The sequence below is a fragment of the Pelophylax lessonae genome (assembly GCF_965119305.1).
Source record: "Pelophylax lessonae genome assembly, chromosome: 2".
NCBI lineage: Eukaryota > Metazoa > Chordata > Amphibia > Anura > Ranidae > Pelophylax > Pelophylax lessonae.
In genome coordinates, this window is record NC_138769.1 from 601,168,291 (window position 1) to 601,240,379 (window position 72,089).

General features: G+C 45.0%; 1 protein-coding gene across 3 annotated transcripts; it reads left to right on the forward strand.

The window, feature by feature from the left end:
* The first annotated feature begins 4,927 nt into the window (after positions 1 to 4,927).
* On the forward strand, positions 4,928 to 25,444 carry ATP5MC2 (ATP synthase membrane subunit c locus 2). Of its 3 annotated transcripts, none has more exons than XM_082246552.1 (5): positions 4,928 to 5,051; positions 20,748 to 20,839; positions 22,676 to 22,753; positions 24,984 to 25,153; positions 25,263 to 25,444. In XM_082246552.1, the coding sequence occupies exons 2-5, from the start codon at positions 20,801 to 20,803 to the stop codon at positions 25,375 to 25,377; spliced, it is 402 nt and encodes a 133-aa protein (XP_082102678.1). In that variant the 5' UTR covers positions 4,928 to 5,051; positions 20,748 to 20,800; the 3' UTR covers positions 25,378 to 25,444. The 3 variants fall into 3 exon arrangements, with proteins under 3 accessions (XP_082102678.1, XP_082102679.1, XP_082102680.1); XM_082246553.1 differs by lacking the exon at positions 4,928 to 5,051 and adding an exon at positions 5,106 to 5,143; XM_082246554.1 differs by lacking the exon at positions 4,928 to 5,051 and adding an exon at positions 5,121 to 5,147.
* Positions 25,445 to 72,089: the final 46,645 nt, after the last annotated feature.

The following is a 72,089-nucleotide window of genomic DNA, read 5'->3' on the forward strand; positions in this document are numbered from 1 at the left end:
GACTCAGTTTTTCTCAGCGGGGATCGATCCGCCGATCCCCGCTGAGCAGGCGGATGACCGCTCTGTCTACGCTTACTTTGCAGAGACAGGACTGTCAGAGCCCCGCTCTCCTCTATGGGAGATCGGATGAGAACAGACCACCTGCCTGTTTTAATCCGATCTTATCCGATCCGATACTCCAGACGGATGGAAAATAGGCATAAGGAAGATCACAGAAAGGAGAAGAGGAGTGCCCAAAAGGCAGAATCCATATCTTAGAGAAGAACGGTCACTATATGAACAGTTCCAAGGCTTAAACACCACTGGAAGCTCGGAGGATCAGCACTATGCAGCTACACTGATAAGAGGTAAAGCCTAATCTATTAACAATGTCTTTGCTACAAGTCACCCACCAGTATCAGCTGATACTCCTGAATATCCTCTAACTTGGTCCACCTATACTTCAATTCATTCTCCAGTATAGTTGGACAATATTACAGGTAATCCTCCATTCTACCAATACTTCAGGCCACCCTCTGGCCCAGTCTGCAAATACTACTGATCACCAGTTGTCAGGGCCATATGAGGGGGTACAGGCAATCAGCAGGGGATACCAACAGAGGCTGCCTGTGGATAGGTGGGGGCTGTCAGGTCAGCTTTCCAGTGCCTCCTAATTTATAATGGCAGCCCAGCCTAGCCCTGTCACCTGTAGTGAAGTATTTTTTTTTCTCCTTTTTACATTATGGGTCAACACAGCCTTCATTGATCTGTGAAGCCAGCCGATCTTAGCTGTGCAGCGCTATAAGCAACAAAATTAATTATACTTAAAAAATTATATAAATTGATATACGATTAATAATGGTGCAATAAAAAATGAATCAATTGCACTAAGTCATAAGTCCATTCAGCATATAAAGATGGTGGAGAGTCCACTTAAGGGTGAAGATCCCAAGATGTGAAAAGCAATGGAAACAAACAGTCACCCGTGCGGATAGGCAAGATGGCAGCTTACCGCAATGAGTGGGCCTCCAAATTAATGGATGGGCCACTAAGAGCATAAGGTAATAACTCCTATGGACTGGGTTCTCTCCTCTGCATGAACGGACCAAGCTTCGCTAGACTGCATCAACCCCTCACTCGCTCATAGATCCAGAAACAACTCCGATATGTATGGCAATATGTAGAGGATAAAAGCATTCATAGCGTAATCCCGTTTGACAATATAAAACAGCTTTATTTAAGGTTCTACTCACATGGCAGTAGATCAACACAAACGAGTAACAAGTAAAAAGCGGCGTCCCGCTATAGTTGATACAAAGCCGGCGTCTTGGGGGCGTGGCAAGCGCGATGTCCGGAACCTCCCGACCGGTTTCGTCAGAGTGACGTCGTCAGGGGCGTGGTTACCGGACATCGCGGTCACGCCTTACAAATACCCCATGCAAGGATCATATCCGGAACCTCGTCCAACCACGGACGAAAAGGGCGGAAGTGATGAATCTGACCTCTGGCCATTGAGGGCGGAAGTCCATTGAAAAGACAGCAGCACCAAGGAGGACAAAAGATTCAGGACAAAGCAACTAATTAGCCATCCTCAATTAAACTAATCAAATAAGGACAGCAGTAGTTACTTAAGCAAATGATATAAAAAATATAAAAATTTACTTAGTATCGTATGAAGATAAAGCAGGACTAAATGTATATAAAAATTACCGATGTTAACAAGCGCCATCTAGTGGCCAAACAATATATTGTCATAAAAATCAAAATTATTGACTTAATGGAAAAAAAGAGAAAAGATAAGGCCAAAGGGCAGATTGCAGCACTTTTCCCTTTTTAACTAAAAGGGTTCTACCCCTGTAAGAGATGTAATATCTGTGCTCTTAATGTGTTTAAAGGTAGAAAAATTGAAACAATCAGGTCCCATGTCACCGGGAGAGAATATCCGATTAAATCCTTCATAACTTGTTCAACGCAGAATGTAGTGTATCTACTTCAATGTAAATGTGGGAAACAATATATCGGACGAACCCTGAGAAACATGCAAATCCGTATGGGGGAGCATGTGGCAAATATACGTAAAGCGTTCCCTGGCCACAGTGTGTCGAAACATTTCGACCACTGTCGACATAAAGACCCCCGTAACACGTTATTTGTGGCCTTTGACAAATTTACTCCTAATTGGCGAGGGGCAAATGCAAAAAGGGAGCTATCCCGCGCTGAGACGCGGTGGATTTATATTTTGAAAACTTATGTCCCTTATGGCCTTAATGTTGAGTGGGACATTAACTGTTTCATCAACAACAGTTAAATGTTGTCGAGACGGGAAAAGCACAATTATGCTCCATTCCACTCAATATTTGCGTATGAATATAAATCTTCTATCTTTATATTTTTTGTTATTATGTGGTATTTTTTAGGTTTTATGACTCTTGTTTTTGTCGACCAGCTAGAGATTATTGTCAGGTTGAAATGTAGGGTTATGAGTTAAAAAGGGAAAAGTGCTGCAATCTGCCCTTTGGCCTTATCTTTTCTCTTTTTTTCCATTAAGTCAATAATTTTGATTTTTATGACAATATATTGTTTGGCCACTAGATGGCGCTTGTTAACATCGGTAATTTTTATATACATTTAGTCCTGCTTTATCTTCATACGATACTAAGTAAATTTTTATATTTTTTATATCATTTGCTTAAGTAACTACTGCTGTCCTTATTTGATTAGTTTAATTGAGGATGGCTAATTAGTTGCTTTGTCCTGAATCTTTTTTTGATTGGACGAGGTTCCGGATATGATCCTTGCATGGGGTATTTGTAAGGCGTGACCGCGATGTCCGGTAACCACGCCCCTGACGACGTCACTCTGACGAAACCGGTCGGGAGGTTCCGGACATCGCGCTTGCCACGCCCCCAAGACGCCGGCTTTGTATCAACTATAGCGGGACGCCGCTTTTTACTTGTTACTCGTTTGTGTTGATCTACTGCCATGTGAGTAGAACCTTAAATAAAGCTGTTTTATATTGTCAAACGGGATTACGCTATGAATGCTTTTATCCTCTACATATTGCCATACATATCGGAGTTGTTTCTGGATCTATGAGCGAGTGAGGGGTTGATGCAGTCTAGCGAAGCTTGGTCCGTTCATGCAGAGGAGAGAACCCAGTCCATAGGAGTTATTACCTTATGCTCTTAGTGGCCCATCCATTAATTTGGAGGCCCACTCATTGCGGTAAGCTGCCATCTTGCCTATGCGCACGGGTGACTGTTTGTTTCCATTGCTTTTCACATCTTGGGATCTTCACCCTTAAGTGGACTCTCCACCATCTTTATATGCTGAATGGACTTATGACTTAGTGCAATTGAATAATTTTTTATTGCACCATTATTAATTGTATATCAATTTATATAATTTTTTAAGTATAATTAATTTTGTTGCTTATAGCGCTGCACTACTTGACACACAATATGAATGGGATTACTATGAATCCAGTGTTCTAGCTGCTATTTTGTTTTATGTCATTTGTTTTATGTCATTTTATTATATTTTACTTATTCATCATCAAGCGCAGGATACCCCCCCTGATTTTATTAGCCGATCTTAGCTGCCTTCTAATGGCTGCTGCAAGATGGATAAACTGGGAAGTTCTTTGCTGGATGATCCTTCTATCGTATACTTGTTACAATTGTCTAGACCTGAGCAAGCACTAAGGAGCCACTCACACAGCAATGGACAGATGTTGAACAATAAAGCGCAGAGGCCCATTATGGCTGCACAAAGATCACTGTCGCAGTGGCTGTGGGGAAATGGAACTCCAGCCCACTGTTACGGGGGGAATGGGTGCTGCATAGTAACCCTAGAAACAGTTGTAACATATTTCTAAAGCTGAACAAAAAGGGGTACATACGGATAGAAATGTGCCTAGTTCCTGCTAACCCAGATTAATTTTAATAAGTGCATGCCTGGCTTTTCTCTCCATAGTGCCCTAAGGCTCCATTCACTCTAGTCCAGAAATGTACTTTAAATTGTGCAACTTTGATATGACTTTGATCTAGAGTTTGCACTCTAGATCAGGGATGCTCAAACTACGGCCCTTCAGCTGTTGCAGAACTACACATCCCATGAGGCATTGTAAAACTCTGACATTCACAGACATGACTAGGCATGATGGGAATTGTAGTTCCTGAACAACTGGAAGGGCCATAGTTTGAAGACCTCTGCTCTAGATCAAAGTTGCATCAAAGTAGTGCAGGCACCTTTTCAAATTTACGGTGGCTTTTGAGTCACACAGATTTGAATGGGAGCCATTGAAAAGAATGGGCTGTGACTTTACATACAAAGTGGCATGAGAAGTCACACAAGTGTGAATGGAGCCTCTGGGGGTTGATTTACTAAAACTGTGCAAAATCTGGTGCAGCTATATATAGAAACCAATCAGCTTGTTCAATTAAACTTTTATAATAAAACCTGGAAGCTGATTGGTTTTTCTTCGTAGAGCCGAACCAGATTTTGCAATCTCTGGTTTTAGTAAATCAACCCTGAAGTGTCCCTGGAAATTTGTTTGAAATGTTGGCAACTATAAGACAGCAATAAAAACTGTCAGGTGTTTTAATCCATCTCCACTCTATCCAAAACTAAAAAAAAAAAAAAGTTCTATTTCTTCTTCAATCTCTCTGTGGGGTAATGAATGGAAAGGTTTTAAAGAATAAAGCAGCATTCAGACATGACAGACTGCATTATGGGTGTCATTTATTTTTAAGTGCAAATATGTAAAGAGTTTGAGTTCTGTGTAAAAAAATACACTGCTGTATAAGAGAAGGAATAAGGCCTTGCAAAAAAAGTCACCTGTACAGAAACAATGTCATTCCTGAAGGTCACACTGTCACTAAATTCACTTTCATTGCAGGATCTGGTTAGACATTCTTCCTACCAGCAGAGGGCACCGCTGCCCTTCACCGTCTTATGGAGCCGCTCTTGTCCAACTTGCAGTTTAGAGCGCAGGCGCATTGCTTGCTGTTAATGAGGAGGATCTGCGCGTGCTCAGTGCTGTCACCCTTCTTCATTCTCTCCCCGCCAAGGTGAGGCCCGGCATTGCAGTGTGGATGTGTGTTCGTGTACAGACAGCGTGAGAGCGGGCGACGGGGCGGGGAACCGGGCGGCTGGGCCGGGTGTAGGTGTGCGGGCTGTGGTATCTATGAAGGGATTAGTGTGGGTGTGCCCCGGGGATGAGTGCATAGAGCGTGACCTTGTGCCCGTCCCTGGCTGGAGGTGATCAGCTGGCAGGATTCAGATGGAGGGAGATCAGTGATGAGGGATTGAGGGTCATTTGTACGGATTATGATGAGCAGAGCCCAGGCTTCTCTCCGTGCAGTGCTGTATAGAGCCGGCCTGGGAGGGGCCCATTCATCCTGGAGGGACTGGGCCCTGTTCTGTGTCCTTCCTCCTCGCCTCTCACCCCCCCCCCCCCCCCGTGTCATTCCTCCTCCTCGCCTCTCTCACCCCCCCCCCTGTGTCATTCCTCCTCCTCGCCTCTCACCCCCCCTCCCCCTGTGTCATTCCTCCTCCTCGCCTCTCTCACCCCCCCCTCCCCCTGTGTCATTCCTCCTCGCCCCTCTCTCTCCCCCCCCCCCTGTGTCATTCCTCCTCCTCGCCCCTCTCTCTCCCCCCCCACCCTGTGTCATTCCTCCTCCTCGCCCCTCTCTCTCTCCCCCCCACCCTGTGTCATTCCTCCTCCTCGCCCCTCTCTCTCTCCCCCCCACCCTGTGTCATTCCTCCTCCTCGCCCCTCTCTCTCTCCCCCCCCCCCCCCTGTGTCATTCCTCCTCCTCGCCCCTCTCTCTCCCCCCCCCCCCCCCCTGTGTCATTCCTCCTCCTCGCCCCTCTCTCCCCCCCCACCCTGTGTCATTCCTCCTCCTCGCCCCTCTCTCTCTCTCCCCCCCCCCCCTGTGTCATTCCTCCTCCTCGCCCCTCTCTCTCTCCCCCCCCCTGTGTCATTCCTCCTCCTCGCCCCTCTCTCTCTCCCCCCCCCTGTGTCATTCCTCCTCCTCGCCCCTCTCTCTCCCCCCCCCCCCCCCTGTGTCATTCCTCCTCCTTGCCCCTCTCTCCCCCCCCCCTGTGTCATTCCTCCTCCTTGCCCCTCTCTCTCCCCCCCCCCCCCCCTGTGTCATTCCTCCTCCTCGCCCCTCCCCCCCCCCCCGTGTCATTCCTCCTCCTGGGTTCTGTGTATGGAGAGGGGATCTGACAACTATAAACAGAGGGCCTATATACACCAGCAGTGTGCCTCACACACCCTCTGGTGTGTGGTGCGTTACCTGGCATCACACTTTCATATTTTTATTTTTTGTAGGTGTATGTCCGGCCAAAACTTTCTTAGGCCTCATTCACACCGGCATTCTACACCGTTCACCCGTCTGAGGGCCATGTTTTGCCTCACAGGATGCACAAGTTTTCCACACATCCCACCCCCCCCCCCCCCCCCCCGGCAAGCGGTCCTGTTCATTTGAAATGGGACGCAGTGTCTACATGGACACAGCCGGTGCTCCCAGTTTTCCATTTGTGCGGGTGCATGTCCCCAAACCCACACTGTCTGCATTTTGGGGCATGCACCCATATAGAGGTCAAATTGTGAGCAGTGGCTGTGTCCCAAATTGGAATGGACAGAGATGTGCAGAACGCTTGTGTATCCTGTGCAGGCAAAACATGGCCCCAGCCCAGACGGTGTACAGTTAGAATCAGTTCATACCTGAATGCCACAAGAGTACAGTCTGTGTTCTGTATGACTCACTGCAGTGCAAAATTTTAGCTCATTCAATTGAATAGGCTGACATTGGATTGCACCAAGAGTAGTACATGCACTGGATCATACGGTACTGTGGTACCATGCAAGCTTGTGCAGGCAAACGCACTTTGTTTGTGATCTGCATTTGGGGTGGTGGTGTTAGGATTATATTGACACCTGCAGCAGATCGCACACCCATTGCATTTTGAAGCTTCTATTGGAAATGTGGTATTCCCGTACTGGGTTCCAGTGTGAACAAGCCACTAAAGATCCCTTAAGGTGTTTGGCTTATCCTTCTCCTCAGCCTCAAGTTCCACTGTAAAGAAACAGCAGGCAGGCTTTTTTTTTTTTTGTAGAAGAGAGATGCACTGTCTCTTCTGCAATAAAATGCTCCTACCTGCCTGCTCTCCATCACCTCCGGAACTGTAAACTGAGCTGTGCAGGCACAACTCGGCTTAGTGCTGGGTTGACGACCTCCTGCACATATGCAGGAGTGACAGGATCACCCATTGGCCAGTGCAGAGGACCGAAGATGGGCACATCACCTTTGGACAAGTAAGTATTCAGACTTTAGTTACGCTTACAGGGGTTGTAAAGTCCTTTTTTTATCTTCATGCATTCTTTGCTTTAAGATAAAAAGCCTTCTGTGTGTAACAGCCCCCCTAATACTTACCTAAACCTCATCTCTATTCAGCAATGTTCACAAGTCCTTCGGCAGGCACTGCATTGGCTCCCGCTGCTGTCAATCAAAGTCAGTTAGCCAGTCAGGACAGAGGGGGCGGGCTGAACAGTAGCTATGTATTTGAATGGACACATGGAGCTGCAGCTTGGCTCAGGTGCCCCCATAGCAAACTGCTTGCTGTGGAGGCACTCGAAAGGAGAGAGGGGCCCGAGAAGAGGATCCGGGCTGCCCTGTGCAAAACCACTGCACAGAGGTGGTAAGTATGTTTAAAAAAAAAAAAAAAAAACACACGAGACTTGCAATCACTTTAAGCTGTAAAGACAGTGGATGGGGGTGTACACATGCCGTTATGCTTTGCATTGCTATATGGCAAAAGAATTATTCAGTAGATACTACCGCCCATTGAATGCAATTTGTTCAACTAAATGGGGCCACAGTGCAAACTCCCTGCAGCCACATGCAGTGCATATTATGGGTTTTTAGAGGTTAAAGGTTAAGTTCACCTTTCAGGGGGAAAAAAAATGAAATGCACATATTTTTGCAGAAAAAATAAATTGTGCATTTAATTTACCTACAGGAGCCTGCAAAGCATTGCACCCATGGTCAGTGGTTCACTGCTGCAATGTCAGTCTCCTGCAGATAACGTTCTCCAGATCTCTCCCTTCTCTGTATGGGCTTTCTGTTAGAAAGCTAGAGGAAGTGTCAGACATACTGATTTTGAATGTGACCGCAGCTGCGGAGGAGAGGATCCTTTTCCCGCTGTTGGAAATTTTCCCTCACTTCCTATCTGGTAAAGTTTTGTCAGCAGGACAGGAAGTGAAGAGAAATCTCTTGCATAACCTTGGATAGTGGTAAAAGCTCAGCAGGAGTTCTAGTCCTTATCCACCCAATCCAGAACTGGGAACAAAAAAAAGTTTTGGCTTGACATACACTAACTTTTTGGAATGTCAAATCAAATTTCTGTCGTTCATTGACAGACACAGCTCCTGATCTTCTTCACCATTGGATTATACTGCCCACTACAGGAGTAGAACACTAGGCAGAAAAAAGTCTGGCTATGCCAATGAGCCTTCGCAGGGGGTGTACTCCCCCCTCTGTTATAGGTACTCAGTTTTTTTTTCTGCCTAGTTAGGACCTAGTTCCTTGAATTTTACTCCTGGGTTTTTTTTTCCTGTGAGAACTACAATCAATTGCTGGAATTGGCGACGGGCTGGATAATCTAGATCTAGTGGTCACCCCAGTCTGGTCAGCGAGCATGCACAGACCTCAGCTCCGCTCTAGGTCAGCCGCGACATAGCCCCACCTGGCTCGAGTCGCTGTGTTCCTTCTGGCAGATAGCCCCCCCATTTCGATGGTGAGGGGTTTTGTCTGGAGCGGTGCCTGCCTCGTTCCTGGTATGGTGAGTAGCTTTCTCTCCCACCCCTTTTTCCCCTGGAGGGTTTTGGGGTGGACGTGGGGCCTTCCTGGGTTCCCCTCCTATGTTCTGCTTGGGCCTGGGTCCCTGAGAGCCTTGTGGTGCCACGCGGGGCTGCCATTTTCTGTAGCCTGTGTGCTCAATGCACAGTGGCCATGTTTGTGTAGTCCTGCAGCCATTTTGCTGTGGTTTGCCTTCAAAAATAGTGGCGGCCATGACAGTGGATCCCTCTGGGTGGAAGCCCCTCCTCATCCCCTGGTGCTGACTCCTGGATCCTTTAATTTCCTGATCGCCGCTCGTGCAGTGCCAGATGCTCCTGGTGGCTGTGGGGTAGTGAGTCTGGCGGGGTCCTCTCCCTCTCTGCTGAGGATCGATTTGTGGTGCTGCCAGAGCGGTGGGGGTTGTCGCTTAGTAGTGTTACACTTTTTTGTGGGGTCCGCCTGGTGTCTTTTGGAGCCTTGTGAGCACATCTCCCCACCGGATCCCTGCTGGGTCTGCAACCATGCGCCCTGAATCCTCAGCTAGTGAGGATGATTTCTCTGCTTCTGCAACCGCCCACGAAAAGGCGCTGGTGGGCGCACTGATTGTATCTGTGCTTGATACTTAAAGTTGGAGGACGCAGCTGCGACGGAGATTCCCTTTGGCACTCACAAGCCATCCAGAACGGCAAAGGAGTTCCCCTTGATCTCCTATGTTGACAGAATTGTCACTAAAGAGTGCGGGCGACCAAAGCCTCTGCTTGGGGTCCCTTAGAGAGTTGTTAGGTGATACCCCTATGTGGAGTCCCTTAAGAAGTGGGCTGTTCACAGGTGGTGGACCCTCCAGTTTTCCAGTTTAAACAAGGTAACCATCATTCCGGTTGATGAGTTCTCGGCCTTTATGGACCCGCAAGTTGTATACCCTGGCCGGTTCGGCACTGAGGCCGATTTTCACCATTGCCCTGGTGTCGCAGACTCTGACCGAGTGGGCTATGCTTTTATGCCGTGACCTGGAGGAGTAGTAGCTCCTCGCCCCCCCCCCCCCCCCCTTTGCTGAGCTGGCGGACCAGCTGGTTCAGGGCTGCAGTTTTATGTGATGCCGCTTTAAAATGGGGCTCCCCTAGTGGCTCGGCTCTCTGTTTTGGCAGTGGTCCTTCCATGTGTCTTTTGGCTCAAATGCTGGTCTATGGACCAGACTTCTAAAAAGGCCTTGACTGATCTTTCCTTTCAAGGAGATCGCCTGTTTGGTGCTACCCTGGATGACATCATTAAAGGCTTCACAGGGGGGAAAAGTACATTTCTTCTGCAGGCTATTGAGGGCAAGGACCCTTGTCGTAGTCGTGGGCCCTCCTCGGCTCATAAGAAGTTGTTTTGTACCTCTGGGTCGACTGACAAGGGATCTGAGCCCTTCGGGGTCTCCTCTGGAGGATCCAAGCGAACTTGGTCTAGCAAGTCAAGTGTGGGCTTCTCTAGACCAGCGAACAAGGCCCCTTCAACAGGAACGTGCGCCCTCACCCGTATCTGGGGTGGGGGGACTTGTTCCTGGACCCGTGGACTCCCCTGGTACTAAAACAGGTGTGTCCACAAGGTAATTTGGTCCGGCTACAAAATCGAGTTTCATACTTATCCTCTGGTAAGGTTCTTCCATCCAATGTACGGCTGTCCCCGGTCCGCTTACAGGCTTTTTGGGGGCGGTGCAAGACCTTTTACTTTAAGGGTCATTGGTTCTGACTTCGGAACGTTTTCAGGGGTTTTAATCAGACCTTTTTACAGTCCCCAGGAAGGAAGGCAAGGTGCGCCAGATTCTGGACCTCAAGGCGCTGAGCTACTTTGTGCGGGTGCAGACGTTCAGAATGGAGTCTGCTTGCATGGTGGTGGCTTCCCTGCATCAGGGGGATTTTCTTGCTTCCATCGACATCAAGGACGCTTTTCTTCACATTCCAATATGTGTCGGTCTCCAGCGCTTAACGTGGGAGAGAAGCATTATCAGTTTGTGGCGTTACCTTTTGGTCTTGCCTCTGCTCCTTGGGTCTTCATGAAAGTGTTGGCCCTGGTGCCAGCATTGTTAAGCCTATGGGGGATCGCGGTACTGGGCTACTTGAACATTGTCCTGCGAGCAGAGTCTCCTACTGCTCTGGTGGAAAACCTGGAAATCACCATTCGAGCTTGTGGGAGTTTGGCTGAATCTTGAATTTTCAGGAGTCTCCTCTGTTTCCGTCCACAAGCTGGGCTATCTGTGCCTGACTGGACTCGACCTTAGCCAGAGTGCTCCTTTCTCTGGACAAACTACAGACTGCAGTTCATCTCCTGCTGTCCAGCAATTGGTCATTCCTCTGGACTTGCATGCGGGTACTGAGCCTGATGGGGTCTTCGAGAGGGTTCCATTTGCACAGTTCCATACGAGGTCCCTGCAAGAGAGATTCTGGCCAAATGGGACAAGAATCTGCAGTCTCTGGACAATAAGACCCGGCTGAGCTGGGGAATGAAAGAGTCCCTGATATGGTGGCTTTGTTCTTTGGCGCTTCTGCTGGGCAAATCCTTCCTCCCCCTGTATTGGACAGTGTTCATCAAGGATGCCAGCTTGTCTGGTTGGGGATACGGCCTCTGCAAATATTCTGCTCAGGGGATCTGGACACTGGAAGAGTCCAGACTACTGATCAATGTCTTGGAACTCCGAGCGACCAGACTGCCTGCAACATTGGATGGAGCGTTTTGAGGGGATGTCTAGTGTGTATTCAGTTGGACAATGCCACGGTCCTGGCTAATGTCAGTCACCTGGGGGGCACAAGAAGTGTCCTGGTGGCTCTGGAGGTAGCCGGCATTTTAAGGTGGGCAGAACGGTTCGTTCCAGTCCTCTCCGCCGTACACATTCCCGGGGTGGAAAACTGGCATGTGGATTACCTCAGTCGGCAGGTGTTGGACCAAGGGGAGTGGTCCCTTCACCCAGAGCTGTTTCATCAGGTGTCTACGGTGGGGCATCCCCGAGCGGGATCTGTTGGCTTCCCAGCTCAAGAGAAAAGTGCAGAGGTTTGTGGCACGGTCATGGGATCCTCTGGCACATGCCACAGATGTGCTTGTGGCCCAGTGGTGGGGGTCAGTATCGTCTGATTTTACACCTTCTCTCAAGCTTCTGCCAAGACTTCTATACAGGATCGAGGCAGAAGGTATTCCGGTCATCTTCGTGGCCTCACCAGGCTTGGTACGATGATCTGATGTGGCTGGTCGCTGATGTTCTTTGGAAGCTTCCTCTCAGGGAGGATCTGCTGTCCCAAGGACCAATCTTCCATCCTGCTTTACAGTAGTGAGCCAGTGTTCCCAACGCTGTTTAAAAGCTAGGAAACCTACTTCTAGGAAGATCTACCTTCATACGTGGAAGACTTACATTGTGTGGTGTGAGTCTCTTGGGGGTTCATCTTCACTCTTATTCGTGGCTTGGATCTTGACCTTCCTTCAATGGGGGGATTAAGCAGAAACTGACCTTGAGTACTATCAAGGGTCAGGTGTAGGCATGTGACGGTATCAGATTTCCATGCTGTGATTAATTGGTTAAGGTTTTGCCACGGAATACGGTATTATCACGGTATTCAATTATATTTGATTTCAAATGGCCTTGATCCGATGGCCTGGTCATTAAGGGGACAAATCCTTGCCGTCCAGAAGTGGTTAAACCTGCAGGAGGACCAGTGTTTTTTTATTTATAATACTTCACTATTGCTTTAGGCCTGGTTCACATGTATACGGTTTGGTGGCCCACATTTGCACAGACATAGCAGCCGATTGATTTGAATGGGCTGCTATGCCCTCGTTTTCCGCAGAAAAAAGGTGCATGCAGCATTTAAAAAAAAAATGCAGTGGCCTAGAAATCCATCCTGCTTTTGCACCATGCAACTTGCCTGCAGTTCCTGCTCTGGCAAGCTTTCTGCATTTTTTTTTTTTATATATGTGGGCCCAGCATTTAAAAACAGTTTGCGTGTGCAGGAACTGCAGGTAAGTCACATGGTGCAAAAGCAGGATGGATTTCACGGCCACTGCATTTTTTTAAATTTCTGCATGCACAAAAAAATGCAGGCATAGCAGCCCAAGCCCATTCAAATCAATGGGCTGCTATGCCTGTGCAAATGTATGCGGGTTGGCGGACCACATGTAAACCAGGCCTAAAGCAATAGTAAAGTCATTTATAAATAAAAAACACTGGTCCTCCTGCAGGTTTAACCACTTCTGGACCGCAAGGATTTTCCCCCTTAATGACCAGGCCATCGGATCGGAGCCGAGTGCCAGGACCATAATGTAACGTGTCCTTTTTCTTTTCTTTTCTTTCTTCTCATACATGTCATTCAAGACCATGCATGCTGCAGTGAATTGTGCTGCATAAAAGTGCAGACATGCACTGCAACCCACCTCAACGCAGCATAGTGGTGTGGACAGGGCACATGGAAATCAATTGTTTTCTATTGGGTTTGTTTACTAAAATCTGAGAGTACAGAATCTGGTGTATCTGTCAATGGTAGCCAATCAGCTTCTAACTTCAGCTTGTTCACTTAAGCTTTGACAAAAAAACTGCACCAGATTTTGTACACTCATCAGTCCCTGTCTATGCAGATTGGTGCACCTCAATAAATATGCTGTGAGCTATCCCATCACTTGAAACTGAAGTCTCCTTGAAAATTAATTCTCGCTTGTTCTGCTGCTCATGCCTTGGATTTTGGTAGTCTAGAAAAAAATACGCTAGTTGAAGATTCTTCAGCATCCAACGTATCCTCTAATGCTCACCACAATCTGAAGAGAATTGGATGGTTTAGAAAGGTCCTCATATTGGATAGTTTTTGTAGATCTAAATTTAACTGTTTCAGATTATTCTGTGTATAGTGAGCCTGAGCACTGGCTCAACCTGCTGCTACCTACGTCACTGTAATGGGGTAGTGACTGGCAGAAGGAACTACAGAGTGCAGAGGGAAACCAGCTAACTAGCACAGCCAGTATTCGTTACTAAAGATTTTTCAAGTGCTGTAGCTTTATAAAGAGAATTAAGAGTAGATGCGCAGAGGGACAGGTAAGTATTCTCCTTTCTTTACAGGGAGACTTTAGGCCTAATTCACACAGACAAACCTAAGCACACATCTGTTTTGAGGGCCATGTTTGCCCTCATGGAATGCACAGGTGTTCTGTACATCTACCCAGAGGCAGTCTCATTCATGTCTATTGGGATGCAGTGGCTACACAGATACAGCCATTGTTCCCAATTTGACATCCATTTGGGTATGTGTATCTGAACGATGACAGTGAGTTTGGAGACACACATCCACACCTTCATGGAAGTCTGATTTGGAGCACCTGCTGAGTCTGTGCAACTGCTGCGCTCCAGTAGACATGAATAGCACTGCCTGCATGGGGATGCATGGAATGCCTGTGTGGCAAATGTGGGCCTTTACACGGATGTACACCTAAAGCGGAGTTCCACCCAAAAGTCTCCGCTTGTTTGCCCCCTCCGCTACCACATTTGGTTGGGGGGTGGGGAAGCGGATACCTGTCAACCAGGCTTCACTTCCGGTTTCCCTGAGTAAGGATTCCGGCGCCTGCACCAGGAGCCTATGGTTGGGTTGGCTTCGGGTGGCGACATTGTGGGCTCCTCCGACAGGTAAGTTTCCTTATATTAAAAGTCACCAGCTTCAGTATTTGTATTTTTTTTTTTTTTGCCCAGCAGGCTGGAAAACACTGCTTTAAGCATGCCAGTGTGAATGAGGCCATAGATAGATAGATAATATCTGTGTGTATGTGTCTTGTGTTTAAAAATTAAGTAAAGAAAAGAAATGTGCATTTAATTGTTTTTGCATTGAGTCTGTGGAGCATTGCAACCAGTATCAGGGGATCACAAGTGCAATACACAGGTTTCTGCAGACTATTTGTCTATGGAGCTGGAAGAAGTAAGCAATGGACTAGAAGTACGGTGACGTCACCACTTTTGTACTCCATTGAGAACTACGAGCCCAACGTTGCGGTGCCAGATAGGACTTGTAGTCTTCCATTCACAGATCTCTGTGAATGGAGGATGTGGATGTGCTGGTTGAACCCCAGACAGCTGAACCAAAGTTAAAAGAAAAACCGGATGCTGGAAGCGACTCTGGTACAGTTATAAAGCACTTACTGCTGTGTGAATGTCCATTGGCAAGTTTGTGACCGATACTTCAAAAAAAGTGATTTTGAGTCGATCCCTAGTAGAGCTGCACGATTAATCGTATGAAAATCGTGATCTCGATTCACCCCTCCTGACGATCTAACCCTGAAATATGCTCGATTCTTTGCATAGCAGAGAGAACAGCTGTGGGAAAAAAAAAAAAAAAAAAGCCTCTGGCAAATGGCTATCAGCAAAGTCTCCCAGTAACTATAAACAAAGTGATTACATTGTATCTTTTCCTTCCCTCTGCCAGGGAGAAAGGAAGTTTAACCTCTTAAAGACTGGATCTTTTTCTGACATTTGTTGCTTGCAAGTTAAAATCAGTTTTTTTTGCTAGAAAAGTACTTAGAACCCCCAAACATTTTATATATTTTTTTTAGCAGAGACCCTACAGAATAAAATGGCGATTGTTGTAATATTTTATGTCACACTATTTGCGCAGCAGTCTTTCAAACGCAATTAATAGACTTTAATGAATAAAAAAAAAAACGTAACAGTAAAGTTATCCCAATTTTTTTTGTTACACAGAGAATCGTGAGAGAATCGTGATCTTTATTCCAAGCTAAAAAATCGTGATTCTCATTTTGGCCAGAATCGTGCAGCTCTAATCCCTAGTGTACATATAAAGCAGCCAATATTTCTTATTTCTTGAGCATGCTGACGGCAAGATCCATTTCTTTCCTTGTATGAAAATATAAGTATTAATTATATTTATGCTCTGCAGAAAGAGGGAATGCCAGGACTTCAGGGTGGACAGGATAAAATTTAGGAATGGGGGAGGAATATACAAAGCCAAGGGATGACTTAAAGTTAATGTAAAGCCAGAACATTTTATTTTCGTTTTGCGTAGTAGGGAAGCTACAGCTGCTATCAGGTTTTTTTTTTTTTTTTTTCTCGTGTCTGGGGAGATTCACCCTCTGTTTGTCCTTGTCACTATTCTGTCCTGTATAGAAAGCAATGGAAAGTCACTGTCACTGAAACAGAAGGTGAGGAGAAATCTTCCAATGGGAGAACCTGTTCTGGTGACATCCTTTTTAAGGGGGAATTCTCACTTTGGAAATATTTCCTCCTAATTGCTGTTGCGTCTCTGGGACAGTTCATGAAGGGAAATCTTCTCGACGGGCCAAAGACAGTAAAAAAAAAAAAAAAAAAAAAAAAAAAAAGGCAGGTTTACTTTATATAGTTAACAATTTTTTTTTTTTTTTTTTGGGCTTGGCGTACAATTTACTTATCCTCCAGCTTGGTGTGACTGACCCTTTAAGGCCATATCACACCAAAATGCAGTGCGGGAAACCCGCGTCCTTGTACATTTCCTGCACCGTGTTCAAAACACACTGCACTTGTGATCTGCAGCGGGTGTTTGTGCAATGCTAACACGTTTGCCTATTCGCATGGTAGAAAAGTATCATGCGATTCAGATGCTCTGTAGTTTGTAAAGTAGTGCATGCATTTACATACTTTGTTGGGGTTAGGCATGATTTCAGCCCATTTAAATAACTAGGTTGAAATCTCACTGCAACTGGATTGCATATAAATCGCACGGGAATGTACACCGTGTTCTTGTGTGATTCATGGTGTAAATCAGCCCTTAAAGTGGTAGTAAACTCTGCTTGGATACTTGTACCTACTGGTAATCTGATAATAAAGCTTACCTGTAGGTAAAAGGAATATCTCCTGAATGTGCACCGTTTAGGAGATATTAAGTGTTTGTTTGGCCGGTTACGTTACTGGCACATGCGCTCTGAAAGGAAAGCATCCCTTCAGAGCTTTGTGCTATGGGAGTGCGGCTCAGCCCTTTAAAGTGCCAGAGCCTATAAGAATGAAAGTCCTGTCAGCAGTGAGAGCGCTTCGTTTTAGGGTGAGTCCTTCATAATGATAGATCAATGGACATTTCAAACCATGTTTGGTAACAATTGCCACCATCCCATAGTTGTATAGTACAAAAAAGAAGTTTCTCCTCTTGGGATTTTAAGGGCAATAAACAAAATATAAATAAAATTAATAATTTATTGAAAAAACATTATACAAAATGAGCCACACAATAACATTAAAAATTGATTGGGCCAACAAATAGCCCTTAATAGAAACGGTACATAACAATTTATGTAGGGACCACAAAAGGTCCCCATATGGAGGGAGAATCCAACGCGTTTTGAATATAGTATGAACTTGTAGTTCTATTCTTCAGGGAAGATTATTTCCACCTCACAAGTGAGAAGAATCCAAGGGCATTTATCCTCAAAGAAAGCAACTACTGTGCCTTGCCATGTAATACCGATACAGTCCCATGTGTCATCGGTTGGCCATTTTCTTCTAGCTCTCATAGGGAGAGGATGTTATCCCTCTCCTGTGGAGACCTCTATGGGAAAACTTTTTCAGCGTGTCCTTTACTTGGCTGGTCAGTGAGGAACATTTGAACCTCTTTTGCAGGATTGGTTTCTGAGGCCCTTTATTGGATACTCTATTGGTACCGAATCTCCTTTTTGGAAATCTATTATTTTTCCCGCGGCCCAACAGATATGCTGATAGTCCAGCCGATGATACCTGGGACTCTTCGAGGATAAATGCCCTTGGATTCTTCTCACTTGTGAGGTGGAGATAATCTTCCCTGAAGAATAATAGAACTACAAGTTCATACTATATTGGAAACGCGTTGGATTCTCCCTCCATATGGGGACCTTTTGTGGTCTCTACATAAATTATGTACGGTTTCTATTAAGAGCTATTTGTTGGCCCAATCAATTTTTAATGTTGTGTGGCCGAAATTTCGGTGCATCCCTTCACTCTACAGTGCAGTTGAGCATCATGGGGAAATGTAGTTCCAAAACATCTGGGGTTTCAAGGTTTATCATCACTGCTGTAAGTGATACACGTGCTGCCGGAGACCCGATCGCGAGCTGTTTGGGGATAAGTTGCTGATTGCTAGTAACAAAAAAAATAAAGTCCATAAAAATATTTTATCGTTTGTAGACGCTCTAACTTTTGCACAAACCCTTCAATTTACCAAAAATATGTAGCAGAATACATACTGGCCTAAATTGATGAAAAAATATTGATATATTTTTTTTTCTCACAATTGTTGCTCTTTTCGTTTATAGCGCAAAAAAAAAAAGAACCGCAGAGGTGATCAAATGCCACCAAAAGAAAGCTCTATTTATGGGGAAAGGACATCAATTTTATTTGGGTACAGCGTTGCACAACCGCGCGATTGTCAGTTAAAGCGCAGTTTCACCCAAAAGTGGAACTTTCGCTCTTTTTGTTTACTCTTTCCCCCCCCGGTGCATTTGGCACCTTTCAGGGTGGGGGGTGTACCCTTCCCCACTTCAGGGATACAGCGCCGTGGCACCATCCCTTGGAAGCTCGGCCCACTTCTCCGCCACCGAACCAGTAGGAATGTGCAGCGCGCATGTGCAGTAGGGACCCGCCCGTTTACTGCTGGGTTCCCTTACCGGCAATGGCAGCGGCAGCACCTGACAGCCAATGGAAACATCGGCTGCGGTGCCGACATCGCTGGACTCCAGGACAGGTAAGTGTCCTAATATTAAAAGTCAGCAGCTACATTATGTGTAGCTGTTGACTTTTAATTTTTGGAGGGCGGAACGCCGCTTTAAAGTAACACAGTGCAGTATCGCAAAAAATGGCTTGGTCATTAGGGGATAAAACCTTCCAGGGCAGAAGTGGTTAAAGAATATTGCCCTCTCTCCAGTCATTTACTGGGAAGATCAGTGTCCTGCTGTTTTGTTACCTCCATCTCTCTAAGCCCCTTATGCAGCTGAGAACAGATTATGTGATCACTTAATACTTTTTTTTTTTTTTTTTGTGTTATGTAAATAAATGCATACATACATATGTTCACAAACCTTTTGCCTTTCATTTCCATTTTAAACTGAATGGGTTGTTTTTACAAGGTAAGGTTTCACATATACTTTAACCTCCTCCCACCGGGCCACTGCATATAAATGGGTGGGAGCTTCCTCCTTCTGAGTAGATGTTCCTGAACGTCCTTCAGGAGGGAGAACACGTGGCCCGCGATCCTGGTGTGCCTGTGTCCCCTGGACACAGCTCAACACCGCTCGGCAGATGGGCTCTGTGATTGGCCCTCCTGATCACATGATGGCTGTGTCCAATCACAGCTGTCATGTAATGTCAACAAAGCCGTTGTAACGCGAACGGCTCTGCTTCTCCACACACAGAGCCTGTCGGTGAGAAGATCTTTGCTGCTAGCTGGGGATCAGTGAATTTTGAGCTGTTTTACTGCTTTTTACACACTGATCACCTAATAGTGTCCCAACTTGTCACATATCTGTCCCAGTAAAATAATCTGCCACATCTGTCCCAGTCAACATCTGCCACATCCTTGTGATCCAACATCTGACACATCTGTCCCAGAAATCCTCTGCGCACACATGGCTAAAAAATTAAGCAGCGAGGAGGCTTTCCATATACTCCCAGAGTATCAAGGAACTCTCTCCGTCCGACTCGGATAGCGTTTATGAGCCAGTAGAAAGCAGTGGCTCTGAAATGAGAACTAAAAAAAGTTTTAATTTTCTTTCCACATTTTCCAAAAACTTGTGGAAAATGACTTGTTCAAGACTCATTATGCCTCCTAGAATATACGTTGGGGTATGTTCTTTCCACAATGGGGTCATTTTGTGGGCATTTCCATTGACCTGGTGCTCCAGGGCCTTCAAAAATGTGATGGGTACTCAGGAAATGAAATATCTAATTTTATGCCTTAGAACGCCTGATGGTACTACTTGGATGTTGGGCCTCTGTATGTGGCCAGGCTGTGGAAAAGTCTCACAAGTTTATCTATGCCATGTGTAAGAAATAACGTGTTAATATAACAATTTTGTGGGGTGGGGGGGGGGAGAATCTTCATTACACAAACTGTTGTGGGCAAAAAATTGCAACTTCAAAAAAACTCACTATGCCTCTTACTAAATACCTTGGACTGTCATCTTTACAAATAGGGGTCATTTGGGGGGTATTTGTATTTATAAGGCCTCTAGAAATGAGATGGGTAATTGGTACATCAGGATTGATCAATTTTCAGTGATGCCTAGCTTGTAGACTAACTTTCACACAAACCTATTATACACTTACAGGATTTTTTTTTTTTTTTTTTTTTTTTTTAAAGACCTGTAGCAGAATACATGCTGGCCTAAATTTGATTCTATTGGATTTCTTCTGAAACCGAATAGAAAATGTTTTTTCAAAATTTTGGTGGTTTCCACCGATTGCAAAAAATAAAAAAAACTGTGGTGAATAAATACCACCAAAAAAAAGCTCTATTTGTGTGAAAAAAATGATAAAAATTTCATTTTGGGTACAGTGTAGCAATACTGAGTAATGGTCAAGCTGAAAATTGGTCTGGGAAGGAAGGGGGTAAAAGTGCCCAATATTGAGGTGGCTAAAGGGGTGTTAAACCATAAATGTACTTTATTGCAGCTTACCAATAATATGTGGTGGCTGTATTAGTTTTCTTTTTTACACTTTCTATTTTCACCTGGTGATCTGGCCAGTAACACACCACCTCCTTTCACTTTTAAGATATCTTCTCCCCTTTTGTATTAGGAGTGAGAAAGTAAAGAAACGTCACCCCTAATCGACCAGAGGCAAAAGGGGACAGGTTTAAATTATTCTCTACTTTATCCAAATTGGGAAAGAAATGTAAATCTGCTTTAGATAAGGGTGGTTAGTCATAAGAATGTTTAATGCCTAAATTATTATTTTGTGTTCCTTTTACAGGATCACCTGTGTGGCATTCTTGTATCCCCTGTCTGTCCTCCTTAACCAGTAAAATGTACGCCTGCGCCAAACTTATGTCCAACCCAATTTTGGTAAGTTGTCTGAACAGGTTTGTAAATTCAAATAGTGGAAAATATCAAACATTTACATGCCACATTACAAAATGGCGTTAAACTAAGAATAAAGTGTATCTTTGTATTGCATAGCATGTAATGCATAAACAATGTTTTTTTGCAGGTTGCGCTGTGTTGGTTGTCAGTAAGGCTTTAGTCAATGTAATTTTCTACTGCCTAATGAGATTTTAAAATTGCATACAAAGTCTACATTTAGACGTCTTCTAGGCTGCATGAAAGTCCTCCTATAAACAATTCTTGTTAATGTACATAAGTTGGATGTTAAATGTGCTCATGTCTGAACTGCAAGCGACTTAATGGGTTTACATCCTACAATTTTTAAAGCAGGCCTAGTGTCCAATATTTTTCTGCATTAATGCTTTATAGTAAGTCACGTATAATTACTTTTCACAACTTCTGCTGACCATGCTTCCTTCTTTTTCTACTTAAAATGCCATTGGCATCTGTGTTCAGGCATCATTTGAGGATTACAGCTACATGTTGAGCAAAGATGCTGGCACTGATAGGTGACACTATTGTGTTAGTTTAGTGAGTGGGTAAAAGTAATGAAGATTTTGATTGCTCCTGTCTGCAGAACACTTAACATAATTCTCTCAACTAGCACCTATCAGATCTGTTTACACATAGCCTATTAATAAAGTTTAGGTAAGCCATCTTGCTCATTCAGGGCAAAGTGACAGGGTCCCCTTAAAGCCCAACACCTAAACCATTTATACTCCCATTTTACAGGGCTCCTCTGTTCCAGCCATCCCAAAATACTAAATGTTAAAGCTTAAAGTGAAGTTCCACCCAAATTGGAAGCTTCGCTGATCTGCTTCCTTTACCACATTTTGGCACCTTTCGGGGGGGGGGGGGGGGGGTACCTGTTTGACAGGTACCCTTCCCCACTTCCAGGGAACTGCGCCGCCCTTCGGAAGTTTGACCCCCTCCTCTGCCCCTAGGCCAGTTAGCGCAGCGCGCTTCACAACCTTGCGGGCTCCCTGGACTAGTAAGTGTCCTATATATTAAAAGTAAGCAGCTAAACACCGCTTTATAGTAGAACTATAGGCCATTTTTTTATTTTGTTCATTTTGGATAGTGTAAGGGAGGGTTAAAACCCGGTTGCTTTATTTATTTTGTTTGCGATCTGTGCCCCATTGGGGAGATTTCCCTTATTTTCCTGTCCCATAGCCAAACAGGAAATGACAGCGAAATCCCTTGGGGACCCCCAGGTTACCAGAATTAGTGTCCTCATTGGAATATTTCCCCTCTATATTACTTTTTTGGGGGACAACCCAAAAATTTTTATTTATTTTTTCACTTTTAAAGCTAATGGTAAACTGGGCAAATATAGAGAGGGCGAATCTCCCTAATGGGAGCACAGACAGTATATATAAAAAAAGTGATGGGTATTTTAATCGTTCTCCGCTCTGTCCAAAACAAAAAGTTTTGCCTTTTTAGTTTTTACTCTATATCACCTCCTTTATTATGTGAGTGTTTGGGTTTAGTGATGGGCCGCTTAGCACAAGCACTGCATCATGGGAGAGATGTCACATGCTAATGTAACAATCATTTTGTGGTGGCTCCAGCCGAAGGACATACGGGGAGTGCTGTGTAGGCAGGTATAGCTAGGTTGGAGGGTGAGCTTTGGAGACCATGAATGTGAAAGGTGACAATCTATTTTTTTTTTTTTTTTTTTAAACTTATGTATTAAAAATACTTTACCTTTTTTAATGATACTGTTACTTTACACTACGACAAGCAGACTGATAGATTTGCTTTAAGGTAATGTCATGTTTATTTTTCTGTATCCAGGTGAGGAATGGTGCTTGTCTTCTTTGCCGACCTCTTTCCAGTAGCTTGCTGAGCCGCCCTGTATTCAAGACAGAGCAGGTAAACTCCCTATCCCTATGGACTAATATTAGCATGTCATGGTGTGTGTGGTAAAAGCATGGTTTTTGCTGAAACTCATGCACCTATAAGTGGGAAATGGCATAGGGTACTTTCACACCTATTCATGCAGGATATACTGCATATTGTAATGCGTGTTTCCTATGGGTCCTCAAATAGTGTCCATACACCAAAAACACAACTCCCCCCCCCCCCCCCACCACCTTCAGAGTTTATGTATTTATCACAGTATGCGTAGGTGCATTGGAGGTCCTGTGTCATTTGGGTCATGAATCTTTATTTGTGGCATGTGTGAGCCTGGGACATCCAAATCTATCTTCAGGTTTGAGAGTGGTGTGAACATTCCTTCCTGTCCTGTTCCAATGATCACTATTTTGCAAGATAGTAAGTGAGGGAAAATCTGCAACCTGGATACAACAATTAGATTCTTAACACGTAAGTAGGAACAAAGCTACCATGGTACAACTGTGCCAGCCATGCCGGAACAGATCCCATTCCCAGTAAACTTGTTCCGTTTTAGACGGAGTGGGAAAGGGTTAGGCATTCTTTCAGCATCTAATTGCTGTCTGTGTGGGGAGGCTTACCAGTACTTCCTGCTCAGATAATTGCACTGGAAATGGGGATTGATTCCACTGACACACTTTTATGTGAAACAAAATATACTGTGGTGTACCACTTTCAATATCCCTAACGCATCTGTAAAAGGAACCAAGGATGACCGTAATGGTCTGATAATTATGTAACATTTTTAGGGGCAATGCACTCAATTTTGGCTCACTTTCTTTGTATGCAATGCTTTGTGTGTGGGTGTCTTGTGGATTCACACTTGTAAGTTTGTTCTCTATTGAAATTGACTCATGCATACCACACTTGTATAAAGTACTCGAAACTCTTACTTGAGTAAGAGTACAAGTGCTCTATCAAAAAGTGGATTGATTAGTAGAAGTACTAAAGTATTCAACATTTTTTTTGTACTTAAGTATTGCAATTAGTTTTTATTTTTTTTTTTTTTTTTTTTAATTTTGCTACTCAAGTACTGAAAGTAAAAGTACAAGTACTGTTATGTAGTTATTAAAGAAGTCAAAAGTTTGAACATCATATTGTTTTTTATTTCAAATGATTAACCTAAAGGACAATCACAATTCCTTTGGCTGTAACTTTTTGTAAACAAAAACAGATAAAGTATGTCCCTCCCTTTCCCCTTTAAAGCATCCCTCCTTCTCTTCCCTGCATGTTTTTTTTTCTCCACAGCTTATTGGCTAAATCATATATAAACCAATGTGATACACAATGTATTCCAATAATGAAATGAAGGAAGAGTGTATGAAATCAAAGTCAATAAAAAGTCCATATATATAATGCCATAATGCAATAATATCATATACATGTGACAAAACAAAATGAATATATTTTCAAAGGTGCAGGATTCAAACAGGTGCTATGGTAAAATAATAGGTGCAGACTCCCACCACCTTGTGGATTTCCCCCTTACCCGGTGGATGAAGCTAAGTGCAAAATAATATCCAAATAGACTCTTCCAGTGAAACAAAACTGCAAAACCTGTGCTCTCAATTTCCAGTGAAAAAAGCAAAATCAGCCTCTTACCAGAAAAAAGGTCTATGTACGCTTGTGACTCTCCTTGGTTGGGGGAGGTTCTCTTTCCCCTTTACAGCAGATATGTAGACCATTTTATTTATACATTCAGTAGCATTTATTTTCGTATGCACTGATTTACACATGACATTATACACATTTTTTTGAACTTCATGAAACCTGCCATCTACTGTTCTGGCAGTGGTCATTTTTATAATAGTAACGAGTAACTATGCAGCACAAAAAAAATATCGAGTAGAAGTATTGAAATCATCGAAAAAATGTAGTGAAGTGGAAGTAGGAGAAAAAATTCTACTCCAGGAAAGTACAGATACCGCCTCTCGGTACTAAGTCCAGTAGTGAACTAGTTCTACTTAATTACTATACAACTCTAATGCATACCAATTCCAAAGCATTACCCAGATCTAGTGTATGGCTGCAGCCCCATACATTGTGAGACATTCCTTGTTTGGCAGAGGGGAATGATTACATTGTTGGTTGTTGTTGCCTCTTGAGGAAGCAGATGACGCTCAACCCTAGTAGTGTTGGAGAATTGGCTGTGTTTTTTTAGTAAAGTGGTAAATGCTTTTAAAAGGAGTTACTAATGTTTCTCTTTCAGTCTCAGGAGGTGGCACTGGTTCCATCACGAGGGGTTCAGACCAGTGCAGTGTGCCGGGACATCGATACTGCTGCTAAATTCATTGGTGCTGGAGCTGCCACTGTAGGTGTGGCTGGTTCTGGAGCCGGTATTGGTACAGTATTTGGAAGTCTCATTATTGGATATGCCAGGTAGGTTTCCACCTTTTTATGTTAGTATTCTACTGTCCATATTTTGCTCTTCCTAATTGAAACCATATGACCTAATAATTTTTTTTTTTTTTTCCCAACTCTTCTGCAGGAATCCATCCCTTAAACAGCAACTGTTCTCCTATGCCATCCTGGGTTTTGCCCTTTCTGAAGCTATGGGACTGTTCTGTCTCATGGTTGCTTTCCTCATCCTGTTCGCCATGTGAATAATTTTTTGTCTTGCAAAATCCTCTTTGTCATCCAGTCCTGTTTCTCTATGGCAGTATACAGGGTTTGGGCCCCTTGCTACAAGGTGCCAGTAGATTCTGGCTAATAAATAACTTTAAGAATTTGGAGTGTGCCTTTTTTTTTTTTTTTTTTTTTTTTTTTTTTTTTTTTTTCCCCCTGCTAAATTACATTTGATCGAAGCGAGAGAACATTAACAAAAGAAATCTGAAATTTTATTTGTACACTTTAAAGGCATATTCTGAAACTTTCTTCTCCCCTCCTGATCTGATCATTTGAGGACAATTTTTATCTTTTAAGCAGGTATCGTCGCTGGCTTCTTGGACTACATTTACACCCGTTAAGAATAAGGCCAGTGCAAATTTTAGCAGCAGGAATTTTCTTATTCTTGCAGCGGCTAAGTACAGCTGCCGACCCCATTCACTGACAGGTCAGCGGCAGCCACAATGATTTGTGGCTCTCTGTACAGCCGTGAATAGCTGTGGCTGCTGGCGGCCTGTCTTTTTATAATTAACGGGGCCAGCAGCCGCAACAGGAATTTGACATTTCGCACTGGCCTCAATCGTCAGTGTATATGTAGCCTTTGAACACTAGGCAGAACGAGTTTTTTCTAAAGAAACCCAGAGGTGGATTTAATAAAGGCAAATATATTGTGCAGTTGCACTCATTTTTCCCCAGAGCTTAGAAGATGTGGTAAAGCTTTGTAAAGAATACCCAATCTGGTGCAAGTAAACTTTAAAAAAAAAAAAACTACATTTTTGCTTGATATAATGCTGTAAATCAGCAGAACTTTACCACATTTACTAAATGAGTGCAGCTACACTTCCAAAGTGCACAATCTGTTTGCTTTTAGTAAAATCACTCCTACAGTGATTGAAGGGAGATGCTAAACACTGCGCTTTCAAAAATTAATCTAGAGAACACAACAGGAGTTTGCACTATTGTAGGAGATTTTAGGTTCTTTATTCATTGAGATGTCTTGGAAGGTTAATGTCCCGGTACAGGTATACTGAAAGGGGTCATAAATGACTGCAGAATCGTAGCTCACAAAAAAAAAGGTCAAAGAATTTTAATCTCTCAAACTGTTCTTCTACTAAATTTAATTTGTCAACTTTTTTTAGTAGTTGTAGACTCCAAAACGTTTGCACAGACTAAGTAATATACATTAATTTGGGTTATTTTTCTCTATTCATTGATGGAAGCAGTCTCTGATCTTCATATCAGTAGGGTTATACTGCCCCCTACAGGAGTAGGACACTAGGAAGAAAAAAAGTTCTGGCTACGCCTATGGGCAGTCCCAGGGGGTATACCCTCTCTCCCAGCTATAGGATGTCCGTTTTAATCTGCCTAGTCAGGAGTAAGGACCTTGTTCCTTGCTGAGATCTTTGGTCTGGGCCAAGTGGTTTTCCCCCCCCCCCCCCCCCCCCCTTTCTAGTTAGCGTTTCTCTGGATTTTTTTTTCCTGTGAGATCTACAAGCAACTAAGCTGGATCTGGGTGACGGGCTGGCTATATAGATTCAGTGTGGGGGGGGGGGGTTGTGAGGTAGTTGGTGCTGCCTATATTATGTCAATCCAGGTGTAATAAATTGGTATGTGTACATCATAAATGCATAATAATCACATTAAATGGATAATAACACATGAACCATAAATACAAAGGCATAAACGTAAGGTGCAAGTAGGTGCTATAAAGGGACTAAAAAAAATTATATATGCTGGTATAAAAATATATCTATCTCTCAAATTTAATAAATATCGAGGTGGTTCAAGTGATTATAGGAGGTAGTTCAAAAATTACTCGAAATGGTATAACCTAAATAAATATTCTGGTTGTGAAATGGGTGAGCTAAATAGAAAATATAAAAAATTAAAAGGTAGTGAGTAATATATTTAAAAGGTAATAAAATGATGAATCAGGTGCCGTATCAAATAGGGTATTAAAGTGACCACAAACCCACTGTGTCCACTAGCTAGTGGGTTAGCCAAAGAACAAACAAAAGGTAGTGGTAAATAATGGTGAATCAATAGTGGCTGAAATAATGATTAAAAGTCCATAAATAATAATCGGTGCGATATCTTGAGGTGATCCGGAATGTGTGTGGGGGTGAGGAATCTGGTGCTCCCCTCTCAGTTCAGCCCGCACTTACCAGAGCTATGTACCCCTACAGGGGTGACCAGCGTGTAATTAATACTGGGGTTCACTCCTGTACAGTAGGGATCCTGGACCCTGATCTCACTAGCTGTGGTTCTCCAATTAGATCATCTCTCAAGGGTAGTATTAGAACCAATGGAATCGGTGGGCATCAGTATCCAAAGTATAATAGAGGGTAGGTCCAGATCACATGCAAGGAAAAAATGCCTCATATAGTGAAGTATTGTTACTAAATATACACTTTATTATGGTTTAAAAATAGGTACTCGCATAAAATTAAGGAATACACAGGCATGCATGTCATAGGAGCCGCAACCTCGTATAACGGTAGACTTCCGAACGCCATGCGTTCCAACCGCCGGATGTGCTTCCAAAGAAAAGCGGAAGTGACGTGGTTAAGCTGTATGCATTTCGTCAGAGTGACGTCATCAGGAGCAGCGTAAACCACGCCATCTCCGCTTGCTTAAAGTGGAGTTCCACCCATTTTTACAAGTTGAGATGTATGTAATCCCCCTTCAAATAGGCTTTTGCCAATGTAAACATTTTTTTTTCTTTTTTTTTTTTTTTTTAAAGGCAATATCTTTATTAATCTGCACTTCCGGGTCGTCCTGCTTTCGGCAATTACGTCACTCGGCGATTCGCAAGGGCTCCTGGGACATGTATCCCAGCAGCCCTTGCAATTCGCCTAGTGACAAAATCTTGTGTGATTTCCAGTTCTCAGGGATGTATTGCATTCAGTCCGTGCTCCGCCCCGCCTCCTCTCAGTGACTGAAAGCATTACATCCCGTAGAGCTCACTGAGAGGAGGCAGAGCGGGGCAGTTTGTCAGATGCATTATCCGATGATAGACAGAGAGTGGAGGGGACAGAATCTAATGTCAGATTCTGCCTCGCTCTCTGCACTATCTTTGCTATCGCTGTATGGATTATTCTTATGGGAGATTCGTATAGAGAAATGGCGGGCATATTATCTGATTTCAGTACAGTCGCACAGCTCGGGGCACATTAAAGGGGCCCTCTCACCGCACGGGGACACTGATGTAAAAGAACTCTCATGGGGACACGGATGTAATATAGGAACATTAAAGGGGAGCTCTGACTGGGATATTAAAGGGGAACTGTAGCCGGAAAAATAAAGGGGCACTCTGACGGGGACACTGATGTAAAGGGGCACTCTGACAGGGACACATACATGCTCCTTTATATCTAGTGTGTCTCCGTCAAGAGTCGTCCTTTACATCTGTGTCCCCGTCAGAGTGCCCCTTTACATCTAGTGTGTCCCTATCAGAGTTCTCCTTTACATCCAGTGTCCCAGTCAGAGTTCCCCTTTAATATTCATATATTACATCCGTGTCCCCATGAGAGTTCTCCTTTACATCAGTGTCCCCGTGCGGTTAGAGTGCCCCTTTAATGTGCCCGATAAGAGCTGTGTGTTCTGTAATCAGATAATATTCCCGCCATGTCTCACTATGATCTCGCATAAGAATAAGCCGTTCCGTCCCACGCATGTATTATTCCACAGGACACCAGTCTGGAAATAACGCAAAATGTCATCATTAGGTGTTTCGCAAGGGATGTTGGGATACATGACGCTGTTATCCCAGGAGCCCTTGCGAATCGCAGTGACGTAATCACCTATAGGCGGCCGGACCCGGAAGTGCGGATGAATAAAGAAGGAAAACGGTATTTCCTTACAAAAAAAATAGTTTGCATTGTGTGTCTCTGTCTGACTCTTTGTCTCTCTCTCTCTCTCTCTCCTGCACTTGTGTCTTCTGGGAGGCAGGGAAGGTATATAGAGGGCGGCAACTTCCTACTCAGCTGACATCTCTATAGCAACCTGTACTATGCCTAAAGCATAGTATTGCCCATGTGCGGGATTGTCTGCTGCATTCTGGGTAGTCAGAATGAACAGCAAGCAGGAAGAAGGTCACTAAAGCCCCGTACACGAGAAGAAATTCGGCCAGGAAATTTCGTCTGACGACTGATCTGCTGATTTTCGGCTTGTTAGTATGGTGCTTCCGACAACCGACTCCGACTTTTCCCCGTCCTTTAAGGATCCAGGGGATAGAAAGGCGGAGTCTGAGGCCCGCAATATGTACTCCCTGGCGGGGTCTGCACTAAGACCGGTGTTTACGGTTGCCCTTGTCTTGCAAACCTTGAATGAATGGGCTGAGTTGCTACGCCATAACCTGTAGGGGAAATAACTTCCCCCTGCCTTTGCGGAGCTGTTGGTGCAGGGGCTGCAATTTGTTTGTGATGCCGCGCTGGATGCTGCTCCCATTTTGGGCCGACTGTCGGTTTCGGCGGTGGTTCTCTGGCGTATACTTTGGCTAAAGTGCTGGTCTTCAGCTCAGACCTTGAAGAAGGCCTAGACTGATCTGCCTTTTTAAGGAGATCGCCTGTTTGGGGCTACCCTGGATGACCTTATCAAAGGTCTCACAGGCTAACAAGGGTAAGGACCCGTGTTGTAGACGGTGCCCCTCCTTTTCAGCACATATGTTTTTTTCGTCCCTCAGGGTCAGTCAATAAGGCAATGTCCTTCAAGGCCCCCTCGGGGGGGGGGGGGGGGTTCCAAACGACCCTGGTCTGGCAAACAAAAATTTAGTTTCTGCAGACCTGAGGACAAGGGCCCTTCGGCCTGAAGGTTCACCCTCACCCGTATCTGGGTTGGGGGGGGATGTCGTTGCTGGTTCCCGTACCTGTGGTTATCCCGGATACAAGACAAATGGGTTAATGAGGTAATATGGTCCGTGTACAAGATCAAGTTTCGATCTGTCCCACCGGTTAGGTTCTTCCCTTCCAATGTCAGACTGTCCCTGGATTGCCTACACCCTACAGGCTCTCTTTGGGCAGTACAGGATCTATTACAACAAGGAGTAATAGTTCCGGTTCCATGTGCAAAACATTTTCATGGCTTTTATTCAAACCTGTTTATGGTCCCCAGGAAGGAAGGCAAGGTGCGTCCAATCCTGTGCCTGAAGGCACTGAATTGCTTCGTGCATGTTCAAAATTTCAAGATGGAATCCATTTGCACGGTGGTGGCTTCCCTAAATCAGGGGGATTTCCTGGCCTCCATAGACATAAGATGCCTACCTTCACATCCCAATATGGACAGGTTATCAATGGTTTCTGCACTTTGCCATGGGAGAGGATCATTATCAGTTTGTGGCGTTACCCTTTGGTCTCGCCTCTGCTCCTAGGGCTCCGGTCCTGGCGCTGTTATGACAGCGGGGATATCGGTCCTGGGTTACCTGGACGATCTACGTCTCTGTGCGGAGTCTTCCATGGCGCCGGTGACAAATTTGTAGATCACCATGAGAACTCTGGAGGAGTTTGGGTGGATTCTGAATCTTCGGAAGTCGTCCCTGGTCCCTTCCATGAGACTGGACTATCTGGGCCTAACTTTGGACTTGTCCTCAGCCAGGGTATTTCTTCCTCCGGGTAAACTTCAAAAACTCCAGACTGCAATTCAGCTATTGCTGTCCAGCAAATGGTCATCCCTTCGGACCTGTGTGAATGTTCTGGGACTGATGGTGTCGTCCTTTGAGGTGGTCTCTTTCGCTCAATTCCACCCAAGAGTCCTCCAGAAGAAAATCCTTCTCAAATGAAACAAGAATCCAAATTCCCTGGACAATCAGATCCAGCTGAGCCAGGCGACCAGGGAGTCCCCAATCTGGTGGCTTTGGTCCCCAATGCTCAAACAAGGGAAATCCTTCCTTCCTATATATTGGACAATTGTCACCATGGATGCCAGTCTGTCCGGGTGGGGAGGGGTTCTTGGCAGGTTTTCTGCTTAGGAGTCTGGTCCCTGGAAGAATCCAGGTTACTGATAAATGTACTGGATCCTAAAGTGATCAGGCTTTGCCTAGTCCATTAGACCGAGTACCTTCAGGGTTGTCCAGTGCGTATGTCAACCACCAAGGGGGCACCAAAAATGTCCTTGCCGCCTTTGAAGTGGCCGGCATTCTCCGATGGGTGGAACGCTTTGTTCCAGCTCTCTCCGATGCTCACATTCCAGGAGTGGAAAATTGGCAGGCTGATTTCCTCAGTCGACAGACCTTGGATCAAGGGAAATGGTCTCTCCATCCGGAGGTGTTCCAGTAGTTGTGCCTTCGTTGGGGCACTCCAGATGTAGATCTGTTGGCATCTTGGTTCAACAAGGGCCAATCTTCCATCCTGCTTTACAGTTGCTGGCTTTGACGGCTTGACTGTTGAAAGCCAGGTGCTGAAGGACAGGGGATTGTCTGCTTCAGTGATTCCTACTCTGCTTAAAGTGAGGAAAGCGGCTTCTAGGAAGATCTATCATCGTACATGGAAGTCTTATATTGCATGGTGTGAGTCTCTTGGGGTTGCCTCTCGCTCTTGCTCGGATCTTGGCTTTCCTTCAACGGGGAGTCCGGTTTGGCAATTTTCTTATAAAGGCCACTAGCCGGCCATTCCCTGGTGCGTTGTTTTATCCAGGGGGTGCGACACTTGGCACCTCCAGTGCGACCTCTGTTGCCACCTTGGGACCTTAATTTGGTGCTGTTGGTTCTCCAGAAACCTCCTTTTGAGTGTTCGGAAGATTCCTCTCCTGCTTGCCTTATCCCAGAAGGTGGTCTTCTTGGCGGCTATTTTTTCTGCGCGCAGGGTGTCAAGACTGGCGGCGTTGTCCTGTTGTTCTCCCATCTGGTGGTTCACAGGGATAAAGTGGTACTTTGTCCGGACCCGTCCTTCCTTCCGAAGGTGGTTTCCAGTTTTCACTTAAATGAGGACATCATGTTACCCTCTTTGTGTCCTAAGCCTAAACAGCCTAAGTAAATTGCATTACATACTTTGGATGTGGTTCGGGCACTCAGGGTGTACTTGGCGAGTACTGAGGCTCCATTCACACTGCTGCAACTTGTCAGCCTGACAAGTCGCGGTCCATTGACTGGTACAGGACCCATTCTAATAGGAGCGACACAAGTCGCTCTGACTTAGAAAAAGGGTCCTGTACTACTTCGGGGCGACCTGGAGGCGACTTGCATTGACTTCCATTATGTGAAGTCCGTGCAAGTCGCGCCGAAGTCGCGGTGCACAGGACTTCACCGGTCGCCCCGAAGTCGTGCAGGAGTCGTGCCGCTTCAGTGTGAATGCGGTCTGAGTCTTTTCGAAATTCAGATTAGCTCTTTTTGTACTCCCGGATGGCCCAAGGAAAGAGCTGCCTGCGTCTACTGCGACTATTTCCAGGTGGATCAGAAAGTTGTGCAGGCTTATTCGATTAGGGGGTCAGGTTCCACCTTTCTCTGTTAAGGCGCATTCTACTCTACTCGCTTAGTGCTTCCTGGGCTTTTTGCCATCATGCATTTGTGCTTCAGCTTTGCAAGGCGGCTACCTGGTCGTCTGTTCGCACTTTCACAAAGTTTTACAAGGTGGATATGCTGACAGATTCCTCTTTTGGCCACAAAGTTTTTCAGGCTGCCGTTTAAGGGTGTTTGTTGCCCTTGAGGGTGTTTGATGTTTTTTCAGGTGGGTCTCCTCTTATTTTTCTGATGAGTCCTATGTTGCCTGTTTGGCTATGGTTTATCCTTGGGGAATTGTTTTTCTGCTGTTCCCACCCCTCATTTTTATGACACTGCTTTTGGACATCCCTACTGATATGAAGATCAGAGACTGTGTCCGTTATGAGCGATAGAGAAAATTGGCTTTTTGTCTTACCGTAAAATCCTTTTCTCTGATGTTCATTGGCGGACCCGCCCCTCTATTTAGTTGGGTTGGTATTATTTTCTGACACTGCTTTGATACAAAACTGACCTCCTATAGCAGGGAGAGAGGGTATACCCCCTGGGACTGCCCATAGGCGTAGCCAGAACTTTTTTCTGCCTAGTGTTCTACTCCTGTAGGGGGCAGTATAACCCTACTGATATTAAGATCAGAGACTGCATCTGTCAATGAACATCAGAGAAAAAGGATTTTACGGTAAGACAAAAATCCAATTTTATTACTTAAGAAATGTAGCAGAATACATTTAGCCTAAATTTATGAAAGAATATTTGCAAAATGTAATATCAAACTAAGAAAATTGTGGTGTGTGCGCGTGTGTGTGTGTGTGTGTGTGTGTGTATATATATATATATATATATATATATATATATATATATATATATATATATATATATATATATATATATATATATATATAGAGCGCATGTATTACCTCTCACCTTCTGTAGAGTGTATTTTGGCATTACCTTTTTTTTTTTTGCACCTTCCTTCTTCCTGTACTTGATGGGTTTTATTTCTCCCTTTTTGCTGTAGCTTTCAAGCATAATTTGTTTGTTAAATAAATCAGTGTGTGGAAAAGGGGGGCGGGGGGGGGGGTAGCTGGAGTTCTGGAGTCCAACAGACAGTGATGATAGGGATTTACCCCCCCCCCCCCCCCTTTCATGACCAGGCCATTTGTCGTGATATGGCTCTGCATTATTTTAACTGACAGTTATGCGGTACAACTACTGTACCCTAAAAAAAAAATTCTCTATTGTCCATTAACAGACGCAGCCTCATCTTCATGAGCTGTGTGGGTTATGCTGCCACCTGCAGGAGTAGTCTAGGCAGTACGTTAGTACAAAGTTTTTACATATACATGCCCACGGGGCTATCCCTCCAGACTTAACCCTCCCAGACACAGCCCAGCACACCAGTTTTTCTGCCTAGAGAAGGAGTAGGACCTAGGTTTCCTGCTGGGACTCCGGTCTCAGTTTTTTTATTCTTTTCAGAATATTTTCTTTTATTTCTCTTTACTCGCTAGCTAGTGTTCAGGGAAGAATTTCCTGGTGATCCACAAGCAACGATGCCAGCTCGGGCTTCGCACTGGATAATCTAAATCCTTATGAGCAGGTTATAGTCCCACACTAGGCCTAGCCACGACGGTGCCCCTTTTCCAGATGGGGACGAGCCTGCGAGCAGATGCCTCGCCAGGACGCGACGACCTGGAATGCCCTGAGTCGCAGCGTACGCCTTGGTTGGCAGTACCCCCACTTTGGGTGGGAAGCAGTCTGTCCGGAGCGGAGCCCACCCGGTCCATGGTATGTTGAGTAAATGTGACCGCCCTTGCCCTTTGGTGGTCTTGGGGGGGATGTGGGCTCTCTCCTGGGGATAATGGGATTCGTGCCTCCTGAAAGATCCCCATGGCCTGCCCGGTCTGTGTCTTACCCCACCCCCCCCTTCTCTGTTCCTATGTGCCTTGGGCGTCTGGTGCCATGGGAGGGGGGGTGGCATGGTACCTTGGGCTTGCTGGTTCCTGTTGTGGATCCTGAGGCCTTCATGTGTCGGTCCCTGGCCGCATGGCTCGCCATAGACTTATATGAGGCAGCCATTTTCCCTGAGCTTCCTATTGCAACTGTATGGGCAACCATGTTTGTGTAGCCTTGTGCTGCACTGAGCAGCGTGACCTTTAATTCTGGCAATATCCCTTCCTGTGCTCTGTTTCCTACTGCTGACCGAGTAATTTCCTGTCTTTCTGCATGCTGCTGGAATGATCTGGAGGACGCTTTCTCTGAGGGGGTACAGTACTGGGGTCCCTGCGGACATATTCCTGCACACTCTGATGTTTAGTTTAAAGAGGATTGGTGGTGAGAACCGCGATCGGCGCTTCTTAAATCGACAGTACTGCGTTTTTTGCAACTTGCAGTTAGGGATGCACCGACCTGACTTTTCTAGTCCTGATACTGATACCCTGGCTTTGTGTATCTGCCGATACTGATACCGATCCGGAACTACACACATACACAATATGCATGCGGCTGCAGTACAGAGCAAAGCCACTGCTTCCTGTGTATGGCTCCTCCATTCACAGGCCGAGTGCATCTGATATCACTTCGCCTGTGATCCGGACCTATACAGGAAGTAGCATCTCCGTGCAAGTAAGGGACAGCTGAGCCGGGACTCAGCAAAACCGGATCGGCCCATGGGTCGGTTAATTTTACAGATCAAGCTATTTTGGCAGTATCGGCGCCGATATCCGATCCGAATATCGGATCGGTGCATCCCTACTTGCAATATGGTGCCCCAAACTGAATTCACCCTCAGACCCACTCTGTGCGACTCCCGGAGAGTCAGGATTGCGGTCGCTTGCCACGATTTCAGAAGCTCTGGAAAGTCTGGCGAGTTGATTTAGTCATGAAAAAGTTTGATAGCCGAAAACGGCCGCTGCCTTCTCTATCTATGGAGGTGTCCTCTGATTCAGAGGATGAGGTTTCCCCGTATGCGCCCCTTCCTGAGGGGTCGCTGTCCTCGCAGTCAAATGGTGAAGAAGCCATGATTATTTCAGTACGGGACACTTTAAAAATTGGCTGATGAGCCCACGCCGGCAGGGTCGTGGGTGGGTTTTGACTCCCAGAAGTCTCAGAAAGCTGGCAAGGTTTTCCCTTGTCCTGACACTTTTCACGATATTGTGAATGACCAATGGCGGCGCGTTAAGCAAGTTAGTTGTGCCAAGACACTTTAAACGCGGGTATCCTTTTGCAGAAAAGGTCTCCAACTGTTGGACGGTGCCACCTAAAGTGGACCATCCAGATTAAACATCTCTACTCTTGTGCCTGTGGAAGATTCCCCAGTTGTTACGGATCCGGTGGACAGGCGGGTGGAATCCCTTTCCGGCCATCTTCATGTGTTGGCGGATTCCATTTTGAAACCGGTGTTTGCGTCTGTTTTAGTCTCACAGACGGTGACGGAATAGATTAAGGGGTTTGCGGGAGTCATTGGACCCCGAGACTGTTCCTCCAGAACAGCAGGAACTGTTGGACCAGGTGATCCAGGCTCTGGTGTTCCTGTGTGCTGCGTCTATGAATGCGGCTCCCCTGGTGGCCAGGGTTTCGGCCGTGGGCATTGCCTTAAGACACATGGTTTGGCTGAAGAGCTGGTCGGCTGACCAAGCTCCTAAGAAAGCCCTAGCTGATCTCACCTTTCTGGGAGAGCATTTGTTTGGTGACTCATTGGATGAGTTGATCAAGGGCTTGACTGGCAGGAAGAGTACTCTTCTTCCTCGATATTCCAAGGGTAAGACTCCCCATACTAAGCGGGGTCCCTCCTTTTCTGCTCACAAGCATTTTTTTCGTGCCTCCGGGGCGCAAGAAAAAGGTAAGCCATTCAGAGCTTCTGGAGGGGCTAAAAAGCATTGGGACAAGCCAAAGGCTGGTCAGTCTGGTGCTGCTGACAGCATGAAGGGGTGCCCTCACCCGGCTCAGGGGTGGGGGGGCGTCTGCACTTCTTCCAGGAACCCTGGACTTCCTTTATTCAGGACAATTGGGTTTGCAAACTGATTTGTTCCGGGTACAAGATCGAATTCTGGTCCCGGCCAGCAGACAGGTTTTTTAAGTCAAATCTTTGCCTGTCTCCAGAACGTTTGAAGGATCTGCGGGAGGCTGTGCAAGATCTCCAGGCTCAAGGGGTGATTGCGCCGGTTCCTCAGCAGGAACGCTCTCAAGGTGTCTATTCAAACCTGTTCACAGTGCCCAGAAAGGAGGGCAAGGTGTGTCCAATTCTGGATCTCAAATCTCTGAACCGCTTTGTGCAGGTGCAGAAGTTTAGAATGGAGTCCATTCGTTCAGTGGTGGCATCATTTAATCAGGAATTTTCTGGCTTCCATCGATCTCAAGGATGCGTATCTCCATGTCCCCATTTTCGAGAGACACCAGCGATTCCTCCGCTTTGCGGTGGCAGAGGAGCACTTTCAATTTGTGGCGTTACCCTTTGGTCTCGCTTTGGCTCCCAGAGTATTTACCAAGGTCCTGGCCCCTGTGCTGGCCTTGTTACGTCGGCGAGGTTTTTCCATTGTGGGGTATCTGGACGATCTCCTGTTGCGAGCAGTCTTCGCTCAGATCTGTTGGGCAACATCTCTATTACGATTCAGACCCTTCAAGAATTCGGGTGGATGATCAATTTAAAAAAACCCGCCCTGATGCCATCAGTACGGGTCACTTACCTGGGTTTGACTCTCGACTCTGCTCTGGCAAGGGTCTTTCTCCACCTGGACAAACTTCAGAAGCTGCAAAAAGCAGTCAGGTTGCTGATGGCGACCGATCAGTCGTCCTTGCGGGCTTGCATGAGGGCCCTGGGTCTGATGGTTTCGACCTTCGAAGCAGTCCCGATTGCGCAGTCTCACTCGAGACCTTTGCAAAAGAAGATTCTGACAACATGGACCAGAAAATTTGCTTGAGCCATCTTACGAAGTCTACTCTTTCTTGTTGGATCCGGTCACCTGCCCTGTACCAGGGCAAGTCCTTCTTGCCGGTGTTTTGGACGGTGGTCACCACGGACGCCAGCTTGTCAGGCTAGGGTGGAGTGCTGGGGAAGCTCTGTGCCCAGGGGACTTGGGCGACGGAAGAGTCTTTCTTGCCAATCAATATTCTGGAGCTGAGGTGATCAAGCTCTGCATGTTTCACCACTGGACGGGTCGGCTACGCGGCTCTCCAGTTTGGATACAGTCAGACAATGCCACGGCCGTGGCTTACATCAATCATCAAGGGGGCACCAAGAGTGTCTTGATGGCCAAGGAGGTGGCCGAGATTCTGTTTTGGGCAGAACAAAATGTCCCTGCTCTTTCTGCAGTCCACATTCCGGGGGTGGAGAATTGGCAAGCCGGATTACCGGAGTCATCAGGTGTTGGATCAAGGGGAATGGTCCTTTCTTAATGGTGTGAATCGCTGCAGCTGCACCCTCGCTTGTTTTCTATAGCCAGGGTTTTGGCCTTTTTACAAAAAGGGGTTGAGCAGCGCTTGGCGTTGGGTACTATCAAGGGGCAGGTGTCAGCCTTGGTTGTTTACTTCCACCGTCTGTTGGCCACTAATAGGTTGATTCGCACTTTCATCCAGGGGGAGCGTCATCTGGCTCCTTCAAAGGAGATCCCCATTATCACCGTGGGATCTCAATCTGGTTTTGTCTGTTCTTCTTCAAAAGCCTCTTTTTGAAAATATCAGGGAGATTTCTCTGCTTTCCTTGTCACAGAATGTTGCCTTCCTAGTGGGTATTAATTCTGCTCGCAGAGTGTTCTGAGTTGGTGGCGCTATCCTGTCCGCCTTAAAGTGGTCGTCCTGCCAAAACTGTCTTTTCTTCCTAAGGTGGTGTTGGATTTTCACCTTAATGAAGACATCGTGTTGCCTTCCTTATGTCCTAAGCCTAAACATCCCAAGGAAATTGCCTTGCACTCTCTGGATGTGGTTGGGGCGATAAGGGTTTATCTGACGGTTATTGAGTCCCTTAGGAAATCGGACTCTTTGTCCTTATGGACGGTCCTCGCAAAGGTTTGGCTGCGTCCGCTGCAACCATTTTGAGATGGATCAGGCAGACGGTTGTTCGGGCTTTTTCACTCAAGGGTCAGGTTCCTCCTTTCCCTGTGAATGCTCATTCTACTAGAGCGCTGAGTGCTTCTTAGGCTTTTCGCCATCAGGCCTCGGTCGTACAGGTTTGTAAGGCAGCGACTTGGTCGTCTGTGCTCACCTTTACCAAATTTTACAAGGTGGATTTGTAAGCTTCTTCGGATGCCTCTTTTGGCTGCAAGGTTTTGCAGTTGGCTGTTTCATAAGAGAATGTTTTTTTCTTATTCTCTTAGGGGTCTTTTACCTGAGTGAGCTCATGTTGTGATTTTGGTTGAGCTTCATGTTACCCAGTTGGCTAGGTTTAGCCTTTGGAGTTTACGTTACTTTCTGGTTGCATTTTATTTCCCACCCCTCATGCCTATACTGCTTTGGGACATCCCACACAGCATGAAGATGCGTCTGTCAATGGACGATAGAAAAAATACGATTTTTGTAAGATCTTACCGTAAAATCTTTTTCTCTGATGTCCATTGACAGATGCAGCCTCATCTTCATGAGCTTATGCTGCCATCTGCAGGAGTAGTCTAGGCAGTACATTAGTACAAAGTTTTTTTTACAATGTACTGCCTAGACTACTCCTGCAGGTGGCAGCTTAACCCACACAGCTCATGAAGATGAGGCTGCGTCTGTCAATGGACCTCAGAGAAAAAGATTTTATGGTAAGATCTTACAAAACAACCACACACACACAACCACACACACACACACACACAGCTTCCCTTTGGTGGTATTTGATCACCACTGCGTTTTCATTTTTAGCACTATAAACGAAAAAAGGGCAACAATTTAAAAAAAAAAAAAATTATATATATATATATATATATATATATATATATATATTTCTTTCTGCTATAAAACATAGCCAATAAATCTTTTTTAAATAAAATTTCTTCATAAATGTAGGCCAATATGTATTCTGCTACATGCTTTTGGTAAAAAAGAATACCAATAAGCGTCATTTTTTTTATACTAGTAATGATGGTAATCAGCGACTTAAAGCAGCTTTGACTGCAGTATTTTAACGAACATTCTTATGTTAACTGACACTTTTTGGGAACCAGTGACACTAATGCAGTGATCAGTGTTAAAAATATGCACTGTCCCTGTACTAATGACACTAGCTAAGAAGGGGTTAACATCAAGGGTGATCAAAGGGTTAACTGTGTGCCTAGCCAATGTTTTACTGTACTATGTGTGCTGCTTTTTACTAAGGGAAGAGATGGCTTTTATTCTATCCCTTCTCACTGGCAGAACAGAGATCTGCCTTGTTTACATAGACAGCTCCCTGTTCTGTGTTTATTATAGACTAATATTCACAGCAAAAGAGGGGCACCCCCGTACAGGCTGAAGGGTAGAATCATGTGTATGTATGTACAGTCAGGTCCATAAATATTGGGACATCGACACAATTCTAATCTTTTTGGCTCTATACACCACCACAATTGATTTGAAATGAAACAAACAAGATGTGCTTTAACTGCAGACTTTCAGCTTTAATGTGAGGATATTTACATCCAAATCAGGTGAACGGTGTAGGAATTACAACCGTTTGTATATGTGCCCAGTGGCGTACCTAGAGCATTTGGCACCCGGGGCGGATCCTATATCTGGCACCCCCCCCCCCCCGACTTTAAAATGTAAAAACACCCACAAAAAAATGTAATGTTTTCAAGAATATTTTTTGCACAAATTTCACAGCCCCCCATCACAGTGCCCCTTGCAGTCTGCCCTCCGTCTCTCTAATCACAGTTCCCCCTTTTGCACTCTCTGCCTCCCCTGCACAGTCCTACCTTCAGCATAGATAGATAGCTAATATTAGCAATGTGTTTAAGTTTGAGTAAGAGATTGGAGACTTGCTAAAGGAGATATTCAGAGACTACAGACATGATACAGGAGATGGTCAGAGACTGCAGACGTGATACAGGAGATGGTCAGAGACTGCAGACGTGATACAGGAGATGGTCAGAGACTGCAGACGTGATACAGAAGATGGCCAGAGACTGCAGACATGATACAGGAGATGGTCAGAGACTGCAGACATGATACAGGAGATGGTCAGAGACTGCAGACATGAAACAGGAGATGGTCAGAGACTGAGGACATGATACAGGAGATGGTCAGAGACTGAGGACATGATACAGTAGATGGTCAGAGACTACAGACATGATACAGGAGATGGTCAGAGACTGCAGACATGATACAGGAGATGGTCAGAGACTGCAGACATGATACAGGAGATGGTCAGAGACTGCAGACATGATACAGGAGATGGTCAGAGACTGAGGACATGATACAGGAGATGGTCAGAGACTGAGGACATGATACAGGAGATGGTCAGGGACTGCAGACATGATACAGGAGATGGTCAGAGACTGAAGACATGATACAGGAGATGGTCAGAGACTGCAGACATGATACAGGAGATGGTCAGAGACTGAGGACATGATACAGGAGATGGTCAGAGACTGAGGACATGATACAGTAGATGGTCAGAGACTACAGACATGATACAGGAGATGGTCAGAGACTGCAGACATGATACAGGAGATGGTCAGAGACTGCAGACATGATACAGGAGATGGTCAGAGACTGAGGACATGATACAGGAGATGGTCAGAGACTGCAGACATGATACAGGAGATGGTCAGAGACTGCAGACATGAAACAGGATATGGTCAGAGACTGAGGACATGATACAGGAGATGGTCAGAGACTGCAGACATGAAACAGGATATGGTCAGAGACTGAGGACATGATACAGGAGATGGTCAGAGACTGAGGACATGATACAGTAGATGGTCAGAGACTGAGGACATGATACAGTAGATGGTCAGAGACTGCAGACATGATACAGGAGATGGTCAGAGACTGCAGACATGATACAGGAGATGGTCAGAGACTGCAGACATGATACAGGAGATGGTCAGAGACTGCAGACATGATACAGGAGATGGTCAGAGACTGAGGACATGATACAGGAGATGGTCAGAGACTGAGGACATGATACAGTAGATGGTCAGAGACTGCAGACATGATACAGGAGATGGTCAGAGACTGCAGACATGATACAGGAGATGGTCAGAGACTGAGGACACGATACAGTAGATGGTCAGAGACTACAGACACGATACAGGAGATGGTCAGAGACTGCAGACATGATACAGGAGATGGTCAGAGACTGCAGACATGATACAGGAGATGGTCAGAGACTGAGGACATGATACAGGAGATGGTCAGAGACTACAGACATGATACAGGAGATGGTCAGAGACTGCAGACATGATACAGGAGATGGTCAGAGACTACAGACATGATACAGGAGATGGTCAGAGACTACAGACATGATACAGGAGATGGTCAGAGACTGAGGACATGATACAGGAGATGGTCAGAGACTGCAGACATGATACAGGAGATGGTCAGATACTGCAGACATGATACAAGAGATGGTCAGAGACTGCAGACATGATACAGGAGATGGTCAGAGACTGAGGACATGATACAGTAGATGGTCAGAGACTACAGACATGATACAGGAGATGGTCAGAGACTGCAGACATGATACAGGAGATGGTCAGAGACTGCAGACATGATACAGGAGATGGTCAGAGACTGCAGACATGATACAGGAGATGGTCAGAGACTGCAGACATGATACAGGAGATGGTCAGAGACTGAGGACATGATACAGGAGATGGTCAGAGACTGAGGACATGATACAGGAGATGGTCAGGGACTGCAGACATGATACAGGAGATGGTCAGAGACTGAAGACATGATACAGGAGATGGTCAGAGACTGCAGACATGATACAGGAGATGGTCAGAGACTGAGGACATGATACAGGAGATGGTCAGAGACTGAGGACATGATACAGTAGATGGTCAGAGACTACAGACATGATACAGGAGATGGTCAGAGACTGCAGACATGATACAGGAGATGGTCAGAGACTACAGACATGATACAGGAGATGGTCAGAGACTGCAGACATGATACAGGAGATGGTCAGAGACTGCAGACATGATACAGGAGATGGTCAGAGACTGCAGACATGATACAGGAGATGGTCAGAGACTGAGGACACGATACAGTAGATGGTCAGAGACTACAGACACGATACAGGAGATGGTCAGAGACTGCAGACATGATACAGGAGATGGTCAGAGACTGCAGACATGATACAGGAGATGGTCAGAGACTGAGGACATGATACAGGAGATGGTCAGAGACTACAGACATGATACAGGAGATGGTCAGAGAGTGCAGACATGATACAGGAGATGGTCAGAGACTACAGACATGATACAGGAGATGGTCAGAGACTACAGACATGATACAGGAGATGGTCAGAGACTGAGGACATGATACAGGAGATGGTCAGAGACTGCAGACATGATACAGGAGATGGTCAGAGACTGCAGACATGATACAAGAGATGGTCAGAGACTGCAGACATGATACAGGAGATGGTCAGAGACTGCAGACATGATACAGGAGATGGTCAGAGACTGCAGACATGATACAGGAGATGGTCAGAGACTGCAGACATGATACAAGAGATGGTCAGAGACTGCAGACATGATACAAGAGATGGTCAGAGACTGCAGGCATGATACAAGAGATGGTCAGAGACTGCAGACATGATACAGGAGATGGTCAGAGACTGCAGACATGATACAGGAGATGGTCAGAGACTGCAGACATGATACAGGAGATGGTCAGAGACTGCAGACATGATACAAGAGATGGTCAGAGACTGCAGACATGATACAAGAGATGGTCAGAGACTGCAGACATGATACAAGAGATGGTCAGAGACTGCAGACATGATACAAGAGATGGTCAGAGACTGCAGACATGATACAGGAGATGGTCAGAGACTGCAGACATGATACAAGAGATGGTCAGAGACTGCAGACATGATACAAGAGATGGTCAGAGACTGCAGACATGATACAAGAGATGGTCAGAGACTGCAGACATGATACAGGAGATGGTCAGAGACTGCAGACATGATACAGGAGATGGTCAGAGACTGAGGACATGATACAGTAGATGGTCAGAGACTACAGACATGATACAGGAGATGGTCAGAGACTGCAGACATGATACAGGAGATGGTCAGAGACTGCAGACATGATACAGGAGATGGTCAGAGACTGCAGATATGATACAGGAGATGGTCAGAGACTGCAGACATGATACAGGAGATGGTCAGAGACTGAGGACATGATACAGGAGATGGTCAGAGACTGAGGACATGATACAGGAGATGGTCAGGGACTGCAGACATGATACAGGAGATGGTCAGAGACTGAAGACATGATACAGGAGATGGTCAGAGACTGCAGACATGATACAGGAGATGGTCAGAGACTGAGGACATGATACAGGAGATGGTCAGAGACTGAGGACATGATACAGTAGATGGTCAGAGACTACAGACATGATACAGGAGATGGTCAGAGACTGCAGACATGATACAGGAGATGGTCAGAGACTACAGACATGATACAGGAGATGGTCAGAGACTGCAGACATGATACAGGAGATGGTCAGAGACTGCAGACATGATACAGGAGATGGTCAGAGACTGCAGACATGATACAGGAGATGGTCAGAGACTGAGGACACGATACAGTAGATGGTCAGAGACTACAGACACGATACAGGAGATGGTCAGAGACTGCAGACATGATACAGGAGATGGTCAGAGACTGCAGACATGATACAGGAGATGGTCAGAGACTGAGGACATGATACAGGAGATGGTCAGAGACTACAGACATGATACAGGAGATGGTCAGAGACTGCAGACATGATACAGGAGATGGTCAGAGACTACAGACATGATACAGGAGATGGTCAGAGACTACAGACATGATACAGGAGATGGTCAGAGACTGAGGACATGATACAGGAGATGGTCAGAGACTGCAGACATGATACAGGAGATGGTCAGAGACTGCAGACATGATACAAGAGATGGTCAGAGACTGCAGACATGATACAGGAGATGGTCAGAGACTGCAGACATGATACAGGAGATGGTCAGAGACTGCAGACATGATACAGGAGATGGTCAGAGACTGCAGACATGATACAAGAGATGGTCAGAGACTGCAGACATGATACAAGAGATGGTCAGAGACTGCAGGCATGATACAAGAGATGGTCAGAGACTGCAGACATGATACAGGAGATGGTCAGAGACTGCAGACATGATACAGGAGATGGTCAGAGACTGCAGACATGATACAGGAGATGGTCAGAGACTGCAGACATGATACAAGAGATGGTCAGAGACTGCAGACATGATACAAGAGATGGTCAGAGACTGCAGACATGATACAAGAGATGGTCAGAGACTGCAGACATGATACAAGAGATGGTCAGAGACTGCAGACATGATACAGGAGATGGTCAGAGACTGCAGACATGATACAAGAGATGGTCAGAGACTGCAGACATGATACAAGAGATGGTCAGAGACTGCAGACATGATACAAGAGATGGTCAGAGACTGCAGACATGATACAAGAGATGGTCAGAGACTGCAGACATGATACAAGAGATGGTCAGAGACTGCAGACATGATACAGGAGATGGTCAGAGACTGCAGACATGATACAGGAGATGCTCAGAGACTGAGGACATGATAGAAGATAGAAGAGCACTAGGGGGGCCGGAGAGCACAGACGAAGCAGAGAGCACTGGAGGTGCTGAAGGGCACGGTGGGGGGGGGGGGGACTGGAGAGAATTAGGAGAGGGTTTGGAAAGCATTGTAGGGGGGTTGGAAGGTGCAGGGGGTTGATTGCACTGGGGGGGACAGGGAGGCACTTGGGGGGGCGAGCAGGGAAAATCAGGGGGGTGGAGAGCACTGGGGGGACAGGGAGTACTTGGGGGGCGAGCAGGGAAAATCAGGGGGGTGGAGAGCACTGGGGGGACAGGGAGCACTTAGGGGGGAGGGAGAAAGCACTGTGGGGAGTTGAAGAGCATGGGGGGGGGGCTAAAGAACAGGGGGGTTCTAGTGCACTGAGGGGAGAGGGGCTAAAAGCACTGAGGGAGGGATTAGGAGCACTGGAGGAGGTTAAGAACTGTGGGGGGCCAGCAAAAGAAGTTGTATAGGAGGGGGATGGGGCAGCTGCATATAGATGAATTGATCTTTCCCTATTCTTCCTGCAGGAGGGAGAGGAGGAGAATCAGTTATTCAGCAGGAAGCTGCAGGAAGAATAGAGAAAGATGAATTCCTCTATATGTAGCAGCCCCATCCCTCTCCTATCCAGCACACACTTTTGCAATGGGCACTCACCTTCTTCCCGCAGAGGCTCCGCCCCTTATTCCCGCCGCGGCTCCGCCCCCTTATTCCCGCCGCGGCTCCGCCCCCTTATTCCTGCCGTGGCTCCGCCCCCCACTAGCAGCACGGACTGAAGGAGCTGCCAGCCACTGCAGCTGTCTTCACACTGCGGGATCTGTCTGACTCTGAAAACACCGGGCAGGACACCGGCTGACACCCCCCAGTGAGTGGCACCCGGGGCGGGCCGCACCCCCGCCCCCCCCATTGGTACGCCACTGTATGTGCCTTCCACTTTTTAAGGGACCAAAAGTAATGGGACAGATTAACAATCATAAATCAAACTTTCACTTTTTAATACTTGGTTGCAAATCCTTTGCAGTCAATTGCAGCCTGAAGTCTGGAACGCATAGACATCACCAGACGCTGGGTTTCATCCCTGGTGATGCTCTGCCAGGCCTCTACTGCAACTGCCTTCAGTTCCTGCTTGTTCTTGGGGCATTTTCCCTTCAGTTTTGTCTTCAGCAAGTGAAATGCATGCTCAATCAGATTCAGGTCAGGTGATTGACTTGGCCATTGCATAACATTCCACTTCTTTCCCTTAAACTCTTTGGTTGCTTTGGCAGTAGGCTTCGGGTCATTGTCCATCTGCACAGCGAAGCGCCGTGCAATGAGTTCTGAAGCATTTGGCGGAATATGAGCAGATAATATTGCCTGAAACACTTCAGAATTCATCCTGCTGCTTTTGTCAGCAGTCACATCATCAATAAATACAAGAGAACCAGTTCCATTGGCAGCCATACATGCCCACGCCATGACACTACCACCACCATGCTTCACTGATGAGGTTTCTTTCCTTCTCCATACTCTTCTCTTCCCATCACTCTGGTACAAGTTGATCTTGGTCTCATCTGGCTGTAGGATGTTGTTCCAGAACTGTGAAGGTTTTTTTAGATGTTTTTTTGGCAAACCCTTATCTGGCCTTCCTGTTTTTGAGGCTCACCAATGGTTTACATCTTGTGGTGAACCCTCTGTATTCACTCTGGTGAAGTCTTCTCTTAATTGTTGACTTTGACACACATACACCTACCTCCTGGAGAGTGTTCTTGATCTGGCCAACTGTTGTGAAGGTTGTTTTTTTTTTCACCAGGGAAAGAATTCTTTGGTTGTCCACCACAGTTGTTTTCCGTGGTCTTCTGGGTCTTTTGGTTTTGCTGAGCTCACCGGTGCATTCTTTCTTTTTAATGTTTTTTGCTATCTCTCTGATGGGTTTGTTTTGTTTCTTCAGCCTAATGATGGCTTGCTTCACTGATAGTGACAGCTCTTTGGATCTCATATTGAGAGTTGACAGCAACAGATTCCAAATGCAAATAGCACACTTGAAATGAACTCTGAACCTTTTATCTGCTCCTTGCAAATGGGATAATGAAGGAATAACACACACCTGGCCATGGAACAGCTGAGCAGCCAATGGTCCCATTACTTTTGGTCCCTTTTAAAGTGGGATACACATATACAAACTGTTGTAATTCCTATACCTTTCACTTGATTTGAATGTAAATACCCTCAAATTAAAGCTGAAAGTCTGCATTTAAAGCACATCTTGTTTGTTTCATTTCAAATACAGTGTGGTGGTGTATAGAGCCAAAAAGATTAGAATTGTGTCGATGTCCCAATATTTATGGACCTGACTGTATGTATGCATGCATATAGTGATTTTTGCACAGGAGAGCTGCCCTGTAGCAGTAAAACTGCTGTGGGGCAGATGGGAAGTGGTAACATTTCTCTATGCTTTATCCAAAACTAGAAGGAAGAAGAAGAAAAAAAAATGTTTTTCCTTTTATTTAAAGTTTAAGCAAGAAGAGTACTGGTAGAGTAACAGGTACTTGAGAAAAGGGATAGAACCCTGAAAAATTTGCATGTATTGCAGAGATGTAAAAACGGGTAAAATTGTAGCGCTTAAAAAGCAAAAAATTCATGTAAAAAGGAAAAGTTCTTTAAAATCAATCCAGGCTATGGATAACCGCGTGTGGATGGAAATTGTAGTGTACAGTCCGCTTCCCCTTTAAGGCCACGTGACATAGACCACCACCAAGAGAGATATCTTGAATACCCTTACCAGATCTCACCATGTATTGGGCAGTATACCACTATACACATCAAATGGACATAAGATCGGTTCCCAGCAGATATCCAAAATGCACCAGATCATAAACGCTGATATCCTCCAGCACTTAATCTCAGAAAGACAGAAGAGGAGCCTCTCATGGTGTAATACGTTCTTAAAAGGCTTTATTGCATAAGGATAACAAATATTGCACTCACATATATTGCAGAGTGGCAGCAGCGTTCCAGTGTGTAACAATCCCGATGTTTCTAACCGAGAAGATGGACGCCGCCGCCCTCTACCGCCCATGCGCCCGCCTCCGCCAATGAGACCGCCCGACGTACGTTTCGTCATACGGAATGACGTCGTCAGGGGCGTGGCCTCATGGCAGAGGGACGCACTATTCATAGGAGCAGGACGAAGCGGATTGGATAAAACATAAAACCGGAAATGGGAAGCTATGCGCTCCACCGCCCGGAAGCTGTAAGCAGAAAATCGGCAACATTATAAAAACCACCCAAACGAGTGAATCGTGCCGAAAAGAAGGAAAATTAAATCCCACTCTGACTACTCACAAAATTAAATTACCAATTTATTCAATTTCGGTAATAAATTACTAATTGTGGACAAGCATGTGCAGTATTGGGACGGCGCCATCTAGTGGGTATATGAAACACCTACATGATACCACCACATACCGCTGCCACTTACATCAATATCAACAATTAAAAACAACTAAAAATAAAATACATCAATCATTAAATGTGGTGTAACGGGTACCAATAAATTGCTCACATTCATAACAATCAAAACCTTCATAAATTTATATACTAGTTAATAAAAAGCCAAAAATGTGCCTTTTTCAGGGGGGGATATTGCATGGATAAATGGAACCATCATGCGTTATTTATAAACGCATTCAAGTCCCACTCGACATTGAGTCCATGAGGGGCATAGGCCTTGATGCGATATATCCAACCTGGAAACCCCCCGCGTGAGGTTACTTCCCCGCCAATTCCCCACATACCTATCGATCCCCAGGAAAACATTGGGCGGACCACTAGAATGCTTAGGGTCCGCTTGAATGAGCACATCACCAACATATGTAATGGGTTCCCTAAACATAGTGTTTCCCGCCATTATGATACACATCACAATAGGAACCCAGCGGGGACTCTTTTCCTGGGGATCAATAGGTATGTGGGGAATTGGCGGGGAAGTAACCTCACGCGGGGGCTTTCCAGGTTGGAAACCTCCTGGATATATATCGCATCAAGGCCTATGCCCCTCATGGACTCAATGTCGAGTGGGACTTGAATGCGTTTATAAATAACGCATGATGGTTCCATTTATCCATGCAATATCCCCCCCTGAAAAAGGCACATTTTTGGCTTTTTATTAACTAGTATATAAATTCATGAAGGTTTTGATTGTTATGAATGTGAGCAATTTATTGGTACCCGTTACACCACATTTAATGATTGATGTATTTTATTTTTAGTTGTTTTTAATTGTTGATATTGATGTAAGTGGCAGCGGTATGTGGTGGTATCATGTAGGTGTTTCATATACCCACTAGATGGCGCCGTCCCAATACTGCGCATGCTTGTCCATAATTAGTAATTTATTACCGAAATTGAATAAATTGATAATTTAATTTTGTGAGTAGTCAGAGTGAGATTTAATTTTCCTTCTTTTCGGCACGATTCACTCGTTTGGGTGGTTTTTATAATGTTGCCGATTTTCTGCTTACAGCTTCCGGGCGGTGGAGCGCATAGCTTCCCATTTCCGGTTTTATGTTTCGTCCTGCTCCTATGAATAGTGCGTCCCCCCGCCATGAGGCCACGCCCCTGACGACGTCATTCCATATGACGAAACGTACGTCGAGCGGTCTCATTGGCGGAGGCGGGCGCATGGGCGGTAGAGGATGACGGCGGCCATCTTCTCGGTTAGAAACATCGGGATGATTACACACTGAAACGCTGCTGCCACTCTGCAATACATGTGAGTGCAATATTTGTTATCCTTATGCAATAAAGCCTTTTAAGAACGTATTACACCATGAGAGGCTCCTCTTCTGTCTTTCTGAGATTAAGTGCAGGAGGATATCAGCGTTTATGATCTGGTGCATTTTGGATATCTGCTGGGAACCGATCTTATGTCCATTTGATGTGTATAGTGGTATACTGCTCAATACATGGTGAGATCTGGTAAGGGTATTCAAGATATCTCTCTTGGTGGTGGTCTATGTCACGTGGCCTTAAAGGGGAAGCGGACTGTACACTACAATTTCCATCCACACGCGGTTATCCATAGCCTGGATTGATTTTAAAGGACTTTTCCTTTTTACATGAATTTTTTGCTTTTTAAGCGCTACAATTTTACCCGTTTTTATGCTTTATGATTGTTTCAGGATCATTTTGTGTAGCTGCTTTTTATTAAGATATATTCATTTATGTAACCTACTCAATCAAGTGCTATATGAGTTCTAGCTAAGTGGTGCATAGCGCAGCTATTTTTATACTATTTTATTGCAGAGATGTACTCAATGTACTTTTTGTCCAGATACTTTTTTTTCTGAATATATACATACTTCATTTTAAATTTGAAAAGTCCTGCATAGCATGCAGCAAAAATGCCTGCTGTTATCATAACTGAAAATGTTTCTCTCGGCTCAGTTTTTTTGCTTTTTTATTTTTGTGGTATAACACATTTTTTATACTTTATATATATATATATATATATATATATATATATATATATAACAAATAGACCAAAAATGTATCTTTCATATAAATATATAAAAAAAAATGCTGGGACAGTACAAATGCCCCCCAAAAGACCCTAATTTGGCAACAATTGTTTGGAAATGATGAATCATGCTGGTGGAGAGGTGGTTACTGCTTGCTTAGTCCTTTTAAAAGTCATTCACGGAAGCCAATTGCAAGTCTTCTGTTATTAGTCGAAGACCAAAACTAGCCTCACAATTATTGGGACAGAGTGCCTTGCTAAACCCCAAATCCCATAGACTGCCCCCCCCCCCCAAATCCCAGTGATGACAACCAACCTGGTTGGCTTGCTGTATGCCTCGATAAGGGCCCTCTGGGAATTTTAAGGGAAACCCCATGTTTCCACTTTTAAAAGACCAAGGCATTCTAACTTTGTGTGCAGCTTTAGTCTATCCCCAAGCATATCATTTTTTAATCCTGCCCTTTAAACGTTACAAAATTCCCACCGCCAATATTTTAAACCTTTTTGTAATAGTACATGTCCCCACGGCAGGAATCCATTAAATGGTAACAGGAAAAAAATATATATATATTCCTGTAGACTTCTAGAAGATTGCGTATTTTTTTTCTGTAAGTGCAACAAAGATGCAGGACTCTTGGTTTGCTTTCAGAAAATGCTCCAAAAAGCATGACCTAATAAGTCATGTGAAAATGGCAGGGAACCTGCACAAAAACAGCAGGTACGCTGTGCTGTACTCATGCTGTGCAGTGTAAAAATGCCTTAGACAATGACAAACTACAGAAATCCACAGATCTGTCCCATAGAAACAGGTCTACAGCTAAGCAGCCTTTCTGAAAATGATCGGAGGGGGAGGAGATGTGAAAATTTAAGCAAAAGTGCAGGGTCTTATGCTGGCCATACACTAGCCGAAAATCGTTCTAAAATCTGTCATTTGGTCCGTTCGTTTTTCGTCCAGTTAATGGGCACAAATAGAAAATCGGTTTTAACTTTTCAGAGCTAAAAATCGAAGGAACAGTTTGGAAAATCCTGCCAAACGATAAATTGAAAGGTTAATGTGTTTCTCGCCCGACCTGTTTGCGCTAGGCATATGTGACAAAATAAACGAAAAACTGGTTCATTTATGTCCATTGATCAAAATGCACATGATGGCACAATCATCTGCTCTGACGGCTGTGTGTTTGTTTTTCGAAAAGGAGTTTGAATGATTTTTTGTATAGTATGCACTCAATACTTGATTGCGACTCCTTTTACATGAATTACTGCATCAATGTGACATGGCATGGATCAGCCTGTGGCACTGCTGTTATGGAAGCCCAGAGTGCTTTGATAGCAGCCTTCAGCTCATCTGCATTGTTGAGTCTGGTTTCTCTCATCTTCCTCTTGGAAGTACCCCACAGATTGTCTACAGGATTTAGGTCAGGTGAGTTTTCTGGCCAATCAAGCACAGTGATACTATAATCATTAAACCAGGTATTGGTACTTTTGGCACTGTGGGCAGGTGCCAAGTTCTGCTGGAAAATGAAATCAGCATCTCCATCAAGCTGGTCAGCTGGGGGAAGCATGAAGTGTTCTAGAATTTCTTGGTAGAGGGCTCCCCAAATCATCACTGACTGGAAACTTAACACTGGACCCCATGCAAATTTGATTCTGTGCCTCTCCACTCTTCCTTCAGACTCTGGTACCTTGATTTCCAAATAAAATGCAAAATTTTCAGCTTTCAGCACTGTCACAATTTTAATGACCATTGCACGATCATGCAACACTACCAAAACAAAATTTCTCTTTCGTTCATCGATGGACACAGCGCTTCATAAATCATAATTAGTAGGTTATATTGCCTCCTCCAGGAGTAGAACTAGGCAGAACAAAAAACACCTGGCTACGCCCATGGGCTGTCGTCAGCTGGTAAATAACCCCCTCTCTGCTCTAGGTAATCAGTTTTAATCTGCCTAGTCAGGAGTAAGGACCTAGGCTCCCAGCTGGGATCTCTGGTCCTAGCAATTTTCTCCTTCCTTACATCTTTTTTGTTTTTCTCTCGGGAGATCTACAATCAACGGCCGGGCTGGGCGACGGGCTGGATAATCTAGATCCAGTGGTCGCCCAGCCAGGTGTAACGCTCCTGCGTTTTTATAGTAAGCTGGATTTACAGCTGCAGAATCTCCACTCAGTAGTCATGTAGAGATGTGTTGAATTACCAGATCCAACTCTCCAGACTCATCACTGTGGACCCGCCTGCTTCAGCATACAGATATACACACACTCAATAAGATGTTCCTGGAGTGATAGGATGTATATGACAGTATAGAGGTGATGTGCTGAAGGGACAGGGGTGAGCAGTGATAGCAAAGATGAGCACTTGATAGTAATGTTCAGGAGAGTAGTAGACGGTAATAGGTAGGATGCAGATAGGTTAGTAATCATGTATAGTAACAGGTGGTAAGGACAGCAGATGATATACAGGAGAGACTAACCCAGTGCAAGGATAGATGGTAGTAGACTCAAGAGCTAGCAATCTATGTAACAGTGCAGATGATAGAATTAGTAATGCATAGATAGTAACAGTCCTTAATGTGCAGAAGAAGATAGTGTAAGTTTGATATGGAGGAATCCCCTGTGGGGTACTTATCACTAGTAAGGTTAGTAAGTAGAGGGGTCCGGTAGTGAGGGAGTGATCCAGTAGCGAGATACGGGATCAGTATCAAGGTTCCGGTCTGTTCCAGGTAAAGAGAATAGCTGGAGGCTCCGGCAGCATAATACAAGGCTTGTAAGCATGCGGTTAAGATCAGGTAGCGAGATACAAGATCAAAAGTCAAGTACGAGAACAGGTAGCGAGATACAAGTCCAGGTAGAGTCAGGCATAGCTGCATGCTGGCGGCTTGAGTGAACAACCTGAGAGAGAAAGCCGGCGATTGAAATAGCTGCTCAGAGCGGCGCTCAGTGATGATGTCATACGGCTTAAAGGTATATACGTTCCACCTAACTACAAAGGTGGGACGCAATATGAAAAGGAAAATGGGCAATAAGGGTACCAAAGGTACCAGAATCTTACACCAGGGAGTGCGTGCAGACTGCAGCTACACGCTAGGTCGGCCGTGACTCATGGACAGAGGCTGGCCTGCGAGTTAAACGTTTCGCAGGGTCGCATGCGACTGGGCTTGGGTCTGATTTGCAGTGGTCCCTTAGACGACAGCTCCCCTACTTCAGGGGCGAGGAGTTCTGTCTGGAGCGTTACCCACACCATGAAAGGGGTAAGTACAGCCCCCCCTCCCCTTTTGGTGGATTTCTTTGGGTTGGACATTGGTAACCTCCAGGGACGGTCGGACCTGCCTGCAGGTTCCCTCCTCCCATCCTTAAATCCCTCACTGAGCTGGGCTTCTCCCACTCCCATTCCCCCCTGTCTGGACCTGGAGTCTGGTGGGGGTCCCAGGGCAGAGAATGCAGCAGAGACCTCTGGGGTCTCCCCCTGCTATCCCTACTTTGTAAGGGTCCTGGAATAGTGTGTGTCCCGCCCTGATAGTCTAGAGGAGTCCCAGTTTAGGAGACCCCAAGGTGCATGCCCTGCTGTTTGCAGTGTTGGTATAGTGCAGGGAGGTGTGCAGAGTGCACAGCAGAGTCTCCCCTAAACGTGTTTCCTACCTTCAGGGGGAGTCCTCTTGCAGAGGGTGCAGGAAAGATCATGGCACTAGCTTTAGTGTTTGTAGCTGATGGTGGCCATTTTTCCTTAGTCTACCTGTTCTTCAGTTGGTGGCCATGTTTGTGTAGTCGGATGATGTCACGAGGGCCATTTTCCCTTAGTCTGGTACTGGAGACAACTGAAGCCTCGTGGGGATGCCGAAGCTTCTCCTCTTCCTCCTTAGTTTGCTCTCCCTGTGCCCGGGACATATAAACAGGGATAACATCCATTATGATGCTGGGTTCTAATTCTCGGCACTCCTCCAGTCGGTAGGGTGAGTCTTTGGGGGTCCCTGCTATCTCTTTGTCTGCTGATAAGTTACACTGAGCCTTGAGGGGATCCTTTAGTGGTTTTTGTACTGCAAGGTCTTCCTTTCCTTATGGAGCCTCAGGGTCACATCTGACCCACTCATGGAGTTGGCAGGTCCCTCAGAAACTCCAGCTTTCCATGGTTGCACTGACGGCTGTCCTTAGTGTACCAGGTGGAAGTGGCATGCAGGCAAAGGCCCAGGAGGAAGCGTCCCCCGCCTTCCCCTGCTCAGGCTGCCTCATCTGATTCTGAGCCTGATGCCGCCTTGAACGCGGTCCATCCAGGGGGATTTAATATCACACCCCCTGATCAATCCAATAGTGAGAATGATTCCTCCATGGTTGCAGCAGCGAATGAAAAAGCGCTGGTAGACGCACTTATCACTGCAGTGCGTGAGACTTTAAAAATGGAGAATGCGGCTGATGTAGCCACGGACATGGCTGTGTCTTTGGTACGCACAAGTCGCATTGTACTCCAAAGGTGTTTCCTTATGTGCCTTATTTTGACAGGTTTTCCTGTAAGGAATGGAATCAACCAAAATTACTCTTTGTGGTCCCCAAACGTTTTGCTGTACGTTACCCTTTTGAGGAGTCTGGTGGTATCCAACTTCAAGATGCAGCTCCTTTAGCAAGTTTGGTTCCATAGAAGGATACAGAAGTTTGTGATGAGATCAGGGTTTCCACTGATAGATGCCGCAGGCATCCAAGGGCCATGGTACGGCCAGTATCATCCTCGGCTGAGGCTTCTTCTGCAGTTTCTGCGAGGAATCTAGAGCAAGGATCTTCCAATCATCCTGGTGGCTGTACATGTCCCTTGGGGGCTTCATCTCAGAGAAGACCAGTTGTCCCAAGGGCTGATCTACCATCCTGCTTTACAGTCGCTGGTTTTAATGGCTTAGCTATTTGAAGCCAGGTACTGAGGGATAGAGGTCTGTCTGGATCAGTGATCCTTACTATGGTGAAGGCAGGGAAGGCCTCTTCCAGCAAGATTTACCATCGTACGTGGAAAGCATACATTTCTTGGTGTGATTCGATTGACGCTCATCCTCGATCCTTTTCTGTGGCTCGGATCTTAATCTTTCTTCAACAGGGCATTGATCAGAAGTTGGCCTTGAGTACCATCAAGTGCAAAGTGTCTGCCTTGGCAATCTTCTTTCAGTGACCCCTAGCCACGCACTCTTTAGTTCATACCGTCATTCAGTTCGACATGTGGCTCCACCTGTACAGTCCCTTTTGCCGCCATGGGATTTCAATTTAGTGCTTTTGGTTCTCCAGAAACCTCAATTTGAGAATATTCGGGAGATTCCCTTGCATAGCTTATCCCAGAAGGTGACATTCTTGGTGGCTATTACTTCAGCCTGCAGGGTATCAGAATTGGTGGCATTATCCTGTCGCAGTCCCTATTTAGTGGTCCATAGGGATGAAGTGGTCCTTCAACCCTGTCCATCATTCCTGCCCAAAGTTGACTTCCAATTGAATAAGGACTTTGTGTTGCCTTCCTTGTGTCCCAAGCCGGCTCATCCCCAGGAATTTGCTTTGCATACCTTGGATGTGGTTCGTGAAATCGGATGTATCTGGTAGCTACAGAGTCTTTTCGGAGGTCAGACTCGCTTTTTGTGGTTACGAACGGACCAAGAAAGGGCTGGCTGCTTCTTCGGCTACCATCTCCAGATGGATCAGACAGACGGTGACTCAGGCCTATTTTATTAAAGGTCAGGTTCCACCTTTCCCTGTCACAGCGCATTCTACTCGGGCGCTGAGTGCTTCTTGGGCCTTACGTCATCAGGCTTTAAAATCGCAAGTTTGCAAGGCGACCACTTGGCCGTCCGTGCATACCTTCACAAAATGATATAAAGTAGATACTTTGGCATCTGTAGATGCTTCTTTTGGCTGCAAAGTTTTGCAGGCTGCTATTTAAAGAGGGGCTGTTCCCTCTAAAAGGAGTGTTTTTGTCTTTAAACCTCTATTTTTCAGATGGGGTTCCTGTGACCCAGTTAAGGCTCCTGTGGCCTGGTTAAGGACTCTTATGTTTAGCCTTGGGCTGTTTTCCTCACCCCTCATTTTCATTTTGGTACTGCTTTTGGACGTCCCAATAGTTATTATTTATGGAGCACTGTGTCCATCGATGAATGAAAGAGAAATGGGATTTTTGTACTTATTGTAAAATCCATTTCTATGAGTTCATCTATGGACACAGCACCCATCCCTCTATGGAGTTTTTATACTTCTAATACTGCTTGCTACTAATCTTATTACCTAGAGCAGAGAGGGGGGGTTACATACAAGCTGAGGGTGGCCCATGGGCGTAGCCAGGTGGTTTTTGTTCCGCCTAGTCCTACTTTTGGAGAAGGCAATATAAACCACTAGTTATGATTTTTGGAGCGCTGTGTCCTTAGATGAACCCAGAGAAAAGGATTTTACGGTAAGTACAAAATTCCCATTTCTTTATCGAACATCACGGGACACAGAGCAGGTAATAATAATGACTATCTGGGTTATACGCTACCTTTAGGTGAATGGATACTGGCAACCAATAGACAGGAAGTTCCTCCCATATAACCTCTCCCATACAGGAAGAACCTCAGTTTTTTCACCAGTGTCTTGAAGGTGGTGGTCGTTGCTGTTAAAGCTCTTCAATCCTAAGAATGATGTTTAGGGGCAATTCTCATCAGATCCATTTGAATGGCTAAGCGCTAAAAGGATGGTACTGGAGCCTCAGCTAAGAAGACCCGAGGTTTTGCCTATAATGTGACCCATCTGGGCGCTGGACCCTGATAAATGGAACCCTGGTTATTTATTATCCCAAGGACTTTGCCAGCAGGGTGCTCTACAGGTCCAAGGGTGTGGACCCCATTAAAAAGGGGGACCCGGTCCATGAAGGTCCAATGACTGATAAAGCTCGCTGTGATGGGTGAAGTTTGGGTGCTTTAAGGATCTTGCGGCAGGACTGGTAAGTTTTTCCCTCTCTGTCGTTTAGGTCTTTCTCCCAGTGGCCACTGAGGGCAGTGTATTTTTCATGCTCTGTGTACTTCTCAGGTGTATTGGACTGCAGTGTCTCCTTCAGCCACTAGAGGGCGCAGTCTCGCTTAGTATGGCCTACTCCTGTATAGACAGGAAGTAGAAGGGCGGATAATTTTGGTGGACCATGTGGGCTGAAGGATCAGCAGGGCATCTGACACAACTTCGGCCCATGGCTACATTTCTATGGGAGAGCTAGGTGACCAGTCAAGGCATAAACGTTTAAGTACATACTTACTGCTTAATCCGGGGGGCTTGTACAACTGTCTATCGATACACCCTATTATGGGTATCAGTGCACTTTAAGAAGTTATGTCTCCAGAATAGTGTGCATTTGGTCTGCAGGAACTTATTTTCAGGCTGTTTTAAAGCAGCATTAAGGCTGTATTGGAGCCCATATGCTTGGCGTATCCTGAAAAATTAGTTGGGGCCAAGTGCAGTTGAGCTGGTGCAGCATGTTACATGCCTGCTTACTTGCATAAAACACATGCCTCTGCATACTTGCATAAAACACATGCTTGCATATTTGCATAGGCGCGTGTTTGCATGGGCACATGCTTGCATGAACTCATGCTTACTTATGTTTGGATTCATATTGCATGTCTGCATGGGTACGCATGTTTGCGGGAACACCTGTTTGCATAAATGCATATTTGCATAAAACGCATGCTCACATAAATGCATGCTTCCATAAACTCATATTGCATAAAAGCATATATGCCTAATTGCCTTGAACTGCATGCATATATGCTTAATTGACTTGATCTTTAGGGATCCAGCAGATAAAAAGTTGGAATCCTTACTTAAAGCTTCCTTTGCCATCGCTGGCTCTGTTCAACCAACTACTGTATAGCGGCTATAGGAGTTTGCCAATCCTTAGGATCGCTTTAAAAGGGTGACTAAAAGTCTGTCTATTCAGGGGGAAACTTCTGAAGATTTGGCGGAGTTTCCTCACCCCTTCTGTTTTGCGGTAGATGACCTTAAGGATTTTATCCAACAGATTTCCCGAGTTGTTCTCTCTGTTCATATGCGCAGAGTACTATTGCTTAAGAGTTGGTCAGCAGAATTAACTTACTGACCGCTTTTCCTTTCCATGGGGAGCGTCCTCTTTGGTGAGGATCTGGATAAATACATCCAGAATATTTCAGGTGGAAAAAGTGCATTTTTGCCAGTAAAAGAAGGATTAAACATCCATCTTTTAAAGCACCAAATGTTACGGTACCTCCTAACATGCCAGCTTCTAGGCAGTTCTGACGGCCTCAGTCGTCAGAGGTTAGAAGTCCTCAAAATCAAGGTCAGAAAAAACCCTGGGTCCAATGGCTCATTAAATCAGGTTCAAAATGCACCTTATGAGGGGGCGCCCCCACTTGTTCGGGTGGGGGGTAGGCTCCTACAGTTCTCAGAAACTTGGGGGGGAGTGGTGCAGGACAGGTGGGTCTTGTCCACAGTGGCACGGGGCTACATGATAGAGTTCCTAGAGTTTCCGCCTTCTCGGTTTCTGGGTTCAAATGTCCCTGTTTGCCCAGTAAAAATGAACTCCTTGTTCCAGGCCCTGGAATATTTGTGGGTATAGGGCTTGATTGTGGAAGTTCCAACCAGCAAAAGGTTCATGGGTTTATACTCAAATCTCTTTACAGTGCCAAAACCAAATGGCGAGGTAAGACCCATCCTAAATATCAATGCTCTGAACCCAGTATCTGACCGTTCGGTCTTTTCGCATGGAATCAATCCGCTCTGTGGTAGTCTCTCTAGGAAGAGGATATTTTCTGGCCTCCATAGATGTCAAGGACGCATACCTTCATGTGCCAATCTGCAATTCTCATCAAAGGTTTCTGCGGTTTGCAGTAGGGCAGTGCCATTTCCAGTTTGTAGCTCTACTGTTTGGTCTGGCTATAGCTTTCCACGTGTTTACAAAGATCTTGGCCCTGGTGTTAGCCTTTCTAAGGTCCCTAGGCATCTCTGTCATGGGTTACCTGGACGACCTACTGTTAAAGAATCATTCAAGCTTAGGGCTAACACAAGACATGTCCCTAACGATCCAGTTCCTAGAGGATTTGGGTTAGATTATCAATCTAGGGAAATCAACCTTAAAGCCCATTCAAGTCTTGGAATATCTGGGTCTGGTTCTCGACATCATTCAGGCAAAAGCTTTTTTGCCGTCAAAAAAGGTTGTAGTCTGAAGGAGCCTGGTTTGGTTCGTAGGGAGAAAAAAGTTTCCCTCCATACAACTATGCATGAAACTATTGGGCAAAATGGTGGCCTCCTTCGAGACAGTCCCTTATGCTCAATTCCACTCCAGACTGTTTCAGAACAGTATTCTCTCTGCTTAGAATAAGAAGGTCCAAGCATTGGATTCCCCTATGTCTCTTGCTCCAGGGCTCAGGCAGGATTTATCTTGGTGGATGGTTCTCATCAACCTAAGAATAGGAAAATCTTTCTGCCAGTAACCTGGAAGGTTGTAACCACAAACACAGGCTGGGGGGCTGTCTTGGAGGGTCTTTCTGTCCAAAGGACATGGTCTCGAGTAGAGAGACTCTTGGCCATCAACATCTTGGAAATCGGGGCAGCCCGTTTGGCGCTGTGTCATTGGACAACCAGGTTGCGGGAGTGTCCTGTCAGGATTTTGTTCGACAATGCAACCCTGGTGGCTTTTATCAACCATCAGGGGGGCACCAGGAGCAAATTGGTTCAGAAAGAGGTGAACCACTTAATGACGTGGGCAGAGAGGTATGTTCCATGTTTGTCAGCAGTATTCATCCCGGCGGTGGACAATTGGCAGGCAGACTTTCAAAGTTGCCAGCAATTGTGTCCAGGGGAATGGTCCTTGCATCCTGAGGTGTTTCAGCTGATCTGTCAACATTTGGGTACTCCCAATATACATCTATTGGCATCCAGGTTCAACAATAAGCTGGACAATTTTGTTTCCAGAACCATGGATCCGATCGCTATCGGAACAGATGCCTTAGTGCAGTGGTCCTCAACCCTGGCCTACAGGGCCCACTAACAGGCCAGATTTTCAAGATAACTGAAATACATCCCAGGTGATATCATTTGCTGCTCAGTGATTGCAGTACTCTAGTCTGCATCTCCCCAAGGTAATACTTAAAATCTGGCCTGTTAGTGGGCCCTGAGGGCCGGAGTTGAGTACCACTGGCTTAGTGACCCCTTGGTCACATTTCAGGCTGAAGAATTCATTTCCTCCAATCCAACTTCTGCCATGGTTGTTGAGCAGAATTCAGGTGGAAGAGAAGCCAGTGATCCTGGTGGCTCCTGCGTGGCCCAGGAGACCTTGGTTCGCAGAGGTTGTGAGGTTGGCCGTGGGGAAGCCATGGTTGCTTCCTTGTCGACCGGATCTGCTCTCCCAAGCCAAGGTCCCATATTCCATCCTGCTTTGCGGTCGCTGAATTTGACAGCCTGGCTATTGAAACCAGAATCTTGAAGAATTGGGGGATATCGGGCTCGGTTTTGGCTACATTGATTAATAACAGAAAACCTGTCTCTAGGAGAATCTATTATAGAGTTTGGAAATCTTATATCTCTTAGTGTGAATCCAAGAAATGGCATCCTCATAAGTATGTTATTGGTAGAATTCTTGCTTTTCTTCAGGTAGTGGTGCTCTTAAAATTGTCATTAGGGACCAATAAAGGGCAAGTCTCTCTTTGGTGCGGACATTTATACAAGGTGTGATTTGCATGGTTCCGCCAATTAAGCCACCCCTGTGCCCTGTGTCCTTGGGATCTGAATCTTGTACTCTCTGGGCTGCAGAGGCAGATTCCATTGGTATTATTAAGGAAATAGGTCTTTGTGGTTGCTAAAACCTCGGCCAGGAGGGTCTCAGATTTAGCGGCTCTTTCCTGTAGAGAGCCATTTTTTTTTTTTTATCTTTCATCAGGATAAAGTGGTATTTTGGCCTCATCCATCCTTTTTGCCTAAATTAGTATCAGGGTTTCACCTAAACCAGGATATAGTTCTGCCTTTCCTTTTTCCAAATCCTCAGACTCCAGAGGAAAGATTGTTGCAGTCACTAGATGTGGTTCGTGCAGTTAAAGTCTATTTGAAGTCACCTGCACTATAAATAATGTAATAGGGTGCGCTAACTCAAAAATAATAAATGGCTGCAATTAGGATTCAAAACCTTATTGGAATAAATCATATAGTGAAAAAATAAACTAGTGCACTCAATAATAAATACCATGGAAATAAACGCATCCAATAAATATTTGGAAAAAAAACATACAAGTGAAAAATAAATGTGCAACACCTCAATGCTAAAGGGTGATGACATGCATTATATTAAATGTAATATATAGCATAAGTCCAAAATATTGTAGGAAGTGACAAGTTAATCTTCACTGGAGTGTTTCAGATAATGTGGATATCTTTGCTTAGAGGTCAGCAGGTTCAAACATCCCATGTGACATAATCGTGATCCAAACACTGCAATATAGAGGCTCCTTACCGACTTTCCACCGAAAAGTAGCAAATCAATCTACATCCGATCACTGGAAAAAAGGTCCAAGAGCCACAGTGTCTTCCTCACATTCAGTGTGACACCATGTGATAATCAAATGAATGTGCTTCTTACCAGATAACCATCAAAGAAAGTTTGGAATGATAATTCCCATAACGGGAACACAATGGATCCGCAGAGATGGATGGTTCTGTGTTAACTTGTTGCTATCCACACAAGAGGTTTCACAGGGGCTCTCTCATATAAACAGATGCACTTTATATATTACATTTAATATAATGCATGTCATCACCCTTTAGCATTGAGGTGTTGCACATTTAGTTTTTACTTGTATTTTTTTTTTTTTTCAAATATTTATTGGATGTGTTTATTTCCATGGTATTTATTATTGAGCGCACTAGTTTATTTGTCATCTGCACCAATCTGTAGTACTGATGCTTTTTTTTGTATTGCCAGAAGGGCCTAGGAAAGGCCAAGCGGCAGCTACTTCCACTATCTCTAGGTGGATTTGTCAAGTCATTGTTCAAGCTTATTCTGCTTAAAGGGTAAGATCCTGCCTTTTAAAAGCACATTCTACCAGGAGGGTGAGTGCTTCTTGGGCAGTGCATCATCAGGTAGCTATGGCTCAGATTTTCAAAGCTGCTACTTGGTTTTGAGTTCATAAATTCACAAGGCTTTATCAAGTGGATGTTAGAGAACATGAAGGGTGCTCAGTTTGGTATTAGCGTGTTGCAAGCAGCACTATAAGTTCCTATTGTTCATTGCCCAGGGGCAGTTATGGGATTCTGTGTCCCCTTTAGGACATCCCAGATAGTCAATATTACCTGCTCTGTGTCCCGTGATGTACGATAAAGAAAATAAGATTTTTTTCATTTCATACAGCTGTAGTGGTGTGCCACTTTATCCAGATGCAAGTCCCTTTAACTCAATTCCCCACAATCCTCTGGGCTCCCAGCATCCCCTGAGTTCCAGGACACGCCCAGGGAGTATAAATGCCAGCTCCTCCCAGGTTCCTGTGCTCAGAGAGATCCTGCCTGATGGGACAGCAGTGACTGGGCAAGTGAGCTGTCCCCAGGTGCTGGGTCCTCATTCGATCAGTCTGGTGTGTGGGCCACCAGCAGTGAGCACAAGAGCATGCAGCATCTATCCAAGCCCCAGTCACTGGAGAGGACTCTGTTACAGTCCATGTGGAGAAGTTGTCCAAGCAGTGGGTTGGTCCTATCTACAGCCCCCAGAGCCTTCTGACCGAAGTCAGCATCAGCAGTGCCTGTGTGAAGTCTGTGCCAGCAGGAAATCCCCTCAGCTCACAGTCTGCTGAATGAGCAAGTAATCTCTTGGAACACATGAGAATCTTCTGCTCTTTATCCTATCAGTAAACTGAACTCAGAGCACTCTGCTGCCATCTAGTGGCCATTAGTAGAACTGCAATAGAATTGTTTTCATACTGTATGTGTTATGCCTGTTCCTCCCTTCCTCATATTGCTGTTTTGTACTGCAATCCCCTGTCCACATGATCTCCTGTGTCATCTACGTTCTACATTGTTAAGTAAAGTAAAAATTGCACATCACCACTGGTCTGATCATTTGGCTGATACCGTTACATAACACAGCTTACCTGTAAAATCCTTTTCTTGGAGTACATCATGGGACACAGAGGCCCCTCCCCTTCTTTCCGGGATCTTCATTGCTTGCTTCAAAAACTGAGGTACTTCCTGTATGGGAGGCGTTATATGGGAGGAACTGACTGTCTATTGGTTGCCAGTGTCCATTCACCTAAAGGTAGTGTATAACCCAGATAGTCAGTCATTATCACCTGCTCTGTGTCTAGTGATGTAGAGATTTGTAGTGATTTTTTGCTAAATAAACGAATAAAGGCCGAAAATACTGAAAAAACCCCAACTTTTTCATAGTTTGTTGAACATATTTGCAAACTGGTAATTTTTCTCCTTCATCGATGTGTGCTGATGAGGTGGCACTGATTGATCGCCCGGGTAGGTGACACTGATGAGAAAGCACTGTTGGGCACAGACTGGCAGCACTGTTGGGACGGGACTGCACTGACATTCAGGGCCCTGATTATTAGTGTGGATGTACCTTTTAGAGAAGCTGGTAATAGTCTCTGTTCTCCTGAGGAAGTGTGCTGATAACCGACTTCTGTAAAACATCTGTGATCAGCTGTGATTGGACACAGCTAATCCCGTGGTAAGGAGCCACTGATTGGTTCTTTACCCCTATATGTGATCAGCAGTCTCCTCTAAACACTGCAATCACAGAGTGCGCTGCCCACGCCTCACAGCAGGCGCGATCACGGGATGCCATCAAATGATGGCATCCCAGGACTAGACGATCGTGCTGTAGCCGTCATTCGGCTTTAGCACGGTTGGCAGGTAGGTAATACAACTTTAAAACTCTGTATGAAAACTAAAGGGTTTGGTAGGGAAATATTCATAAAGCTCGTTTTTTTTTTTTTTTTTTTTTTTTTCCCCAAGTAGATCTAAAACCTGGAAATCATTTAGTTTGCTACCATAAACTACTGCCATGACTTTTGTTTCATATAATAAACATTAAACCAAAACATGATTTGTAACTTACATTAACTTAACATTTATGTTTATATGCCGAACTACACACACATGCTCAGTCATTGGAACTTGGCAGGAGGCCAGATCCTAGGCATTTCCTTTTTTCTTAGAAAATATGAACAATTCTAAAGTAAAGTAGAAAGCACTGCATTCATAAAATGCTGGTCAGCCTAGAAACAGTGTGAGAGCCACCTCCTCCACACTAAAATTGTAGAAGTGGCCGAACAGCTGCCTGACCTCTCTGCCAGTACTGCATGTTGTTGCCATGATATTGGCAGCTGCGCTGTTTATTGCAGTTGTTTCTGTGTTTTGGAAACACTGCATATTCCACGAGGCAAAGGAGACGCGTGGGAAATCAGTTTCTCAGATGATGGATATTTTTAGGTGCTATTCCTTTTCATCTATCACAATAATGCAATGTGAGCTCTACACTAACTGGACATCACAAGAGTTGACATGAGGGCAAGAGTGATAGTTTTGTGCTTCTTTGTGGTTTAAATAAATATCTGAAAATAAAAAAAATTGAATTTTTAGTAGGGTATGGTTGTCCAATTTTTACTCCTCCAATAGAATTAAAAAGTCCCCTATTATGTACAATATCCATCGCTGTAGGCACACAACATTTTCTTCCCAAAGCAGGACCTCTCTGAACCATTTGCCGACTAACCGCCGTATAACTATTATATTATAACAGTTATACGGTGGCAGGTTCCGTGAATCACCATACCTCCCGCGGCGCGCGCACCCACTCGCCAGCGTGGAGGCCGAGCCACGGGGCCAGTGGCCACGATTGCCGCCCAGCACCTGCAATCGCTCCCTGTGAAGAGAGAATGGCGGTCTGCTGTTGTAAACCCAGCAGACCGTTGTTCTCTCAGGAATCAGTACAGAGCTCCTGTGTTCCTCCTATTTAGGAACACAGGTCTCTGTATTTATTTTACAAGCCCCCCACAATTAGAAAACCCCCAATAGGCTCACACTTAACTCTTTGAATGCCCCTGGGTCCACCGCAATGTCGCAGTCCCGCTAAAAATCGCTGATCGCCGCCATTACTAGTTAAAAAAACAAATAAATAAATATGACAAATCTTTCCCTTAATTTGTAGACGCAATAACGTTTGCGCAAATCAATCAAAAAATGCTTATTGGGATTTTTTTTACCAAAAATACAGTGGGTACAGAAAGTATTCAGACCCCCTTACATTTTTCACTCTTTGTTATATTGCAGCCATTTGCTAAAATCATTTAAGTTCATTCTTCTTCCTCATGAATGTACACATAGCTGTAAGATCCTGGCACTCTCAGTGCCTTTCTATCATCTCATTTCCGGGTTGCGTTCCACCACTCAGGTAGGTGGAACGCATATAAGGTGTGTATTCCTTTAACAGTGCTGACGTCATCATCAGGCGCCGCACTGAGCGGCTATTTCAACTGATGGTCTGCACTCACACATTGTTCGTGCAACCGCTCCTGATACCTGCCTAACCTGACGCTGCCGAATCTTCCAGCTACATACCCTATATCTGGATTGACCAGAGCCTCGCTACCTTGTCCTACACTCCCTCACTACTGGCTACTGATAAGTACCCCCTCTTATCAACAACGCTTGCTATCTATACCTGCATTATAAGAACTATTGCTAGCTCTAGGATACATGCTCTCCAGTATCTACCATCTGCATTTCTAAACCTAGATCGCTAGCTCTTGTGCCTATTATTTGTTACAACCTGCATTACCGAACTAAGCTTAGCAACACCTGTATATCTTGCTTGCTATTATCTATCACCTGTTGATTATACTAGATTGCTAGCTCTTGTGATTGTTATCTATCATCATCTACTATCATTCCTGTAACATCACTATCTGAGTGCTTATCATCATCTACTATCACTCCTCAGAGTCTATACCTTCAGTGTAACATCTCACTGCTACTTGCATAATTACTCTCACTCATGCAACATCATTATCTGAGTGTTTGTATATGTGCATACTGAATCAGGCTGAACCACTATGATGAGTCAAGAGAGTTGGATCAGGTGATTTAACAAGATCTCTACAAGACTACTGAGTGGAATTCTGAGCGTTACAATAGCACCCCATACTGACAGAAAAACACAGAATTGTTGACATTGTTGCAGATTTATTAAAAAAGAAAAACTGAAATATCACATGGTCCTAAGTATTCAGACCCTTTGCTGTGACACTCATATATTTAACTCAGGTGCTTTCCATTTCTTCTGATCATCCTTGAGATGGTTCTACACCTTCATTTGAGTCCAGCTGTGTTTGATTATACTGATTGGACTTGATTTGGAAAGCCACACACCTGTCTATATAAGACCTTCCAGATCACAATGCATGTCAGAGCAAATGAGAATCATGAGGTCAAAGGAACTGCCTGAAGAGCTCAGAGACAGAATTGTGGCAAGGCACAGATCTGGCCAAGGTTACAAAAAGATTTCTGCTGCACTTAAGGTTCCTAAGAGCACAGTGGCCTCCATAATCCTCAAATGGAAGACGTTTGGGACGACCAGAACCCTTCCTAGAGCTGGCCGTCCGGCCAAGCTGAGCTATCGGGGGAGAAGAGCCTTGGTGAGAGAGGTAAAGAAGAACCCAAAGATCACTGTGGCTGAGCTCCAGAGATGCAGTCAGGAGATGGGAGAAAGTTGTAGAAAGTCAACCATCACTGCAGCCCTCCACCAGTCGGGGCTTTATGGCAGAGTGGCCCGACGGAAGCCTCTCCTCAGTGTAAGACACATGAAAGCCCGCATGGAGTTTGCTAAAAAACACCTGAAGGACTCCAAGATGGTGAGAAATAAGATTCTCTGGTCTGATGAGACCAAAATAGAACTTTTTGGCCTTAATTCTAAGCGGTATGTGTGGAGAAAACCAGGCACTGCTCATCACCTGTCCAATACAGTCCCAACAGTGAAGCATGGTGGTGGCAGCATCATGCTGTGGGGGTGTTTTTTAGCTGCAGGGACAGGACGACTGGTTGCAATCGAGGGAAAGATGAATGCGGCCAAGTACAGGGATATCCTGGACAAAAGCCTTCTCCAGAGTGCTCTGGACCTCAGACTGGGCTGAAGGTTTACCTTCCAACAAGACAATGACCCTAAGCACACAGCTAAAATAACGAAGGAGTGGCTTCACAACAACTCCGTGACTGTTCTTGAATGGCCCAGCCAGAGCCCTGACTTAAACCCAATTGAGCATCTCTGGAGAGACCTAAAAATGGCTGTCCACCAACGTTTACCATCCAACCTGACAGAACTGGAGAGGATCTGCAAGGAGGAATGGCAGAGGATCCCCAAATCCAGGTGTGAAAGACTTGTTGCATCTTTCCCAAAAAGACTCCTGGCTGTATTAGATCAAAAGGGGGCTTCTACTAAATACTGAGCAAAGGGTCTGAATACTTAGGACCATGTGATATTTCAGTTTTTCTTTTTTAATAAATCTGCAACAATGTCAACAATTCTGTGTTTTTCTGTCAGTATGGGGTGCTATGTGTACATTCATGAGGAAGAAGAATTAACTTAAATGATTTTAGCAAATGGCTGCAATATAACAAAGAGTGAAAAATTTAAGGGGGTCTGAATACTTTCCGTACCCACTGTATGTAGCAGAATACAAATTGGCCTAAAATGATGAAAAAAAATTAGATTTTTTTTTTTTTTTTTGGAGAATGTTATATAGCAGAAAGTGAAAAAAATATATATACAGTATATATATATATATATATATATATATATATATATATATATATTTTTTTTTTTTTTTTCAGAATTGTTGCTTCTTTTGTTGTTATAGTGCAAAAAAAAAAAAAGAAAAAATCGCACAGGTGATAAAATACCACCAAAAGAAAGCTCTATTTGTGCAAAAAAAAAGGACATTAATTTTAGTTGGGTCCAGCATCTCACGGTCCTGCGCAATTGTCGGTTGAAGTAGCGCAGTGCCAAATCGCAAAAAATGGCCTGGTCATTATGGGTGAAAATCTTCCGGTCCAGAAGTGGTTAAAGTGGCACTAAACTCTGGTTGGTGAAAGAAAAAGGTAAAGTGATTGTTACCCAAAAAAAAAAAAAAAAATATTGTCCCTTTAAAGCATGTTATGCATGTGTAGTTTGGCCCCCTTTATCCCCTAAAAAAAAAATCTGGCTGATCCTGCCCTCCTCCCTGTAAACTGGCCATGGTTTATCATGGCTGCTGACCATCCCTCCTATCCTCCTCTGTCCTGTCTCCCCTCCCCTCCCTGCCTGTCTGCTCCTGTGTCAGTGCCTGCCCCCTCACGCTGCTGAAATTACTTTTAATGTTTATATATATATATATATATATATATATATATATATATATACACACAGTGCCTTGCGAAAGTATTCGGCCCCCTTGAACTTTGTGACCTTTTGCCACATTTCAGGCTTCAAACATAAAGATATAAAACTGTAATTTTTTGTGAAGAATCAACAACAAGTGGGACACAATCATGAAGTGGAACGAAATGTATTGGATATTTCAAACTTTGTTAACTAATAAAAAACTGAAAAATTGGGCGTGCAAAATTATTCAGCCCCTTTACTTTCAGTGCAGCAAATTCTCTCCAGAAATTCAGTGAGGATCGCTGAATGATCCAATGTTGACCTAAATGACTAATGATGATAAATAGAATCCACCTGTGTGTAATCAAGTCTCCGTATAAATGCACCTGCCCTGTGATAGTCTCAGTGGTCCGTTTAAAGAGAGTATCATGAAGAACAAGGAACACACCAGGCAGGTCCAAGATACTGTTGTGGAGAAGTTTAAAGCCGGATTTGGATACAAAAAGATTTCCCAAGCTTTAAACATCCCAAGGAGCACTGTACAAGCGATAATATTGAAATGGAAGGAGTATCAGACCACTGCAAATCTACGAAGACCTGGCCGTCCCTCTAAACTTTCAGCTCATACAAGGAGAAGACTGATCAGAGATGCAGCCAAGAGGCCCATGATCACTCTGGATGAACTGCAGAGATCTACAGCTGAGGTGGGAGACTCTGTCCATAGGACAACAATCAGTCGTATACTGCACAAATCTGGCCTTTATGGAAGAGTGGCAAGAAGAAAGCCATTTCTTAAAGATATCCATAAAAAGTGTAGTTTAAAGTTTGCCACAAGCCACCTGGGAGACACCAAACATGTGCAAGAAGGTGCTCTGGTCAGATGAAACCAAAATCAAACTTTTTGGCAACAATGCAAAACGTTATGTTTGGCGTAAAAGCAACACAGCTCATCACCCTGAACACACCATCCCCACTGTCAAACATGGTGGTGGCAGCATCATGGTTTGGGCCTGCTTTTCTTCAGCAGGGACAGGGAAGATGGTAAAATTAAAGGGAAGATGGATGGAGCCAAACACAGGACCATTCTGGAAGAAAACCTGATGGAGTCTGCAAAAGACCTGAGACTGGGACAGAGATTTGTCTTCCAACAAGACAATGATCCAAAACATAAAGCAAAATCTACAATGGAATGGTTCACAAATAAACATATCCAGGTGTTAGAATGGCCGAGTCAAAGTCCAGACCTGAATCCAATCGAGAATCTGTGGAAAGAACTGAAAACTGCTGTTCACAAACGCTCTCCATCCAACCTCACAAGGCAGGCAAGCACTGAGAAATTTATGCTAGGCAATACCTTGCTGCAACTGCATGCCAGGGAATTAGCACATGGTTATGGCGTGGTCCCACTGAAATGGGGAGTTAGATTTGCTGCATAGTGAAACATTGCAGCCGCAGCAATGTGGAGGAACCTGAACATGTTATGTTATAAGTGGGTGGTTAGGAATTCAGCTCCTTTGTAAAAAATAAAAAAAAGGAAGGCACACTATGAGTTAGAGGTTGTAAACCTCAGACATGAAATAGGAACAAAGCATATCCCTCTATAGTGTGTACTTGTCTCACTGCAGAGTACTAAGTGTAATTTCTCTCCGCTGCCTTGTTCCTCTGCTATAAGCATGAATCACTTCTGACAAGTTTCCCCCTGACACCCAGAGAAAAATGGTGTCATAGGAGGACACCATTTCTGTAAATGACAGCCACAGCTGTACGAAGGGGGGGGGGGGGGGGCGTGTCTTTCCTCCAATCAGTTCTCAGAACTCTCCTTACTAATGTAAGCTCTCCCTGCTCTTCAGAGCCAAGAGATCCTGTGCAAATTCTGCAGTTTGAATGGATGTAGGGGAAAGATGGCTGTAGATACAAGTACAACTTATGTAGGAGGACTTGTTTCATCTCGGTGTATCATCTGAGGCCAGTCACTTCAATGGGTATATGTAAGAGTTTACAACCACTTTAAGTCCAGCAAGGTGCATGACCCCCCAGGATTAGTTTTTTTTTTTTTTTTTAATATATGACAGCTTTATAGTACTACCACAAGACTGCCATCACTGTAGTTCCAGAAGCCCGATGTGGATCCTTCTGAGCTCTGCATCCTGTACAGGAGAGTCGCTGCAGCTGCTATGTCCACTCATCCTCCTCCTGTCCATTCACAGAAGCCTTGGTATTCTGTGAACATATTCACAGACTACTAAGGCTTCTTTGAATGAGCAGCAGAGGGGAGGGGTGAGCATAGCTGCTCTGTGTGCCTTTCTCCTCTCACAGCCTGAATGTCTCTCCGGCAAAGCCATAAAGCTGTTAAATATAAATATTAGAGATAAGTTCAGGAGATGTCATGTGCCTCCTTGTGCTTTCACTTTTTACATACTGGGTGAATTCCTGGAATTCAGCTTTAAATTGTATTTAAATCCAAAACCTTTTTTTTTTTTTTTTTTAGATAGAGTGGTAAATGATTAAAATCCCTGCTGGATTTTTTCTTTTTTTTTTTTTTTTTTACTGTCTGTGTCCCATCTAGAGAGATTCACCCTTTGTATTTGTCCTGGTGACCCCTGTGCCCAGGACTGAAAGTGAGGGGAAAGCCAAAATCATCAAAGCAGGAATAGAGGGGGGATCTTCTCATTGTGGAAAATTGGCAAAAGG

Bases quoted from the DNA above. Each gene is read 5' to 3' on its own strand.
- ATP5MC2 (XM_082246552.1), top strand. From the start codon at position 20,801: ATGTACGCCTGCGCCAAACTTATGTCCAACCCAATTTTG. The intron at 20,840-22,675 runs GTAAGTTGTCTG...TTCTGTATCCAG, and splicing joins TTATGTCCAACCCAATTTTG to GTGAGGAATGGTGCTTGTCT. The intron at 22,754-24,983 runs GTAAACTCCCTA...TTTCTCTTTCAG, and splicing joins CTGTATTCAAGACAGAGCAG to TCTCAGGAGGTGGCACTGGT.